The sequence below is a fragment of the Juglans microcarpa x Juglans regia genome, chromosome 8S (assembly GCF_004785595.1).
Source record: "Juglans microcarpa x Juglans regia isolate MS1-56 chromosome 8S, Jm3101_v1.0, whole genome shotgun sequence".
In the NCBI taxonomy this organism is placed as follows: domain Eukaryota; kingdom Viridiplantae; phylum Streptophyta; class Magnoliopsida; order Fagales; family Juglandaceae; genus Juglans; species Juglans microcarpa x Juglans regia.
Window position 1 is genome coordinate 10502940 of NC_054609.1, and position 72089 is coordinate 10575028.

At 36.5% G+C, this 72089-nt stretch overlaps 3 protein-coding genes and 1 long non-coding RNA gene across 6 annotated transcripts in view; 2 read left to right on the plus strand and 2 right to left on the minus strand.

The window, feature by feature from the left end:
• Positions 1-8277: 8277 nt before the first annotated feature.
• On the minus strand, positions 8278-9449 carry LOC121244401 (probable carboxylesterase 18). Its single transcript, XM_041142465.1, is given in 2 exon segments — positions 8278-8495; positions 8498-9449. Coding segments are annotated over 2 exon segments (1008 nt in total). The 5' UTR covers positions 9315-9449; the 3' UTR covers positions 8278-8304.
• A 28604-nt stretch (positions 9450-38053) lies between these two features.
• Positions 38054-45347, plus strand: LOC121244782. Its single transcript, XR_005936493.1, has 2 exons — positions 38054-38232; positions 45265-45347. It is a non-coding gene; the product is annotated as an uncharacterized LOC121244782 (long non-coding RNA).
• A 4715-nt stretch (positions 45348-50062) lies between these two features.
• LOC121244864 (aspartic proteinase Asp1-like) lies at positions 50063-53610 on the minus strand. 2 transcript variants are annotated; one of them, XM_041143089.1, is made up of 10 exons: positions 53395-53609; positions 53084-53349; positions 52126-52243; positions 51803-52029; positions 51354-51587; positions 51105-51243; positions 50835-51029; positions 50647-50719; positions 50469-50556; positions 50063-50378 (listed from the first exon to the last, which is right to left on the minus strand). In XM_041143089.1, exons 2-10 carry the CDS (start codon positions 53281-53283, stop codon positions 50294-50296), a joined length of 1359 nt encoding a protein of 452 aa, XP_040999023.1. In that variant the 5' UTR covers positions 53284-53349; positions 53395-53609; the 3' UTR covers positions 50063-50293. The 2 variants fall into 2 exon arrangements, with proteins under 2 accessions (XP_040999023.1, XP_040999024.1); XM_041143090.1 differs by lacking the exon at positions 50063-50378 and having other exon boundaries at positions 50462-50556; positions 53084-53351; positions 53397-53610.
• Positions 53611-69702: 16092 nt separating this feature from the next.
• Positions 69703-72089, plus strand: part of LOC121244917 — a 4240-nt gene continuing 1853 nt past the window's right edge. The window contains exons 1-4 of one of the 2 annotated variants that reach the window (XM_041143164.1): positions 69703-70032; positions 70462-70501; positions 70792-70862; positions 71920-72014. In XM_041143164.1, coding sequence (XP_040999098.1) covers positions 69846-70032; positions 70462-70501; positions 70792-70862; positions 71920-72014 — 393 coding nt within the window. In that variant the 5' untranslated portion in view covers positions 69703-69845. The remainder of the gene's footprint in view (positions 70033-70461; positions 70502-70791; positions 70863-71919; positions 72015-72089) is intronic. The other variant, XM_041143165.1, reaches the window with a different exon arrangement.

The window sequence follows — 72089 nt, forward strand, 5'->3', positions numbered from 1 at the left end:
TCGCAGCTGATCGTGTGCATGAAGTGAGAACAATTTCCCTTCGCAGCTCCTCTTCGAAACAGTGCTTAATCTCTCTTATTTCTTCAAAAACCCACTTCAGAAATCTGCAAAAGATAGAAGTTTAATCATCCTTGAACATATAATTGCAACATGTATTATGAGTTATGCTACACTCTAATTTTGCTTAGCTCTTTCAGTTTCTTTTGAAAACCCCCAAGTTAAAAAAATGTCAAGAAGAAAAAAAATCCCAAAACCCATGTTTAAAAAAAGAAGATAAAAATAGAGAATCCTTAATGTTTTTTCTGGGTAATAAGGAAAGCACCCCTGCATATATTTTCTGTATTGTGAGACGATTTGAGTGTTTTAATTGCTGTTGGCAAAAAAAAATGTCTTTATTTGTGGATGTTAATATCTTTTGAATTCGACCCTAATATCTTTTGAAAATAGGAGAATGGAAGGAAAAAAGAAGGGGGCAACCAGAAAAGAAAATAAATAGACAATTTAAAAGAGAAATAGAAACTAGTTAATAATCCATTCATTAATAGTTTCACCTTTCTTGTTCTTTGTCTGTGAGTAAAAGTTGAATGCATAATTACCTAAAATCTTTGTCCAAAAGAAAAACAGTCCTACGCAAAACTAAATTATTAGAATCGATCAAATACTAATTAAAATTATATTTGGATATTGAGTTAAGTTAAGTTGAGTTGAATTGAATTTTTTACGAATAGTAATGAGTTGAGATAATTGAATGAGTTTTATAAGACCTATTTAAGATAAATTTATATATAATTAAATGTTAAAATAAGTTTAAATATATTTATGTAAAATAATGAAATAATTGGATACACCATTAAATATACTGTTCACATGTCAGTAATGTCTCTGCGCATGCAACAATAATTCCAAACTTTCACATTGCTAAAACCGGCTATTCACAGTACGTCAGTACCCCTTCTTACAAGCCCACCGCCCAAGTAATCATATTTATGACAAAAGTTCTGACAAAATGATGGGCCTTTTTCATTTCATTTGATTTTTTTTCAAAGCCGACACTTCACACGATAAGCAGTCACGTCTATCTACAGTATGAAATGAGTTGAATCTTTTTCAGATGAAAACTCAGCTCAAATTGCGTTTGGATGACAGATTCTGTTCAAATTTGAACTGAAGTGAGCTGTTTCTATCATCCAAACGAATAAGTAGCTAAAGTAGAAAATTTACAGCCTGCCAAAGTAGAAAAAGGAAAAAAATTGGTGAATTGTGGAAAGCTAATAACTTTAAAGCCTCAGGAATCACATGGCAAGGAACCACAAAAGAGAAAAAGTCAGATTCACCAATATTCTAATATCTCTCTCTCTCAATCAATCTACCTACCAACCATGGTAGTTCGCATCTTCCCAACTCGTAAGTGGAACAAAAAAAATGAAAGACCCCCTCTCTTATTGTTAAAGAGTGGATGCGGCAGATAGGCAGATTACGGCTATTCAAGGTTGGTATTTGTAGCAACAGATTAAAATAAAAGGAAAAATAACTTGCTAATCTTCGAGGGATAAACCTCTAATACTTTTTTTATTAACTTGTTTAATGCTTTACACAATAAGAGACTTCAGTATTTATAGAAGTCTTATGAACATTAATGACTGTTATAACAGGGATAGTATAGTAATTCTAAGCAAGTAAGTAAGGACCTAAACGAATATTAATGCTTGAATCAACACGTGCGCAGCACATGACTAACTAACAGTTTAACCAACAGATTACATCTTCATGCTCGTTTCCTTTTATACTTCGAGCTTGTCTTTTGATATAAACTGATCATAACAACTGCCCCTTTCTTCAAAAGACCTTTCCCACAAGGTCAGGATAATGAGTCCTCAGCTGTTCTACAGGTTCCCAAGTGGAACTTTCCTCATCCATACCACGCCATTTACCAATAGTTCGATAAAAGGTTTATTGTCCCTAGCAGTCATTCGTCTGTCCAGAATGGCTTCTGGTTCCACCTTAAAATTCCCATGAGCATCAACTAATGGTAACACAGGAGAAATCTGTGAATCAGAGCCAACATATTTCTTCAACCTCGAGACATGAAAGACTGGATGAATTGATGAACTTGGTGGCAACTCGAGCCTGTAAGCTACCTCCCCAATGCATTCCAATATTCTGAAGGGACCATAGTATCTAGCAGCAAGCTTGGATCTGCTGGCTTGACTAATGGTCTGCTGCTTATACTTATGCATCTTCAAATAAACTAAATCATCCACCTGAAACTTCCTTGGAACGTGACATTTATGATATTGCTGCTTCATTGCCATCTGTGCAGCCAGCAAATTCTTTTTTAACAACTGTAGTATCTCATCTCTTAATTTCAACTCTCTGCCCACAACTTCATTCTGAATAGTACCCTCAACATATTGAATTATGGTTGGAGGAGGGACCCCATATAATGCTTCAAATGGTGTCATTTTAGTCGATGAGTGGACTGAGGTATTATACCACCATTCAGCCCAAGGAAGCCAATGCACCCACTGTTTTGGTCTCTCACTAGCAAAACATCTCAAATATTGTTGCACACATTTATTCACCACTTCAGTCTGCCCATCTGATTGTGGGTGATAGGCAGATGTAAAGTGTAGTTTAGTTCCTTGTAATTTAAACAACTCTTTCCAGATATTACTTGTGAAAATTACATCTCTATCAGTTACAATGGTGGATGGCAACCCATGTAACTTGAATACCTGAGATGTGAAGACAGCAGCCACTGATGTAGCTGTATAAGGGTGAGATAGAGATAAAAAATGTGCATACTTGGTGAGTCTATCAACTACCACCAATATAACAGAAAACCCTTTTGAACATGGTAAGGACTCAATAAAATCTATGGAGATATCACTCCAAGATCTGCTGGGAAGAGGCAAACGCTACAATAACCCAGCAGGTTGTAAATTCTCTGTCTTGCATCTTCGGCAAACTTGATATTCCTTTATAAATTGCTTAATGTCTCTTCTCATACCACTCCATATAAAGTCTACCCTTGCTCGATGTAGAGCCTTGTGATAACCAGAATGGCTCCCAAAGGCACTGCTATGTATAAACTGCAGGACTTGATCCTTCATAGGGGGTGAGGATGACAAAAACAGCCTACCTTTCTTGAATAACAACCCATTTCTGACTTCAAACTTCTTATCAGAAAACTTGCCTTCTTGGAGCTTTTTACAAATAGCTGAAATTTCTTCATCATCCAAGTAAGAATGTCTCAATTGCTCTAACCAGAGGGGATCAAGAACTGTTATAGCCATCATTTCGACAGCTCCTTCCTCCACTTCCTCTCTTCTCAAAAGACTATCTGCTACCACATTATCCTTGCCATGCTTATATTCTATTGTAAAATCATAACCAAGTAGCTTGGTAATCCACTTTTGTTGAGATGGAGTTCCTATCTTTTGTTCCAATAGAAACTTCAAACTTTGTTGATCTGTTTTAATTACAAACTCAGCGCCCAACAGGTATGGCCTCCATTTCTTCACGGCTAATACAATTGCAAGGAATTCTTTTTCATATGTGGAGAGGTACAGTGCTTTTCCCTTCAAGGCTTGACTCAAGAATGCTAAAGGCCTCCCTTCTTGACTCAAGACAACACCAATCCCTCTACCAGAAGCATCACACTCCAACAAGAATGGCTCGGAGAAATCTGGTAAGGCCAAGACAAGTGGGTTTGTCACAACCTTTTTCAGATCTTCAAATGTTGTAGTAGCTTCAGCTTTCCAATAGAAGACATCTTTCTTCAATAAATTTGTCAATGGGGCAGCAATGGAACCATACCCTTTGACAAATTTCCTGTAGTAACCAGTTAGACCAAGAAATCCTCTTAATGACTTAAGGGATTTTGGTATAGGCCACTCAAGCATTGCCTTGATCTTTGCTGGATCTGCTTTGACACCCTGTGCAGAGACTAAGTGTCCCAAATATTCGATCTTCCCCACAAGCAAACCTGCACTTACTCTTTTTTGCAAAAAGAGTGTTTGCTGCCAATGTATCCAATACCACAAAAAGATGTGCTATATGTTCATCTATTGATTTACTATAGATCAAAATATCATAAAAAAAAAACAATAACAAACTTTCTTAAAAAAGGTTGAAAGATCTCATTCATCAAGGATTGAAAAGTAGCTGGAGCATTGGTTAAGCCAAAGAGTATAACCAGAAATTCATACTGCCCTTGGTGTGTTCTAAATGCAGTTTTTTCAATATCCTCCTCCTTCACACGAATCTGGTGGTACCCAGATTTAAGATCTAATTTAGAAAAAATTGAGGCTCCATGCAATTCATCCAAGAGTTCATCAATGACAGGGATAAGGAATTTGTGTTTAACTGTTTCCTTATTTAAACCCCTATAATCTATACACATACACCATGATCTATCAGATTTTCTCACCAAGAGGACATGTGATGAGAAGGGGGATTAACTGCTCCTTATTACTCCAGCATCCAATAATTCCTTAACTATTTTTTCTATTTCAGATTTTTGGAAAAAAGGATACCTGTAAGGTCGAGCAGATATTGGCATGGTCCCCTCCTTGAGGGTTATTTGGTGATCTTTAGTTCTTCTTGGAGGCAAGCCTTTTGGTTCAGCAAAGACATGGTCGTATTTAGCCAACACTGCCTCAATATCAGCAACATATATGCCCACCTCATGGTCTGTCTCCTTAGCAACAAGCTGAAGTATCATGCCCTTTCTCTCCACCATAGTGAGTTGGCAAATCTGAACATCTTCCACAAACGCAGGCTTGCTGGAACTCAAGCCCCTAAGTGTGACAGAACTCTTGCCATTGGTAAATGTCATGGTTAGGTTAGTAAAATCCCACAAGATAGGACCTAAGGTTCGCAACCATTGCATACCAACCACCACATCACAGCCTCCCAATGGTAGTAAGAAAAAATCAGTGTTGAAATGGTGGCCTTGCATCTGAAATTGTAAATTCTGGACCAGACATTCACCATTCATCATTTCCCATTGGCTACCCTTACTTCAATTTGTCCATTATGTTTGACAGCTAACCCCACCTTCCTTGCTATCATAGGGTCAAGGAAATTGTGTGTACTGCCAGTGTCAACAAGGACTATCACTGAGCAGTTCTTAACCTTGCCATGAACTCTCATAGTTTTTGGGCTTATATAACTTGCAATTGCATGGAATGAAATTTCAGGCACCTCAGTGTCTATTCGCACAGGTTCATTAGTTTCCTATGAATCTTGTTGATTTCCTTCTTCCCTCTCAGCATCTTGTAACCATTCCAATCCTGCCATTTCAAAGAGCTTGGGCTTAGTACACTTATAACCAGGCTGCCAGTTATCCTCACAGAAGTAGCAAACCCCTTTGTCCCTTTTTGCTTTCATCTCTGCTGGTGTAAGTCTTTCAAACGGAGCTGAGGTTTTGAAGCCATTAGGCTTTGGGCCAGAAAACCCTTCTTTCCTCATTGAATTAGCAAGAACTGAATTGCTGCTCTCACTAGGAACAGAAACAAAAGAGGAGGGGAACCTATTGTTTTCCCGAGTGCTATTGATATATTCTTCTTGAATCTTGGCTAATCCAAAAGCAGTATTCAAGGTTTGAGGGTGCACCATTCTCACAGAAAGTCGTATCTCATCCCTAAGGCCACTCAAGAAGCAAGAAAGTTTATAATTTTCAGACAAGCCTTTCAATCTATTTGAAAGGACCTCAAACTGAGTTTTGTATGCACCAACTGTAGAAGTTTGCCTCAACCTCGTAATGGCCTCCATAGGGTCATCATAAGAAGAACTCCCAAACCTTAACTAAACTGCCTCAACAAAGGAATTCCAAGAATGGAAAGAATCAGTCTCCTCAACATCTTGAAACCAAACTAAGGCATTCCTCTCCATATAAAACGAGGCCATCATGATCTTCTGTCCCATCTGGCATTGGGTGTAAGGCAAAATAATGATTTACCTTATAGATCCATCCAGCTGGATTGTCACCATTAAATCTTGAAAAATCTAACTTGATGCTACGAAACTACATACCAGAATTCAGAGATGAGTTTTCCATGAGAACCCTATCAGCATTCTTGCCATTCCCATTCCGAGCAGTTCTTCCTCCATTCATGGCTTCCAACAAAAGGCCCATCTTTGAATTCAAACCCTCCAAAGCACTCTGATGATCTGCAACTCGCTTCTCTTGCAGTTCTTGATTTTGCTTCAACCCCAGAACAATCTTCTCCAGTTCTTTGAACCGTGTGCCTTCTGCCATTGAAAGATAAAAGAAAGAAAATTTTGTGCCCAGAATTCGAAGGGCTTTGATGCCAATTGTAGCAGCAAACTAGAATAAAAGGAAAAATAACTTGCTGATCTTCGAGGGATCAGAAACCTCCAATACTTTTTTTATTAACTTGTTCAATGCTTTACACAATAAGAGACTTCAGTATTTATAGAAGTCTTATGAACGTTAATGACCGTTACAACAGGGGTAGTATAGTAATTCTAAGCAAGTAAGTAAGGACCTAAACGTATATTAATGCTTGAATCAACATGTGCGCAGCACATGACTAACTAATAGTTTAACCAACAGATTACATCCTCATGCTCGTTTCCTTTTATACTTCGAGCTTCTCTTCTAATATAAAATGATCATAACAATATTTTTGGTTTCGCAACACTGTATTTTTGCAACGAAGGAGCAAAAAATAATTCCGGGGGTGAGAGAGACGTGCCGTGGTGGAGACATGCTAGAAAATCATCAGAACAAGCTGCTCAGAACTTGATCGTCGGAACAAGCTGGTTCGTTAGCGAAAAAGCAAGCTCCAGTCCCAGACGTCTTCTCCCTCAAGTTTCGTTTAGCTTGTTTTGCATTTTATCTAATTTTACAAAAACGCCCTGCCATGTCAGCAGGGGTGCACAAGGTTTGCGCCAACTTCGTTACTATTTACAAAATCTCATCTTATCCCATTATGTCATTAATATTCAAAATTTGGCAGCCATGGCCTAGTTCGTGCTTTTTTTTTTAATAATAATTTTATTAAATTTCTTAATTTTTATTTTATTTATATTAATCTATTTTTCGTCCTTTTTTTTTATAATAAAAGCTTTAACATTTTTTGTTTTTAAAACATCTTTATGAGTTTCTTAAATTTTAATTGATTAAAAATATTAATGTTATTCTTCATATTTATGAGTTTTTTCTAATTTATTTTATTTTAAAATCTTGTAAACTTTTTTGTTTTGTATTTGTTTATATTTTACTTATTTTTTAAATGATTTTATAAATTTTTTTAATCTTATGTTGTTAGTAGATTTTATTTTTGTGATTTATTTTATTTTATTTTTGTTGATTTCTAAAACTTTATTAGTAAAGATTTTTATTCTTTTTCTATTTTTCTATTTTTCATTTAATTTTGTTTACTACTCAAGCTGTAGTAGCAAACAGACTATGTTTTTTGGATATTTTTAAATATATATTATTTTTATTGAGAGAAAGGAATTTCGAACTTAGGCTTCCATTTTAAAAGCTAAGGGTTATATATTTTTAAATATTGAATGTATATAAAATGATGTATTGTCTTGTTGGCATGTTATGATGTAGTAGTCAAAGACCACATCTACTTTCCTTTTAGAACAATAATTGAGTTTTGATAGAAATTATTTTAAAAAGAAATAACTTAGAGTAATGTTAGATACAGTCTAGAGTATATAAGTTTTAAGCACTATTGTTTTTAAAAATGGAATCTATAATTAAACAAATAATTTTTTTATGTAAGTCTCAAATTTATCTATTTTTTTCAAAAAAAATACGCAAGACTTACATATCTTAAAACTGCAAATAACATTTCATAACTTATACAATCTAATTCTATATACAATCATTAAGTGCATAAACGTCACGTAATTATTTTAAAAAAAAATGTGATCTACTATTAAAAAAATATTTTTTTTATATAAATCTGATATTTTATTTATTTTTTTAAAACGATTACGTAACAATTACACAATTCATAATTATAAATATATTTTCTCTAAATTTAATTACTGTTCTCAACCTTTTAAAGCGTACCAATTTCGAAAAGTATATATAAATAATGTAAGATAGATCCGAACAATAATTTATATAACTTTTTTAATTTCTTACGGTATAAATTATAATTGCTGAAAAGTATTCTTGAGCTAGTTCATACACGAAGAAGTTATTGTGACAATGACAAGTACCAGCAAAAAGATAAAAGATACGAGTTCTGACAATGACATACTGCGTTCGAATATCACCTTACTGCGGGTTACTAGCAGTCTAACACAGCTTTAAGATTTTAGAGCAGACGAAGTCACGAAATCCTTGATTTGCTCAACCAACTGCGACGCCTCGGGCAACTCGGGAAACACATAAAATGCGTGGATCGACTTTGGATACTCGAGTAACCTCGCCTCTTTTCCCGATTTCTTCAACCATTCGTAGTACCTCTTCTGCCAGTCCTGTAACGGATCGAATCCCCCACCACCACAAGTGTATCCGGATAGTCCAAACCCGAAATTTCAACTGCATTCGGCCCGCTCACATTTGCGGCCTCGTGGTCCCTGTTCGCCCCCTCAGGCAAGAATGCCTTCCACATCCAATCCGTACGGTCCAACGAAACTACCGGCGCCCTCAATAATCGGATCTCCGATTCCGTTCGCTCCTCTCCCCCGAAAAACGGCTGGATTGATACCAATCCGACGATCTTTACTCTTCGAAATCTCTCCCCAAAAGCCCTGACCGCTACATGGTGAGCCAAGTTCGCACCGGCGCTATCACCCGCCAAAAAGCACTTGGACGCGTCCGCCATATCGGGCAATACCGATACGTCATGGTTGCGATCAAGAAATTTCAGGACGTCGAGTCCGTCGTCGTATTGACAAGGGAAACGATGCTCTGGGGAGAGACGGTAATGGACGGAGATAACAACGGCGGGGAGTTCACGTGCGAAGCGGCGGCAAACGGCGTCGTAGGCTTTGGAGGAGGGAGAGAGGAAGGCGAAACCACCGCCGTGGTAGAAGATGAGAACCGGGAGGGAAGTTGAAGTAGTCGCGGTGGGAGTGAAGAGGCGAAACCAGAGATTGCGGATCGGATCGACGATGATGTCGGAAGATTTGACGCCGTTGATGGGTTTGGGATTGGCAGGTGTTGTAAAATCGAGGAGGGAGATGAGACGGCGGTTTATGGTGCGGTTAGGACGGCGAACGACGTCAGTGGCGGCCGACAGGAGGGCGACGGAAAGGCGCGTCTTCCATGGGAGGGCCGGCGATACTGAATGTGATGAGTTACTACTGCACATATCTGAAAGCTGTGCTCTGGCAACAATTGGACGAAGATGAACGGCGAGAGCGAGTTGTCTAAATAGCTTATAAAATGCGGGATCTGAAATCTCAAGAATCCTGGCCGTTTATTGCATCGAGCGGTGTGAAAAATGTCACTTGCATGAACACTTAGGTAATTTTTTTTATTTAAAAGAAATAAAAAATACCTTACATTTAATATTAATGAATAGTTTAGTGCGAGGAATCACTTGTAAAAAGATTTTTTCTCTTTTAAAACACATCATTAAAATTTATTTTTTTTATTTTATATACTGATTTTTACGATATATCATATATTAATATATTTATTTTTTCTTTACATCATTTAAATGTTATATTATTTAATAATTTTTGAAAAAAAAAAGTACAAGGAGAGAAATTATTGTGAGAGACAAAATACATGAAAAGAGAAAAAATAAATAAAATATTTTTATACAATTCACGCTACATGTAGTCAAATACTATAGTAAAATGGAAAATAAATTTAAAAATATGTTATCCGTCGGAAGTAGTTTGGCACTACTTTTCTACAAATTTTAGATAAAAATAAGTTTTACAAAACTCATTCGGAGTGCTCTCCTTGTTTGGCCACCAATGTCTTTCAATATTTTTCAAAATTTATCATCTTATGTAGTAACATCATTTCCAAACAAACAATAAGGACATAGTTGGATAATTATATAAAATGAGAATTTTTTTAATAATAGTAAAATTATTTTATTTAAAATATTTTATTAGATTTTAGAAAATGAGAGAGAAAAAATTAAATACAATTATTATAAAATTAAAAGATTATTTGAATATAATTTTTTAATGTTATTTTATTTTGAAATTTGACAAAATTGTATTACTTTTTTATATTTTTTTTGAAAATTTGATAAACTTGTAATGATTAGATGAAAGATAATGCTAGAGACAGTCATAGGTTGTGCAAGCACGGTACACTACTTTTGAAAACAATAAGGTCTATATTAAAAAATTAAATTTTTCATGTAAGTCTCAAATTTACTCATTTTTTTCAAAAACAGTATATAACGTTTACGTATTTTATGATTGTAAATATTATTTCTTAGATAGACTCCATATTTATTCGCTCAATGACTTTATATAGTATTATACTTTAGATGAAAATGTTAAGAGTTTAAAATTAAAAAATATTTTATATTTGACTAATATTTGATAATGAAATTATAAAAAAAATTATAATATCAAGTATCCGAAGATTCTGAACAAGCAGGAGCAGACAATTGTGCCATTCTTAGGTACAGATTGTTTGCTTTAGCCAAGAGCCTAATGACCTAATGTCATATAATTCGATTTTCCAAATGAAAAACCTAGGTTCAAAACTCCCACCTCCTTAAAAATAAAAATAAAATCTGAAGTTGTTTTTTAAGGCTTAGTTTGAATAATGATTTGGGATGAGATGAATTGAGATAGTTTGTAAATAGTAATGAAATGATTTATAAATAGTAATGAAATAATTTGAATTAAAATGTTTTATGTAGTTTTAGAAAATGAGGGAGAAAAAGTTAAATAAAAATAGTATTAAGTTAAAATATTATTATAATATAATTTTATTTTAGAATTTGAAAAAGTGGAATTATTTTTTGTATTTTATTTGAAAATTTAGAAAAGTTGTAATAATTAAATAATAATTAGATGAAAAAGTTAAATATTTGAAATTAGAAAGTATTTATGTTTATGGTATTTGAATATTGAGATGAAATGAAATGATATAAGATGAAATTAAATAGAAGTATTTCTCCATCCAAACTGGGCCTAAGTAAAATGAAAAAACACCAATAGATAACTTTTGTCAGTGGGAAGCTTCGGTGATATATTATTTCCCCTTTTTAGAGTATGCTGGATGGATTAGCTAAATTCTATAAAACTTCTTCAAATAGCTATTAGGACATAAAAATTGATGGCATTGGATTAAGCAAATTTCAAAAAGATAGACTTCAGCTACAGTAGATATAAACTTTTGGTCATATTTGGATGTGTACTGTAGCACTATCAATTATTTACTATTATTTCATCTCTCTCCTATGACTTTTTCTCTTTCTACTGAAATCTATGAAGGAAAAAAAAGGTCTAAATAAAATTAAATAAATTAGGTAATTAAAATTAAATAAATAGGTAGAATGGGAAATATGATAAAATTAAAAAAAATTAATAATTAAAAAAATAAAATTAATATTATTTTATTACTATATAATTAATAAATAGATAATTTAATGTGGAGATTTGATGTTAATAGAATAACTAAAGTTAAATTTATATTATATTTTTTTATTATTATATAATAAATAAATAAATAAATAATTTAATATAAAGATTTGATGTGAATGGTATAACTAAAATCAAATTTATCTCATTTTAACTAAAACTCGGGTTTAGCTTTTGCTCTTCCAACGAGAGTGCGCATGTTAGGGCAGCTTTGTGATCCCTGCCATTTTGGAAACTTTCCGATTTGTTGTATAGGGGACGGACGGTTGTAGTACACCATTTCTTTATGTTTCCCAATCCGCCCCCTACAATTTCTTTTTTAGAACACTTGGATGATCAAATAAAGCAGAATTTTTAAATTTTTTTAATATTTCTCAAAGTTTTTCTCATAGTTTCATTCTCAAAGTATTTTTCAAATATAAAAAAATTTTCTTTCTTAAATTTTTAAATTTTGATCTAATCATTATTCAAGTATTTCTATATATTAAATATAGATACTTATTATCTATATATTAAGTATTTCTTTTGAAAAAATTAAAATTCAATTCAAATCACTCTAATATATGATGAAAGTAATTTTTAAATTAGGAAAATGCTACTTGAATCGATAAAAGTTATCGATTGAATTTTTTATTTTTTTTTATTTTTTTAACTTAAAGATTAAGGAAGTGATTAATTGTGAATTGATTTTTTTTTAAATGTTTAAAAATATATAAAAAATGATTAAAATAAATAAATAAATAAATACATTTACACTTATTTGTCAAATTCTATTGGTATTACCCTTTAAATTAAAACTTGAGACTTTAATTCCTATTTTAAGGCCTTAGTTTTATATAAACAAAAATTTGAAATTGTCATTGTGAAAACTATTTAGAACGGTGCTATTTTGTCGTCTGAATAATACCGTTTAGTGTTATCGCTAGTTATAAAAGTAATATTTTTTTTCATATTTTTTTAATATATTTAAATATTTCTAAAAAATAAAAAAAATTAATATATTTAAAATCACTTCTATCATAAAAAAAAAAAAAAAAAAAAAAAAAAATATCACCAAACCATCAAATCGAACTGTATGTTTGGAGCAGCATACTGGCTTTTTTAACTATTTAATGCGTTTGTTAGGCGCCGAAAACTATAGAAGGGAAAATGTTAGGTCTGGTCGACAGAAAATTAAGTGCTTGGGGCCTAAATTAACCTACTCCTGAGTAGAGGAGTGTCACTTTCACGTCTCTACTTCGCCTTCCATGCATATATATATCTTTTAAGGAAAATTTGAATGGAATCGTTTAAGGATTAGTCTGGTAATAAGGTATTTTTAAATTCTTTTTTCACTATTATTTATTATTTTTTTATTATTTATTATTTATTATTAACTACTATTTAATATTTTATTATTATTTTTTTACTTTTATCTATAAAATATTTGAGAATACTTCACTATCCAAAATACAACCTAAAATTATAGTGAGAATATTTTAATTTTTTTGATTAATAATTAAGAAAATAATTATTAATAAAATTGTATATTTATTTTTTTAATAATAAAATATATTAAAAAATGATTAAAATTTTTTTAAAAAATTTAAAATTCTTACGCCCAACTACAGTCCGCTAGCACTATTCTTTTTGAGTCAAACATCGGAAAAGTAGTCATTTTCCTTGAGCATATTTTCAGATGCAATTACGTTATTATTTTTTTTACTATTTTTTTTAAACCGTTCTTATTTTTATTCTACCTCGAAATAAACACAACCTTAAACAATTAATATGAAAACAACCTTAATCAATCAATATGAAAAAATGCTTCTACCATTAATTATTAACTTAATGGAAAGAAGTAGATTTAATTATTTATATTATATTTTTAATATTTTTTTTATATGTAGGCCAAACTCCTTATTTATTTAAATAGAGTAGAGTATAAAGTCAAAATTTAAATAATTCAAATTCACGTACAAAATATAATAAATAATTCATCTCATCTCATCATTACATTTTTTTTAAATCTTCATATAAAATATAATAAACAATTCAACTTTTTTAAATCTCAAAACAATAATAATATTAAAATATAATATTTTAAACTCTTAAATAAAATATAAAATTCTCATCTCACTTCAAATCTGCCATCTATTGACTGATTTTAACCGTTTAACATACTTTCACATGAAGAAAAAAATCTTTAGATGAATATCTTGTTTTTCAACTAAAAAAGAAAGCCTATTGCTTAGACTTGTAGAATTTATGTTATCTAGCCTATCAAATAGGTTCGTGGAATTTTCTTTCTCTAATCATAATAGTTGAAGCCATGACGTGCAAGATTGTGCTAGATTGGAAAAAGGGGTGTCGGGTTAGTCGTCGAAATAACAGAGAATTTAAGCCTTTTGGTTGATACACGATTGAGAAGAAAGTTTGAAATCTTTTGTTTCATTTATGCTAGTGTGGAATAGGGAAACAATAAGGCCCGTTTGATTGATAGATTTAGTTGAGATTAATTTAATTCAGTCTAATTTTAAACTAAATTTAATATCAAAACACATAATTCTTAAATTATTTTAAACTCATCTCAATTCAAAACTTCTTTACACATGAGATCTAAAACCTTTTTCAATTCAACACTTCTTTACATGTGGGCAAGAGTGGACCTACGCCTCCCAAAATTTTTTAAAAACATGCATTAGTATATGGTTTTTTTAAAGATATCCTAATATAAAGATAATTTACCTCCCAAAACATTTTCAAAAATCTTATTTAGTACTTAGTCCAGGTTTCTTTTAGTTTTTTAACAATTTTTTCATACTTACATATATTTTTTGTCATTAATAAAATTTCACATTTTAATTTTTTTTACATCTTATAAGAGGTAAGAAAATATCTTGATCTATTTTTATAAGCTATATAGTAAATTTACAACCTCATTTTTCCTATTTATTTACACTTTTTCCTTTCAAGTCTTCCACTAGCTAGCTTGTTTGGATTAGTTTTGTTAGTAAGAACATATTTACTACCATCGTGTTAACAATTAGGAGTGAATGCAGCAAATCTCACACAACTATTTCTATCTATATTATAGAGACTTTTACAATATTCAATCTTAGATTTAACAAAAAAGTTCATCTTTATTTACTTTTTTTATCATTTGTTTCAAAAATTTTACATGACTATTTCTATCTTAATTTTTATTACTCAATTGAATCTAATGAAGCTCAAGTGAGAGGTTTAGATAGGTGGCTTTAATAATTTAGTTTGTCCCTAGATAACAACTAAATGTCGGTGACACACTTTGCTGCATTAAATGTCGATTACTGTTCACCTCTACATACGACACATTTTGCTAATCGCCCCCATCCGCCAAATCCTAGTTCCGCTCCTACACGTGGGACCCACAACCATTTTTAACTTCTCATAAATATATCTAAATTCATCTTAACATCCAAATACATTTAAACTCATATGAGGTGGACCCCACAAAACTCATGCCACCATCTCAACTCACTATTATTCATAAAGAACTCAACTCAGCTTAGGGGTGTAACCGGTCCGGTTTTGGACAAAATTTGAAACCAAACTGGTATGTACCGGTTTTGCATTTTCAAGAATTGATTCCGCGCTGGTTACCTCCATAAACCGGAACTTCAGGTTTTACCGGTTCAGGTCCGGTTTTTCGGTTTAAATATACTATATACTATATTATATGATATATATAATAGTATATTATAATATATAATACTATAGTGATAATATATTGTAGTATATTGTAATATATATTATAATTATATTATAGACTATAGTGATATATTATATTATAGACTATAGTGATATATTATAGTATATATAATATATAATGATATAGTATTAGTATAACTATTAAGATAATAGACTATAATGATATAAGATTTTAAAATTTAATATTATATTAATTAATAATTTATCATATAATACAAAACTATTTTATAGATAATTATATATTATATATAAAAATTATATACAATATAAAAAATTATAATATATATGAACCGGTCCGGTTCGGTCTGGTTTTAAAAAAAGAAAAACCGAAACCGAACCGATTTTGATTGGTTTTAAGAAAAATAAAATTGGTACCAGATCGAACCAAACTCGATACTGGACCAAACCCAACGGTTCGGTCTAGTCCGGTCCAATTTACCGGTTCACTAGTTTTTTTTTACACCCTTAACTCAACTCAGCTCAACTCAACATCTAAACACAACCTAAGACTTGGTTTGTTTTTGCAGATGAAATGAGATGAAAGTTGAATAAAATATTGTTAGAATATATTTTTTTAATATTATTTTTGTTTTGAGATTTGAAAAAGTTGAATTATTTATTTTATTTTTTAATTGTTGACAAGCTTTGATTTTTTTCCCACAAGAATATTATGTTTGGATGTTGAGATGAGTTGAATTGGGTTAGAAATTATTTTGTGGGTCCTATTGAGATGTGTTTAACTTTTTTAGATTGAGATGAGTTTAATTTCTTAGGTTAAAATGTATAAAATTTATGTAGGTTGATATGAACTTAACTTTTTTATGAGAAGTTGAAAAAGTAGTGAGTCCCATCAATAATTGGTTTGAGATGAGTTGAGTTTGAGAAAAAGTGTTGTAAATCATTTTTCTTAAAACGAATGTCTTATCTTTTAATCCAAAAAAGAAGCCTAAGATCCTATTTGGATGTTGAGTTGAGTTGAAATGAGTTAAATTATTTATGAATAATAGTGAGTTGAGGTGGTGGAATGTAAGTTTTGTGGAGTCCACCTAAAATGAATTTAAATGTGTTTGGATGTTAAGATGAGTTTAGATGTATTAATAGAAAATTGAAAAAGGTTGTGGGTCCCATGTGGAAAAAGGTGTTGACTTAAAAAAGGTTATGGGTTTCACGTATAAAAAGGTTTTGAGTTGAGATAAATTTAGTTATTTGAGGGTTAGGTGTTTGGATGTTAGATTTAGTTTAAAATTAGACTGAACTGAGTCGATCTCAATTCAGTTCAAGTTTCAAACGGAGCCTAAGGCTTCTGGAATATAGGCTCTGACTATTGTCAACGGTTCATTTATTTTATAATATGAGAATATAAATTAGCTAATGAAATGTTCAAATAAAGAGTTTTAAAAATTAATACATTGAGTAATGATACCAAATAATATATTTTATAATTACGTTTTAAAATAAAGATATTTTTATAAAGTAACGTTATTTTTACAAGTTATTTTATAAAAATATCCATTATTTAAAACATAATTGTGTAAGATGTTGTAAAAAATGTTATAGTAACCCGGTATATGTAGAGTAAACTATTTATCTATCTAATATTGTTTCATTCATTGTCTCTGTCATCTGTTTCTTTATTTTCTGCTATTATTTTTTACTATTTCCTGCTTCAGTGGCATCCTACATCATTGTTTTAAGAAGTCAGCATGCAGAAAGAACTCTTAGGGCATGTATAGATATTTAAAATATCTTAAAATTTTGTAAATAACAATGAAATAGTTTGAGGGAAAATGTTTTTTTTAGATTTTAGAAAAAGAAAGAGAAAAAATTGAATAAAAATATTTGTCAAAATACATATTGTATTGAAATTTGTGAAAATGAATAGATAAAGTTTAAATAGTTATTTGAATATAATTTTTTAATATAATTTTTATTTTAAAATTTATAAAACTTGTATTGATTTTTGTGGATAAGTAATAGTTAGGTAATGATTAGATGAAAAATTTAACATATCTGGACACTTGGAGTATCTTAGAATTTTTTGAATAGTAGTGAAATTGTTTGATTGAAATGTCTTTTTAAGTTTTAGAAAATGAGTGAGAAAAAGTTGAATAAAAATATTAAAAAGTTAAAAAATTGTTTGATTATAATTTTTTAATATTAGTTTTGTTTTAGAGTTTGTAAAAATTGTATCGATTTTTATATTCGAATAATGATTAGATAAAAAAGTTGAAAATTTGAAACTGAAAAATATTTTGTGTTTGAGTGATGTTTGAAAATGAAATTATGATAAATTTTAAGAATTCTCGTAGAGTCCAAACATGCTCTGAAATAGAGAGCTATTTTGTGTTTGAGTGATAAATGTTTGCTGTTTGAGACCCAAACATGGATGGACAATCACATTAGTAAGGAACATTAAGCCCCGGTTTGAATTGGAAACTCATATTATCTTATCATTACAACTTTTTTAAATTCCCACACAAAATATAATAAACAATTCAACATTTTCAAATCTCAAAATAATAATAATATTAAAACATAATATTCTAACAATATTTTATTTAACCCATCTAAAATCATCTCAACTTATCTCATTTCATCTCTCAATCCAAACGAAGAAGTATTGAAAAGTACAAAGATATTGCAAATGTTCTAGGAGAATAAATAGGCAGGGGTGTGCTCCGACTCCGACTCCGACTCCAATCCGACTTCGGGTAGGGGTGTACTCCAACTCTAATCTGACTTTGATTGGAGCTTGGAACTTCGATCGGAGTGTGATTTGGCCAACGCCCACTGCCAAAGGCTTAAGACCCAAATTTGACATTTGAGCTCCTCATTTTAGAAAAAACCTGTTTCAAAATTATAAAAAAAAAAAAAAAAAAAAAGACAATCACCAACACCCAGTGGGCTTCCTATTTCCAAAAAATACAGAAAAAAATAATTAAAAAAATTAAATACAATGAGTAAATTACATACATTACAAAATCAAAGAGAAAGAAATGCACAATCACAAACACAATGTAAATAAAAAATGCAAAGGACCCCCAAACAACTAGCACAATTACAACCAAACAACAACCTCCACAATCACAAGTTCACAACCTATCAACCACCACCATTACAATCACAATCACAATCAACACCAAACAACCACCACAATCACAACCAACCCTAACCAACTTCACCAAAGTCCTCAACCAATTTACAATGTAATAATGTATCAGAATAAAACAAAAAACTATAAATTAGTGATTACAAATTGACAATAATTTTCAATTTTTCAGCACCATCAGCCTCCAATTCCAAGCATCCCGCATTGTTTTGGAAATTAATGAAACTTAGAACTAAAACATTATTTTGAACTAACAAAAACAAACAAGGCTTTTTTGTTAATGCTATTTCATTTCTCACCAATAAAGGGGGTTCTCCATCCTACGGTACATCCTTCTTAGTCATTCACAATTATTCTGGAGTTCACAGCTAGGTCTACAAAATCATAAAAATTAAGTTAAATAATTAAAATATTGAAAATATGTAAATAATCATTTAAAAACATAAAGTTACTTGATTCAAACATATAGCTCTCGGCATCAATGATATCTAGTCTAATGGGCGTTGAATTTAGCCAGTTCTGTGTGCAAACGAGGGACGTCATGATGATCAAAGTCAATGAACTCCGATAAGCAACCAACATGCAACCTCTGGTGCTAAACGCCGACTCAGAGGCAACTGCAGTGATAGGAATGACTAGCACAACCCGATCTATTTGGGAAAGGACTGAAAACTTGGTGGAATTAATCTTTAATATATGAAATACATCATTAAGTGTCTCGACATCTTCCATAAAATAAAACTTAATCTCAAACTTATACTGCATAATATTCCTCAATATATAGATTTGATAATACCATCGCATCAAAATAGATGAACTTTGTGCATATGTGTCATCTAAGGAAAATGTTGAGCAGGTCGGGCTTGAGGAGCTACCACCTTTGGTTGTACACTGACCACTATTGTTGTAATGGCTATATAAGTCATCAATATCACTCTTTAGCTCTCTAACAAACTAATAATACTTATCATTACCGAGGACGTCCCTAATCCAAAGTTCTACAATAACCAACTTATATCCTGGGTCAAGAATCACAACCACAAATAATAATCTATTTATCTTCTCAACATCCCCACAATATTTATTATATTTAGATTTCAACCTCATAGCCATGCCATTTAACAATCTAGTAGTGTCAGTACAACTCTGTTACAAGTGTTCATAAAGCGCCGAGAGCTCGTCGAAGTACATGTTCGCCGTACAATATTTGGAACCAGATATGCGCATAGTTATGTCATGAAATAACTTCAAAAATTGAACAAAGTATCTCACATTGGCCCAATCAATTGTCTCCAGCACACCCAGCCCCCTTCCCCATCCTTGACCTCTATCCTTTCGAATTCTCTTTGGTACTTCTGTGCTACATCTAACTGGAACGTGTATATAAAGTTCCATCGAACTGGAACGTCCAAGCTCAACATAATAGAAGATGGGGGAAGTGTAACGCCCGTCCTTGTGGTGGGACTTTTTATAAAATGATTTTAGAAAAAACGACGGGAATTACTTGTTCAATTTAAAACTTTTTACTTCCATACCTAAGGTGCAAGACTCTATGTTATAGAGTAAAATGTACTTTCAGAATAAAAGAGATTTACAGCAGAAAATATTAATCTACAATAAAATAAAAGGCATCTCATGCAATTAAAACTCTCATGCCTAGACTTCCGTGCTCTTCCCCATGGGCCGTCTCCGTCCTGACGCGTACTGCTCATTTAGTTCCTGTGGGGGGAGGGGGATACATAAAAACTAAAATGAGTCGATGACTCGTAAGCATTACTTCATACCGTTAAATATAATAACACAGGTTTTCATTCATGCATTTATCATTCCATACATACATACTATACGTACATGCATGCGTGCGTTCGTTTGAAAACATGACTGAACGGGATTTTTCTTTAAAAAGAGGCTTTCTTTTTGTAAAATGTTTCTCCCATCAGTGCCTTCATTTATTAAAGAATGCGATGCATTCATACATTTATACATTCTTTCTTATTACTTTTATTGTCCGGTACACACTGTTACGCCCCGTGTGTTGGGGTTAGAGGTCTTCCTTTGGACCCGGACTCTGCTCGGTAGGGAATCCCTTTTCAGTCAGGGGCAGCACTGGGTGCATTATCAGTACTACTTACCCGGCATTGCAATCTGCCCATTCATTGGTACCCTTTCCATTCATTCATATGGCCGTTACGTATTTTCATACATTAAACGTTCAGTCCATTCTTTTAGTTCAGTCCTTTCAGTTCTTTTCATTTAGCACTTCATTCATAGAAAACGTCATTTGAAAGCATGGGCTTAAACATCATCTTTCATGGCATCATTTAAAGTATCAGTCCATAGGGACGTTTGAAAAAACTTTTCTTTCATGGCATCCATAAAACATCAGTTCATGGTATCCTTAAAACATCAGTTCATAGGGACCTTTTAAAACAACATACTTTCTTCGCGTCTTTCAATATCAGTTAAAGCAAGATTGATTTTCTTAGAAAATACAGACAATAGATACAATGTATAGTCATCCATTCACATGCGTATAATTAATACTTTTGGGTGCAAAAAAAGGGGCTGCGAAGGACGGGCCGTACATACGTATACCTTTGAACACTTATACTTAGCATTTTTCATAAGACATCTTTCGTGTCGTTTCGTAAGGAAAAATGTTTCGTTTTCATTTCTTGTATTTTAGAAAACTCTAGAAGAGTATGAACGTAATACTTACCTAAACTCCATGCTACTTTCATATCATGCAGTCCACTCATGTGCGTGTCAGATGGCAACCTACATGCATATACATAACCTTGACGTCATTCTTTATCTAATGCATAAGCAACTTAGACTACAAATAGAGCTACACTTCACTTGGAACACTCTCCTTCTATCCCGTGCTCTTACGCCCCCTTTACTATACTAAAACCTTCGGGATCTACTTATGGTTACTACATCCTCCAAACTTAAGGTATTGTCTCGAGTGCTTATCCACTAAAGTGAACCTATGATTCACCTTAAGATTAAGACATAGGCATGTTTGGGAGGTGGGATGAGACACAAAATTTCATCTCATCTCATCTCATCATTACACATTTTTCAAATCTCCATACAAAATATAATAAACAATTCAACTTTTTCAAATCATTCACATTTTTCAAATTCCAAAACAATAATAATATTAAAACACAATATTTTAAACTCTCAAACAAAACACAATCATCCTTATCTTTGTGACACGCCACACGGTGTGTCGCTGCACCTCTTGGAGTACACTTCATGTGTACTCCTTCTCACACGCTACGCCACATCACCACTATGGCGTACACGCCACATGGTGCATCACTCCATCACATGGAGTACACTCCATGTGTACTCCCTTCATACATGCTACGCCACACAGAGTACACTCCACGTGTACTCTTCCCATTCCACATTACGCCAGGAGCGTATATTTTACATATACTCTCCTTATCCCACACTACGCCACGAGAGTACACACTCTTTTCCCAATCCACATGACGTCATGCCACCATTACAGCACATATTCCACAACCACACTACACAGTACAGTCCACAACACTTCACAGCACACTTCCCAAATACGCCCAACACTTCATTACACAGCACATCACAATACAATGAACTCTACAATACTAATAGCACAGTCCACAACCTAATCAGCTAATTAATATCTAACATAAATAACGAGGGATAGAGGGGACGGAATAACCTGTGCGTTGCTCGCTAATCGCCATTGTTGATGACATGGGAAAGGTCGTACGTGGCGGCTAACCCACGTACAGTGGCTGTCCACCACATAAAGTGGCGGTTTGGGCTTAGGGCTAGGCTAGGGAAGGCCAAGGGAGGCTGTGGGTGGTCTCATGGTGGCCTCGTGGTGGCGGTGAGGGGCAGAACACGGTGGAGCCGTGGGTTTCCAAGGGAACCCGTGTGTCCCAAAGCATGAAAATGGAGAGGGAAGCTTGGCTGGCCATGGGGGAGCTTAGGAAGTTTCTGGTGCAGCTATGGTGGCGAGGTGGAGGCGACACGGTGGCCTACGGTGGCGGATCGAAGCCAACGGTGGAGGGAGAGTCCTTGAGAGAGTGAGAGATAGTGGACATGCGTGAGGGGTAGATTGGAGCTATGGGTGGTCGGGGTAGGTTGATGGTGGCCAGAGGAAGCTCTGGTGGTGGTGCGGCGGCCTGGGTAGCCGCACATGACGGCGCAAGGGTGATAAACCCATACGTGAGGGGGAAAACGCCTGTGTGTGTGAGGGAGGATATGGGCCTCGGGTCAAGGGGAGGAGGAAGGGGAAGGGAAGGGGGAGCTCGTGGTGGTGTTCGGTGGGGCTAGAACTGGCGCACGGCGGCGCTAGGGTCGTCGGTGGCCTTGAAGTCATACGAAACCCATTTATGGGTTGGGTGCGTGAGTGTGACGGAGAGGGAGAGGGGGGGTTTCGTGGTGGCTGGGTCCATAAAGAGTGGTCGTCGGTGTGAGGTGGTGGAGGTGCGGTCGCCTGGGTGGTCACGTACAACAGTGTTAGGCGCTACGCATGATGAAACTGTGCGTGAGTCTCTACGTGTGTGGGTGGGGGAGGACGGCTACGAGGTGGGAGCTAGGTTTGCCGGTGGGAGCTCGCTGGTGTGAGGGGAAGCTGCCGGTGGTGGTAGTGGGCTGAGCAAGGGAAGGATCAGCTAGGGAGAGGGCAGCGTGCGTCGTATGTTGGGGGAAAGGGAGGAGAGAGAGAGGGGAGGGAAAAGTGAGGGAGAAAGAGAGGGGGCTGGGCATTTAATCCAATCCCTTCGTCTTGGGATCTACAAAACCATATAACGATGAGAAGTTAAAACACTGATTTGAAAATACGTAAACATTAACTTATTTAAAAAGCACTGAGAGAAATTAAGGTAGAATATTATTTAAACTAAACTTTAGTTTATAAAATAATATTCCTTCATCATTAATAAAATGATGAAGTCTTATTTAATATCTTTAAAAAATAAAATTATTTAATTTAATTAGAGTTTTAAACATAATTTTAAATCTCATAATATTTTAAATAACTGAAATCATTTTAATAATAATATTAAAATGATTTTTGACAATTATAATATTTTTGGAGCTCTTAAAAAATATTATAAGAGCTCCAAAAATATTCTAATTGTCTTATTTAAAATCAAGCTTAGTTTAATAATACTAGAAATGCTCCCTATAAATATTTTCAGAGTATTTAAAACACTAGGCTTACTTTAGAAATCACATAGTATATTTGAAAACACGCCATTGGGGTTTGGCACGTATAAAGAGGCTCACAGTCGTTAGAGAGAAGGGCAGACTGTTGCATAATTTTCATCCTCGAAATTTGTTTACGTCAGAAATAAGGAGCGTACGTAAGAAGGAATGAGTGAGGTGTTACAGGAAGCCCTCATATATCTTACAAGATTGCGGATTTTAGTAATGGAATCATCAACCTCCTTCAACCCTTCCGCAACTATGAGGTTGATGATATGAAGACAACTTCAAACATAGATAAACTCGTGCTCATGAATGATATATCCTCTTTTATCGTCGTATTCTTCTTGAACCAATCAATTGCAGTGTCATTGGCACTAACATTGTCAACTGTAATACAAAACACTTTTTTAAACCCTCAATCCCTTATATAGTCATCCATCTCCGCCACAATGGATGAACCCTTGTGATAAAAAATTTCTTTGAATCTAATAATCTGCTTGTGCAACATCCACTCACTGTTAATAAAGTGAGCTGTGATACACATATAGCTAATATTCTTTATAGATGTCCATGTATCAGTCGTAAATGAAGTAACAACTTGCTAGAAATTCAATGGTGAAATTTCTATCGACTTTAGGAATCTCGTGGTATCTCCATAAGTTTTCATGAACCAACCAATCGGGTAGGTTTTAGTCTCTCAGCATAGTCAGTGTTACCACTCACTATGGTGCAAAAAATACGATTTTATTTATAAGGTAGTTAGAAGTGTCAGAATGCGATATGGTCTATGCCATTAGACTCAATTAATTATTTAGAATTTTATGGCGCAATAATCAAATTTTCAGTTTTCGGACTAAACGCTTATTAGAAAACGAGTTTTGTTTATTTCAAGCCACTTCAAGGTTGAATTTCAATAAAAGAATTGTATAGTTAGTTTAGTGTGTATGTTTAGAAATTTTCAATGCATAATTTATTTTTACTTTTCTCGAAGTGAATAGTAACTTAGATAGTAGTACCAAGTGTAGTGTTTTCAAAATCAATGTCCAAAACTAGGCTAGAGTAGTTTTATTTAGACACTTGGCACCAAGATGAACCATGAGATGGATTGTGAAGGAAATAAAGGTGTGAGATCGCCATCTAAGCAAAAACCTTATTCCATCCAATAATCCATTTTGTGCCAAACCAAAGAGGATTTCAACCCTAGTGGAACCTTAAATAGTTGAAATTCAATTGAAATCCCCAAAAATTGGTTGAAACCAAAACCCTAAATGGTTTCCTCCAACCCTAAAGTTGGCCTCTAGACCCTATTTGATCCAATTTCTAGTATTGTGTTTAATCACTTGTTTAAATCACTTCCACATACTATTAATTCCTCAAATTCATGTTATGACATTATTATTCAATCATTTAAATCTTGAAAATTTGATTGGGTCAAGAAAAATAGGATATGAGTTTGATAGCATCTCAAACCCTAACCAAACCCTCTTTAAACCCCAATTGAAGCCCACTTGTTTAAGGCCCATTAAGAGCACAAATTTTGGCCACCTTGGCAAAGTTTCTTGAGGAAATTTCCACCCACTCAAGGCTAACTACCATTACTCATTACAACCCCAAAGTCGTGCATGATGTGAAGGCCAAAGGCCACCTCACCACCACCTTTCTCTTGGAAGTTTCCTTGGCTGAAAACCACTCACTATTTGCAGCTTTTTATGACCTAATCACCATCCATCAAGGTGTCACTCAAGCTGCCATACTTGACTTTTTATAAGTGTATTAGGTGTGCAAGTCATTCTTTCACTCACTTCGCCCCTTTTCATTTCCGTTCTTGGAGAGAACACATAAAAGCTCTCTCGGGCAGTTTTCTAAGCCTTTTTGCGTGCCATTTATGAAACTCTTGTAAGTATTCTCTCACAATGATTCCTTCACAAAAGTTGTTTGTATTTGAGTCTAGTTTCCGTGGGTACCTTTTATATTTGATTTCATGGTCATTGGTGGGTCAAAAGTTATTTTAACCATGGAAATGTCAATCTGGGCAATAAGCTGAATTGTGTGTTCTATTTTAGAGTTTTTGACCAAACTAATGGACAAATCTTGGTCTGAAGTTTTTATGTAGTGTTGTAAACATGTTTATATGAATGTTGGATGAAGATTCGTTGCATGATTAAGCTTTTGATGAAATATTTTCTCAGAAAGTTTGGAGCTTTTGTGGTTTAATCTTACTCCAATGACTTTAATATTTTTATTTGATGATTCTAAGCCTTGGATCTACATGTCCATATGATTTTTTGGTTTGAAGATCTCATCATGGTATGCCTCGGATCAAATGTTTGATCAAAGCAAAGTTGAGAAAAATTTTTTGTTTTTGACTAAGGCCTCATTTGTTTTCATAGATGAGATAAAATAAATTGAGATTAAAGTTAAAAATTGAATAAAATATTGTTAGAATATATTTTTTTAATATCATTTTTATTTTAGAATTTGAAAAAGTTGAATTGTTTTTTTTTGTGTGAGGATTTGAAAAAATTGTAATGATTAGATGAGATGAGTTGAGAGGAGTTGGGCTGTGTTAGAGCCGAGTACTTCAAGTGAGATTTTATGATTTTTGGTGACTTTTATGTGTTAATTCAAAGCATGTTAGTTCTTAGGAATGTGTTATAAACATGTTAGAAGAAAACTTTTTAGTTTTGGAAGTTCTTGGAGATGTTTTGAAAAAGATCAAAATCTTGAGATTTAAGGGTTTGTGTTGTGGTTAAAAGTTTGGATCTTTTGCTTAAAAAGTTTTTTGTTTATGAGAAGTACACATTTTTTTGGATGTTTTAAGCATGTTTTTAAACTTTGGATATGAGGATCTTTTTTGCAATATTTTGGTTTGATTATGAGTTTTAGAGTTGGATGGAATTGCAACAAAATCAAGAGATATGTATGACCTTTGGAAGTTTTGGCCTTATGGTGTTTTTCATAGTTATGATTAGTTTTAAATTTTTCTAAATTGATATTTGAGTTTAGGATAAAATTTACATGATAAATGTAAATTTTGGTGATTTTTAGAGTTAGGATGTGAAATCCTTAAGTTAGGGGTAAAATGGTTATTTTCCTATATGCAGAGGGTAAAATGATAATTTTACTCTTAGTTAGAATTTTTCATGCTTCTAAGTTATTAGTGATAAAGTTTCTAACATTTAGAACTCTTACTTACAGTTTCTCGTGTTTCCTACTCTGTCTCGTAAAGCGAGACGATCACTGTAAGTTAGCTTCTTACTAACTGTCAGATTACTGTGTATGTATGTTGGTAAGGGAACTATGGTTTATGTACTTATGTTATCATATATTCCATGCAATGCCATGTCACCACATGTTTATCTGTTACACAATATATTATGTCATGCAATATTTATCTGTTACACGTTATACCATGTCACAAAATGTTTATCTATTTCATGTTATGTCATGTCATAAAATTTTTATGTGTTTCACGTTATGCCATGTCACGATATGTTTATTTGCTTCCTGTTATGCCATATCATGAACTGTTTGTTTGTTACATGTTACGTCGTGTCACAAAATATTTGTCTTTTATATGTTATGTCATGTCATGAAATGTATGTCTGTTTCATATTATGCCATGTCACAAAATGTTTATCTATTACATGTTATGTCATGTCACAAAATGTTTGTTTATTTCATGTTGTATCATGTCATTCATCTCACGTACATGTCATTGATCTTACGTCAGGTCATCTGTCCTTTCGCTTCATATTACGTCATGTCTCGAGTACAAAGTATGTCACGAAAATAATATTTTCATGCCAATCAAGTCTATTTCAAGTTTCAGTTTCATGTTAGTTTCATGCAAGGTTATTTCACGTTCAATTCAAGTTCATGTTATCAGTTAATTTATACTACGATCAAGGAATATATGATTTGCCTGATACTGCAGTAAAAGCATATGCGCTGCCTTGACCTTATAATCTAAGGTTCTTCAAGAGGGGCCTGAAACCTTATACATCCAAATGGATCTAGGCTTATGGTACTGATTTCTAGCTCATCAAATCCTTAGTGATTGAGGGTCCTTAATTAAACACTCTTGAGCTCACACATAAATCCATCCATACTTAGCCCTTTTTGCTTAGCCCAGTAATAATGCCAAGTGCCATTCCACTATTGGCTTCTTGTAATCCTAAAATAAAATACTAGAACTCTTCCAATAATTCTAACTAAACCCAAAGTGTGACTCTTATGCTAAAAATTAGCCTAAATTTTTTTCCCTAAAATTAAATAATTATCTTACACTATCTAGGATTATGGGAGCTAAGGTCAAGTCTTAATGGGGCTTTATTCTCCCCTCTAAAAAAAAGATTTAGTCCTCGAAATCAAGCTCTTAGTTAGTAAAAACACAAATATTCACATACAAGTACCAAGCATATACTTACCAACAATTCTATGGTCCCAAACTAGATGAGGATTCGTCAGTGATATAAAGACAGCTCATCTTGCATATGGTAGAAGAATCTAACTTTATCCTAGTATGGGTTGACTCACTCCTTCGTCTCTCTCCATAGCTCAATTTATGTGCTCTCAACTTATGGAATTCCTTCTTCGTGGTAGGGCACACGGCTTGATGAAGAGTCAGACATCTCTGAAATGTCAGTGGAAGGGGGAGTGGGATATTGTCGCTCCCACTCTGCGTGGCATACTTTATTGCCTGACTGGATTCGGGCTAATCGTGTGTAGGGAAGCTGGTCAAGCTATTATGGCGTCCAAGCCAACGGGTCCTAGTCTCGCCATTCCATCTAGTGGGATTAAAAGGTTGGCACTCCTCATGGGGTAGGGCTCTCCTTGTCCTAATGTTACCACTTCCATTATGATCAAGAATATGAGTCAAGTGATACTCTAATCTTTCCTGCTATGTCCAATAGGTAACAACCATATGGTTCAGTCTTCTTCTTCGGTGCTTGGCTCTAGGTCTCCAAACTTGCCTAGGTGTCATAGAGAATTAGTGAGCAGCTCTCCTATTACTAGCCATGAAGATGTTGTAAATAATGAGGAATTACGGGTCACATGTGCCAAAAAAAGGATGTCATGTGTACATGAATGGATGCGAATGCTATGATGCGAAGTGATGCCCCACAAGTCACAAGCCAAACAAATAGGGGTATTTGGTCTTCATGTCTTCTTCTTTCTCCCATGTTTCTTCTTAACGTCATGATTTCGCAAAAGCACCTCAACTAGGAGAATTTTTCGATTCTTGAGTTCCTTCTCCTTCAAGTCAGTAATCTGAATAGGAATTTCCACATAGATTAGATTAAGTTGTAATGAACTATCTTCCGCATCTACAACTACTGGCATTTGCTTTCCAAAACTTTTCGTAGGGTCCCACGTATCTTGTACTTGACTTCCCGTTCTTCCCAAATCGAACTACTCCTTTAATTGGTGATACTTTGATGTAGACCTAGTCACCAATTTTGAACTCAATGTTCATTCTCCAACGTTTGGCATAGCTCTTCTATTTGTCTTGGGCGGCCTTCATCCTTTCCCTTATCAATTGAATTTGCTCCTTCATCTCTTGTAGAATCTACATACCATAGATTTTTCCTTCTCCTACATCATCTTAATATAAGGGAGATATGAATTTCCTTCCATACAAAGCTTCATATGGCGCCATTTGAATGGTGGCTTGAAAGCTGTTATTGTACGCAAACTCTATTAGTGGCAAGTGCTTTTTCCAGTCGCCTTTCCCTTACAAGACACAGGCTCTCAACATGTCTTCTAGAGTCTGGATAGTTCGTTCAGTTTTCCCCACACCATTGTGTCTTGAAGACCTTGCCAAAAATGCAAGGTAAAACGCATATCCCTATCTGATACGATCGCTTTGGAACTCCATGCAGTCGCACTATTTTCGCTACAAATAATCGGGTTAACTTCTCCATAGGGTCAATATTCTTCATTGGCAAAAAGTGAACACTTTTTGTTAAGCAATCAACTACAACCCAAATAGAGTTATTACCTGTTGAGGTCCTTGGTAATCCGACCACGAAGTCCATTGATATATCCGCACATTTCCATTCTGGGATTGGAAGTGGCTATAACTCACCAGCGGGTCTCTGATGTTATGCTTTGACTACCCTACAAACAGAACATTTATTTACATATTCCGCTACGTCCTTCTTCACGCCTTCCCACCAAAAGTGTTGTTTTTTAAGTCTTGATACATTTTTGTACTACCTGGATGGGTTGTGTATGGAGTCTGATGTGCTTCCCTCAATATCTTATTCTTGATCTCCGGATCAGTTGGGATCATGATGGTGAACCCTTCCGATCCTTCATTCTTTTCCACCTTCTACCCGATTTTTGACCATTTGGGATTTTCCATCTGCCGCTTCTTTACTTCCATCCTATAGGTAAAATTTCTTGTATTGCAATGAGAGTTGCATCAAGATGGAGGTATTTAATTAATAAACTCATCATACGATGCAGAAGTGACTCTATCTCTAGGGTGGATTTTGAAGAATCATCATGCATTTCATGACTTAGCGCATCTACTACTACATTAGCCTTACCAGGGTGATAATTGATTTCATACTGGTAGTCGCTAATTATTTCCAACCACCTTCTCTGCCTCATATTTAAATTCTTTTGGCTGAATAGTTACTTGAGGCTTTTATGGTCAGTGTAGATCTTGCAAGATTCGCCATATAGATAATGCCTCCAAAATTTCAAGGCAAAGACTGCAGTGGCTAGTTCTAAGTCGTGGGTGGAGTATTTTTCTCATATTTCTTCAGTTGTAATGAAGCATAGGTGACAACTCATTCTTCTTGCATGAGCACGCATCCAAGTCCTGATTTAGACGCGTCACTATATACCACGTCAGGCTTTTGTGGTTCAGGCAGTGCTAACATTGGGGTGCTTGTGAGGCTTTTTTGAGCTTTAGAAAGCTTTGCTCACATTTATCCATCCAGACATACTTGGCCTTTTTCTTGGTTAGAGTAGTGAGTGGCCCTGATAGCTTAGAGAATCCTTCTATGAACCTCCGATAGTGACCGACTAATCCTAGGAAACTTCGAATCCCGTGTACATTGGTCGAACACTTCCAATTCACCACAGCTTCGATCTTGCTTGGATCGACCGCCACTCCTTGGCTCGAGATCACATGCCCCAAGAATTTCACATCCTTAAGCCAAAATTTACACTTGCTGAATTTGGCATATAACCTCTGCTCCCTTAATCGTTCTAAAGCTAAGCGGAGATGCTGTTTATGCTCCTCCTCACTTCTAGAGTAGATTAGTATGTCGCCAATGAATACGACGACAACAAAGTTATCTAGGTAAGATTTGAATACTCTGTTTATCATATCCATGAATGAGACAGGGGCATTAGTTCAACTAAAGGGCATTACTAGGAATTCATAATGCCCATATCTGGTTCGAAACCCCGTCTTAGGGATATCCTATTCCCTAATCTTGAGTTGTTGATATCCTGATCTTAAGTCTATCTATCTATCTTCAAGAACACCTATGGTCCTTGCAATTGAACTAGTAAGTCATCGATATGTAGTAACGGATACTTGTTCTTTATCATTATCTTGTTCTTCATTGATACGCGGTAACGGATACTTGTTCTTAACGACATATCTTTCTTCTTTACGAACAGAATTGGCGCACCCCAAGGTGACGAACTAGGTCAAATGAATCGCTTCTCCAGAAGTTCCTCTATTTGCTCCTGTAATTCCTTCAGCTCTAACGGGGCCATACGATAGGGTGCTCTATGGATAGGGGTTGTAGTAGGTTCCAGCTCTATAACGAATTTTGTTTTTCTATCAGGGGGTAATCTTGGTAGGTCGTCAGTGAAAACCTCAGGATATTCTTCAACTATGGGTATTCCTTGAATCTCCTTATTTCTATAAGGATTTTCCACTATGAGTGCCAGATAGGCCGTAGCATCACTATTGATGCACTTCCTTGCTTGTAAAGCTGAAATTAGAAAGGGGGTTGCCTTCATAGTCCCTTCCATGTAACGGATCTGTTCAACTTCTGTTGGATCGAAGATAATCTTCTTATTTCGGCAATCTATCCTAGCATAGTGCTTGGATAACCAGTCCATTTCTAGTATTATATCGAACCCCAATAAATTAAAGATAACCAAATATGCTTCCATCACCCTTCCACCTAGGCTCAGCGGGCAGTTCCTAAGGACTCGGGTACATGTGACCGTACTTCCTTTAGGAATCGACACTACTTCTGCTTGAGGTAATGTTTGGGTCGGCAGGTTACACGTTCGTGCAAACGCCATTGACACAAAAGACCTTGTTGCGCCAGAGTCAAACATGGCACATGCCATATATTCAAATAGCATGATTTTACCTAAAGCGCAATTAACTACCATATACTCAGTAGTTAATTTATAAGAGCTAATTTCTAAAAAGCGAGGTACTAAGGAAAATACAAGTGATAATTTCCGTTTCTTCACCTTCTGGTGCCTCCTCGTCTATTTCACTGGGGGTGATAGCGTAGACGCGGGCTGGGGGCACTCTTGAATCATGTGCCCTAATTGATCGCATCGAAAGCATACCCTTAAACCTACTCGGCATTCTTTGCCATGAACCTTTCCACACTTCTTGTAGGTAGTAGGTGGGGTCCAAAGGCTCAAGCATACTACTACACATTGGGCTTAATTTCTAAGGTTCTTCAAGAGGGGCCTAAGACTTTATAAATCCAAATGGGTCTAGGCTAATGGCACCTATTTCCAGCCCATTACTTCCTTAGTGATTGAGGGCCCTTAATTAAATACTCTTAGGCTCACACCTAAATCGATCCATACTTAGCCATTTTTGCTTAGCCCAATAATAATGCCAAGTGTCATTCCACTATTAGCTTCTTGGTAGTTAATCCCAAAATAAAATACTAGAACTCTTCCAATAATTCTAGCTAAACCCAAGGTGTGATTCTTATGCTAAAAGTCAATCTAAAAACTTTTCCCTAAAAATAAATCATCATCTTACACTAACTAGATTATGGGAGCTAAGGTCAAGTCTTAATGGGCTTTTCAAGTTGGGTGTTACACTTTGTAGGGGCTGAATTCTGATAATTTGAGTGTGCAGACTGGGGAAAATTGTTTAAAGTTCTTTTTGGTTAGAAAACAAAGTTGGTTTCTACAATTGATAGCAGCAGAACAAAGTCAAAAACCTGGAAGTCAGGTAAAGGGAGTGACAAATGTTATTAAGGAGTTTAAAGAACTTTTTGGAGAACCAGTGGGATTGCCTCCAAGGAGGGCTTTTATCCATCAAATTTCCTTGATAGAGGGAACTGCACCAATATTAGTTAGGCCTTTTAGATATCCACACTACCAAGAAAACATAAATAGAAAACATTGTGTAGGACTTGTTGAAATCTAGGGTTGTGAGGCCTCGCCAAAGCCCTTTCTCTTCACCATTTTTATTAGTGAAGAAAGCAGATGATAGTTGGAGAATGTGTGTAGACTATCGTACATTAGGCTTCGTTTGGTAACTAAACTCATCTCAACTCATAATTACAACTTTTTCAAATCCCAACACAAAATATAATAAACAATTCAACTTTTTCAAATCTCAAAATAATAATAATATTAAAAAATAATATTCTAACAATATTTTATCATCTCAACTCAACTCAACTCAGTTCAATATCCAAACGCAGCCTAAATCAAGAAACCATTAAGGACAAATTTTCCTTACCTATCATTGATGAGTTGCTTGGTGAATTGTTTAGTGCTAAGATTTTTTCCAAGCTGGACCTGAGATCGGGTTATCATCAGAGTAGAGTTAAGGAAGAAGACATTGAGAATACAACGGTTTGAACTCATGAAGGCCACTATAAATTCTTAGTAATGCTTTTTGGCCTTAGTAATGCCCCTACTACTTTACAAGGGTTGATGAATGATATATTCAAACCCTTATTGAGAAGATTTGTGTTGGTCTTCTTCAATGATATTTTGATTTACAGCAATAGTTTGGTGGAGCATGTGGGGCATCTCAGGTCAGTGCTAGAGGTGTTGAAATAGCACACCTTATATGCAAAAATGTCCAAGTGTAAATTTGGAATGCAGGAGATCGATTACCCGGGCCCATGTGATATCTAACACTGGAGTTAAAGTTGACCCCTAAAAAATTGTCTCAATGTTGGAGTAGCCTATTCCAAGTTCTGTGAAAGCATGGAGAGGATGTTTAGGCCTTATAGGATGCTACAAAAAGTTCATAAGACACTATGGGGCTATAGTAGCCTCATTAACTGTATTGTTAAAAAATAATTCTTTTGTTTGGAATTAAGAAGCAACTTGAGCATTTATGCAATTGAAGAAAGTTGTCACTGAACCTCCTATCTTAAAGTTACCTGATTTTTCCAAAAGCTTCACAATTGAATGTGATGCTTTTGGGGTAGGTTTGGGCGTTGTGTTCATGCAGCAAGGCCAGCCTATTGCTTTTTAATACAAGGCTTTGAAGGGTAAAGCCCTAATGTTAAATATGGAAGGGAGATGCTGGCACTTGTATATGTAGTCAGTAAATGGAGACCATATTTATTGGGGAGAGCCTTCAAAATTAGGACTGATTAGCAAACCTTGAAATACTTGTTGAAGCAAAGGGTGGGGACTGAAGCTTAACAAATTGGTTGCAAAGCTGATGGGTTATGATTTTACTATTGATTACAAAATTGGGGGGGGGGGGGGGGGAAGGATAATAAAGTTGCAAATGTCCTTTCAAGGAAATTTGAGGATGAGATAGCTACTCTGGATTTGATTACATTTCCAACTCATGTCTGGCTTGAGGAATTAGAGCAAAGCTATCAACTCTCACCCACACTCAGTAGCATCTATTCTAAACTTCAGCAGGCCTAGAGGGTCCAAACCATTACACAATTAAGCAAGGCCTACTATTGAGGATAGGGAAGCTAATGGTGGATCAGAATTCTCCATTCAAGGCTAAAGTATTACAACATATACATCATAATCTACAAGCTGGGCATGTGGGTTATCACAAAAATTGCATAGCGCCAATCAAGATTTTTACTGGGAAGATATGCGTAGGAACATTAGAAAGCTAGTCAAGGAATGTGATGTTTGTCAGACCAGTAAGCATGAGACTATCCATCCGGTTGGACTACTGCAGCTGCTACCTATTCCCACATCTCCGTGATTGGATATTTCCATGGATTTCATTGAAGGTTGGCCCACTTCCAATGGATTTACAATGATCTTCACAATAGTGGGTAGATCACTAAATTTGCTCATTTCTTCCCCATTTCTCACTCTTAAAAAGCAAGTAAAGTAGCCCAAATTTTTTTTTTCTAGAGCCTTTAAGTTACATGGGATGTTGAAATCCATTGTTTGGATAAAGATCTAAGTTTCACAAGTACTTCTAGAGGGAGTTGTCTTAGTTGCAAGGTATTTCACTCAGTTTTAGTTTTGCTTGTCACCCACAATCTGATGGGAAAACCAAGGCAGTGAATAACTCCTTGGAAGGATACTTGAGATGTTATACCAGTGACAAGCCAAAGGAATGGAGTCTGTGGATTCTTATGGTAGAATGATGTTATAACACCACTTGACATTATTCAATTGGAGTATCTCTTTTTCAAGGCCTCTATGGATATTTGCCACCCAAGTTACTGTCCTACATTTGAGGAACCCCTACTAATGCTGCAGTGGACAATCAGCTCGAGGGACTAGATTTTGGTTATGTTAAAGAAAATCTGAATAAGGATCAGCAGAGGATGAAGGTGTTTGCTGATAGGAAAATGACTAAAAGGAGTTTTGAAGTGGGAGGATGGGTGTTTTGAAGACTTCAACCAATACATGCAGAAATCAGTATCCATGCGCCACAATTTGAAACTTACTCCAAGGTTCTTTGGACCTTTCAAGTCCTTGAAAAGATTGGAAAAAAGGGCATAGGAGCACCTGTGGAAGATAGTTCTAGGGAGCGCTACTATGGAATCTATGTAGCCTTTACCCACACCTTGTGGGCAAGGTCCTTTAGTGGGGGAGAAATTGTATGAGCCTTGAGGTCAAGAACGTTAAAGGTGTTGAGGGAAAAATGAGTTAATTGGCATATTCTTGTGAAAACCTATGTAAAGTTGAGTTGTAACAAGTGTTGATGCATTGGTACATGAAAAAGATTGAAGTGTGCTCAACATGGCTCGACTGGCGCTCGAGCGGAACCTTCCAGAGAGGTTCGCTCGATGGGCGCTCGACCTTGCGCTCGAGCGGAACCAGGCAGAGTGGTTCGCTCGATGTGAGCTCGACTAAGCGCTCGAGCGGAACCCAGGCAGAGTGGTTCGCTCGAGGTGAGCTTGACGTAACGCTCGAGCAGAACCCATCCAGAGTGGTTCGCTCGATGTGCGCTTGACTAAGCGCTCGAGCGGAACCCAAACAGAGTGGTTCGCTCGAGGTGAGCTTGACGTGGCGCTCGAGCAGAACCCATCCAGAGTGGTTCGCTCGATGTGCGCTCGACTCAGCGCTCGAGCGGAACCCATCCAGAGTGGTTCGCTCGATGTGCGCTCGATGTTGCGCGCGAGCTGAACTCATCCAGAGACGTTCGCTCGACCTTCGCTCGACACCTCGCTCGAGTTGTTTCAGAAGATAGCGGCGCTCGACCTTCGCTCGACACCTCGCTCGAGCCAATGTTCAAGACAACCTAAAGATTCATGTTTTGAGCGCCGTGACTTGCTGGGACTATAAATAGAACAGATCATTTCTGTTCTGATGTGTGGAAAAATAGAGAAAAACCCTAAGTGTTTCAAGAGCCAAAGAGAGAAACCTATTCCTCACGTTGTAAATCTCTCTTGGACAAACACATATCCACCACACCACACTCAAGATCAAATCTCGTTCAAAGTCCATTGAAGTGGACGTTTTGTTGGCCGGAAGATTTCCGGAGCTGCTGTGATGCAGAGATCGAGAGGTTCTCATGGAAAGCTATAGAAGGTCGGAGTTCCGACACTACATGCGTGTAGAGATCGAGTGGGTCACTCGTGATGTTGCAAGCTAGGTTTAGGAACTACAAAGGTTTTGTGAGTGTCTCTAAATTGATTGTAATAAACTTTTTCTATAGTGGATTTTAGGTGGTGCCTTACACCCGGAGTGGTTTTAGAATTTGAAGAAGTTCTTCAAATGAGTTTCCACTTCGTGACCAAAATCATTGTGTTAATTGTTTTTGTCCATTGATTAACTGTTTATTTGTTTCTAATATTGAAAAGAAGATCAAAATTGGAATACACCTATTCACCCCCCTCTAGGTGTAGTGATTGGTAGAACCACTGCTTTTTCAAAAGGGAAGAAGATTGTAAAGGGAATTCTGAGAAATAGTATGACGGCATAGGAAAGTTGTGAGATCTCTAATTCTTACTTGTGTTTATATTTCCGTATATTTTAATTAAATGTGTTATTTTAACTATATTGTTTGTGTTATTTTATTTATGGTATTTTATTTATGTTAAATTTATTTTATTTTGTGTGTGTTTCCGGGTTGGACTTCTTTAATTACTGTGTTTTTATTTTATTGGGACTGTGTGTGTGTGTGTTCTAAATCAAGCCCAACTCGTGTGAAGTGATTACCCAGCCTGTGTAGCAACCGAAGCCCAACCCATGCGCCATGCAGAGCCCAGCCTGTGCGGAAGTGTCAACCCAGCCCCTCATTTTTCAACGGCGCCATTTTGGATGGAACTTAAGGTTCCATCACTTTCTCCTTTGCGCTGTGCACCACTTTCTCCTTCCTTCTTCTTCTTCCTTCTTCATCTTTCTGGATTCTTCTTCTTCCAGCAGCTGCTGCCAATGCCAGTCTCTCCTCCAATCGGATCTTAAGCCACGCATTTCACCCACTTCAAGCCACCACCTCTTTTCTTCCATGGCAGCTCCGTGTCGTTCGGTGGAGGCTCCGAAATGCTTACTGTCGAGCTGCCGCTCCTCACGGCCACCACCACCTTCCACCTTTTCCATGAGCAGCTCCGTGTTGGCTGGTGGTGCACTCCGTGTTGTGTTGTCCAGCTGCCGTGCCACGAGTCCGCTCCTTAGCCTTCTTCTCCTCCACGGTTTGTGCTGTCGTTTTCACCTATCTTCTACCGGTGCGACACGCATGCCTCGCAAACCGCCGTGCATGGCCTATATATAGGCCACGGGTTCTACAAATAAAATCTTCCGAGATCCTCATCTTCTCTCTCTCGCTTAAGCTTTTCAAATCTCTTGGTGTTTTGAGATTTGATCTGTGATTTTGTTAGTGAATCCGAGAGCTTGAAGCTTGGTCGTGCTTTGTTTTGTTCTAAAATTGTGGAATTTCAATCGATTTATTTTGGTGAATTGTGGGAACTTGCCGTGAGTTGAGTTTCTCATCATTTTTCTTAGATCAAATTTCTTTGAGAGAAAACCCACTAGAAAAGCCACTGTTTATTCTTGAAATCACTGTTGCCGCCGTTGTGCTGCCACCTTGAACGATGCCCTTTTCGCTTGATCTTCCAGATTTATTCCCCTTTTCATGTATGTAATTTTCCAGTTTTAATAATAATATTGTTATAATTGTTATTTGTAAACTGTTAATTTGTTGGTTGTTGGAATTGGGCCTTGAGCCGGATTGGAGGACGAGATTACGCATGTAGGTATTTAAATGAGATATTTAAATGTATTCCAATAAACTGTTGAAATGCATATTTATTGTTTTTAATAAATTGTGTTGTGATGTCACGTTGTCTATTCGGAATTGTGACTGAATATGTGGGTGCGTGTGTATCACGATCCCAAGCCGAGATGGGGCATTATCTCAGTGGAGCTCCTCTGGTCACTCGGGAGCGTAACAGACTGATGTGACGTCCCCTGAGTTGTCGCAGGGCGACGACGGAAACGGACGAGATGGTAACGCTCTCGTACCCATTCCGTGACCTTTTGGCTGGCGAGGTTAGAGGATGCTTGGCCATGTATGCGCTGAGCGCATAACTGGGCATCGCTCGTTACGAAGTCTCATGCACGGACGTTACCCGTGATGTGACGATGAGAGTCAGGGTGTGCGGACGGTCCATAGGGGAGACCGTGGTGCATGCGTAATTTTGTAATAATGATTATGATTGGGCCAAAAATGAGATTTTTGCGTGAGTATTAAAAGTGTATTTTTGGAAAAAAAGAATGTGGTTTGTTTTTCTGCATATTTGTCCGTATGGGGGCGTGTGATTATATTAATATGTTTTAAATCTCTTGGATGTTGTTTTGATTAATTACTTGCTAAGATGTTATAATCTTATTGTGGTGTTTTACCTTACAGTTCCGTCTTATGGTGTCGTAGAGTCTGACGCAAAACTTGAGTATGAACCCGAGGGATCAGCTCCGCCGGAGGTTTGAGTTGCTGATATGTTGATCAGCGTTATGAGATTTGTTTCCCTTATCTGTCTTTAATTTATCTGTCGGATGACTGTATAATTCTTGTAAAATTATTTTACTATTTTTGAACAATTCTGGTACTTAATAAAGAAATACCTTTTCATTTCTCCGCTGCGAATATTATTTTGTACACTTATTGCATATTGTACACACTCTGAGCTCTGGTCGTTGGAGTGCATGATTTGTGTGGTCAACATCTCGGTGTCACGAACTCCACAAAAATAACACGTGGGGGTCGAGGGCGCCACAGGTGGTATCAGAGCGGTCTGGCTCTGGGTAAAACTGTAAAAATACCTTGGTGCTGTACTAGAAAATTTTATTGTATTTTAACTTGTTTATTAAATATCGGTTTTATCAGAAAGATGGACCGATCAAGAATGCCACATCCGGAAGCTGAGAACGACTTGTCTCGTATTGATGGGAATCTCGCTATGGCTAGAGCGTTAACCCGAAATGACATAATTTCTTCAACAGAATTTTCCTCCACAAAGGGAGCAACTGAATGGTTGTCCGTATGAACGCTTTTTAGCTCATAGAACCCCTGCTTTTTCTGAACAAGAGGATCCACTTCGTGCTGGGAGGTGGATCAGTGATCTCAAAAAGACATTCGAGATCTGTGGGTGTACTGAAACTCAGAAAGTGTTATACGTAAGTTACCTACTGCCAGGTGATGCGACTGCTTGGTGGGAGACCAAGCGGGAGCTTCTGGAAATGGAGTTAGGACCAATTGCAGCGGTAGCTTGGCCACGTTTTAAAAAGGAATTCAATGATCGTTTCTTTCCGAATACTATGAGGAAATAGAAGGCCCGAGAGTTTAACAATTTAGTTCAAGGGGAGATGACGGTCGAGTAGTACGTCTGGAAGTTTATAGAACTCGGGGAAGTTTGCTACACAATTAATTGCTACAGAGGAGATGCGGATCGAGCGATTTCAGGAGGGTCTACAGCGAGAGATTCGTAGACAGGTTGCTTCTTTGCAAATTCTGACCTTTCAGCAGTTAGTGGAGGTTACTACGATTGCAGAGTGGGAGTTTATTGACCCTATTGATGCTCCGATCAGCCAAAAGAGAAAAGGTTTCGGGGAAGGAAGTAGTTCCGGGTCTGCACCTAAGTTTACTACCAAGACTGGGGCCCGACCGCAGATGGCCATCGGAGTACGAATGGGGGATGAGCGCCATTATGTGGCAAGTGCAATAGGTCGCATGTAGGCGAGTGCCATTTGTTTGGGATACAGTGTTTCAGATGCGGGCAAACGGGACATCTTGCTCGCAATTGCCCTACCATGATTTAGGCGAACTGAGGCGGTTACCGTGGTGGGAGGACGACCCCAAGACCAACTGTTCAGGCTAGGGTGTACCCAGTGACCCCTGGTGAGGTTGATGATGAAGCTCAGGAAACCCAAAATGCTGGAGTCATCACAGGTATAGATTTCTATCCAATCATTTGAAATTACTATACTGTGTGATTTAATTTATAGATTTCATCAGTAGTTTTAATCTCTTTAGGTAGAGTTCGACTGTATGATTTTTATGCTTGCACTTTGTTTGACTTGGGAGCATCTTAGTCGTTCATATCTACCACTTTTGCACGGATGTGCAACCTGGTCTTTAAACCTTTATCACAGTCTTTGGTAGTGAAGTTACCAAATGGGGAGACTGTGGGGTGTTCAAAGGTTACCCTAGGTTGTTCTTTGGTTATTAGTGGAATGACTCTTAAGGCAGATTTGATAATGTTTAAATTACTTGAGTTTGACATTATTTTAGGAATGGATTGGTTATATCAGTATTTTGCCAGCATTAATTGTCTTAGTCAGATAGTTAGTTTCCAACTACCTGGAAGGAAGTATTTAGAGTTTGCAGGAAGTAAGATAAAGGCGAAACCTGCAGTTATATCTGCCATTCAAGCAAGCAGGGACTTAGCTAAAGGGGCGGATGCCTTATTGGTTCAAGTGATGTCTGCACTTTCGGAGAAGAAATCTTTAGCAGATATTCCGATTGTAAAGGAGTTCTCTGATGTATTTGTGGATGATTTACCTGGCTTGCCACCTATTCGTGATTTGGAGTTTGCCATCGATCTAGAATCCGATGCGGCACCAGTTCATAAGGCCCCGTACCGAATGGCGTCAGCAGAGTTAAAAGAGCTGAAAAGTCAATTGCAGGAATTGGTAGATAAGGGGTTTATTCAACCTAGTTATTCACCCTGGGGAGCACCTGTGTTATTTGTTAAGAAGAAAGATGGTACCCTTAGAATGTGTATAGATTACTGAGAGCTCAATACGGTAACATTAAGAATAAGTACCCCTACCTCGAATTGATGATTTATTCGATCAACTTCGAGGTGCAACTACTTTTTCAAAGATTGACTTAAAGTCGGGATACTATCAGTTGAGGATAAAGGATCAGGATATACCTAAGACTGCCTTTAGGTCTAGGTATGGGCATTATGAGTTTAAAGTGATGCCTTTTAGATTAGCCAATGCCCCTGCAGCATTTATGGATATGATGAATAGAGTATTCCGACCCTATTTGGATTCCTTTGTGATAGTTTTTATTGATGATATATTGGTCTATTCTCGAGAACCGGAAGAGCACGCCAGTCACCTTCGTTTGGTTTTGGGTAAGTTGAGAGAGCATCAGCTCTATGCAAATCTGAACAAGTGTGAATTTTGGTTGGAGGAGATTAAATTTCTTAGTCATGTTATGTCCCGGGATAGAGTAGCAGTTGATCTAAGTAAAGTCGAAGTTGTTTTGGCATGGCCACGTCCTTCAACGGTGCACGAAATTCAAAGTTTCTTGGGACTCACCGGATATTATCGCAGGTTTGTGGAAGGCTTTGCTCGATTGTCTGGACCTCTCACTACTCTTACCAGGAAAAATGTGGAGTTTGTTTAGTCCGACAAATGCGAGAAGAGTTTTCAGGAGTTGAAGAAGAGGTTAACTACAACACCTGTTTTGGCACTTCCAGAACCTCATAAGCCATTTGTGGTTTTTAGTGATGCTTCCAAATTTGGTTTGGGATGTGTTCTTATGCAAGAGGGAAGAGTTGTGGCGTTAGCAGTTGTGGTTTTCGCTGTCAAGATTTGGCGGTACTATTTATATGGGGAGACTTGTGAAATCTACACTGATCATAAGAGTCTTAAACATCTTTTCTCACAGAAAAATCTTAACATGAGACAGAGGAGATGGTTAGAGCTAATTAGTAATTATCAGTGTGAGATTAAGTACCACCCAGGAAAAGCAAATCAGGTTGCAGATGCGCTCAGTCGGAAGTCTTATTTGGTTGATGAGGCTGAGTCACCAGGATTAGACTCTCTTCTTTTTGGTATGAGGAGACTTCTTGCTGAGAGTTCGCAGCAGGAAGAGGTGTTGACTTCAATACATGATATCCGAGTTCTTAATCTTGAGGAGTTGAAGACTCTGCAGGAAAATGACTCTAAGCTGTTAGATATTAAAGAAAGAGTCAAGAAATCACAAGGACCTGCGCATTTTAGTCTAAGTAGAGATGACATCCTTTTATTCCGAAATCGTAGGGTGATTCCTACAGATTTAGAATTTAAAGAAAGAATCTTGGTTGAGGCCCATGCAGTCCCTTATTCAGTTCATCCTGGAAGTACAAAGATGTACCGAGACTTGAAGAAGAGTTTTTGGTGGGAATGAATGAAGAGAGACATTACTTTGTTTATTGCAAAATGTACAACTTGTCGGTAGGTTAAAGCTGAGCATCAGAGACCCGCTGGCTATCTTCAACCACTCCCTATTCCCGAGTGGAAATGGGACGACATTGCAATGGACTTTGTAATTGGGCTACCAAGGACGCCTAGTGGGAAGAATTCAATTTGGATAATTATTGATCGGTTGACCAAGAGCGCCCACTTCTTACCTATTTCTAACACTGATATTTTAGGAAGTTTGGCTCAGTTATATGTCAAGGAAATTGTGCGTCTTCATGGACTACCCAAGAGTATAGTGTCAGATAGGGACCCACCATTCACGTCTCACTTTTGGAAGAGTTTGCAGACAGCTTTGGGCACCAAGTTGAAATTTAGCAGTGCTTATCATCCTCAAACCGACGGTCAATCAGAACGCACTATTTAGACCCTTGAGGATATGTTGCGAGCTTGTGTTTTGGATTTTAAGGAAAGTTGGGAAAATCATCTGTCGCTTATAGAGTTTGCTTATAACAACAGTTTTCAAGCGACTATTCAAATGGCTCCTTATGAAGCTCTTTATGGGAGGAAGTGTAGATCTCCCTTGTTTTGGGATGAAGTTGGCGAAGGGAATCTACTTGGACCAGAAATTATTCAGGAGATGAGGAATCAGGTTAAAGTTATAAGAGGCAAGATGGCAGCTATGCAGAGTCGTCAGAAAAGCTATTTAGACACGAGGAGAAGAGATCTTGGCAGCTATGCAGAGTCGTCAGAAAAGCTATTCAGACACGAGGAGAAGAGATCTATTATTTGAGGAAGGTGATTGGGTATACCTCAAAGTTTCTCCAATGAAAGGCGTTAAGCGTTTTGGTAAGAAAGGGAAACTTAGCCCGAGGTATGTTGGCCCTTTTCAGATTCTGAAAAAGGTTGGACCTGTTGCTTACCGTATCGCCTTGCCTGAATATTTTGGAGAGAGTCATGATGTTTTCCACATGTCGTCTTTGAATAAGAGCTTTGGACAACAAGAGCCATGTTTCGTTGACCCAGGAAGCATTCAACTCCGGCCTGATCTCACGTATGAAGTTGTGCCAACTCAGATCTTGGACAGAAATGAGCAACAATTGAGATCTAAGACGATACCTCTAGTTATGGTATCATGGGGAGATCCTTTGGCTCAGAATTTTTCATGGGAGAGAGAGGCAGACATGAGGAAGTTTTACCCTTACTTGTTCGGGTAGTTTTGAATGTTTGTTTTCTTTTTCAAGCTTGTTTTGAGCTTTGTATTATATCTTATTTTGGAATCAATGAAGGAACTTGGCAATTTCGAGGACGAAATTTCTTTTAAGGGGGGAGGTTGTGAGATCTCTAATTTTTACTTGTGTTTATATTTCCGTATATTTTAATTAAATGTGTTATTTTAATTATGTTGTTTGTGTTATTTTATTTATGGTATTTTATTTATGTTAATTTTATTTTATTTTGTGTGTGTTTCCAGTTTGGACTTCTTTAATTACTGTGTTTTTATTTTATTGGGGCTGTGTGTGTGTGTGTGTTTTAAATCAAGCCCAACCCGTGTGAAGTGATAACCCAGCCCGTGTAGCAACTGAAACCCAACCCATGTGCCATGCAGAGCCCAGCCCGTGCGGAAATGTCAACCCAGCCCCTCACTTTTCAAACGGCACCGTTTTGGATGGAACTTAGGGTTCCATCACTTTCTCCTTTGCGCAGTGCACCACTTTCTCCTTCCTTCTTCTTCTTCTTTCTGGATTCTTCTTCTTCCAGCAGCTGCTGCAGACGCCAACCTCTCCTCCAATCGGATCTTAAGCCACGCATTTCACCCACATCAAGCCACCACCCCCTTTCTTCCATGGCAACTCCGTGTCGTTCGGTGGAGGCTCCGAAATGCTTGTTGTCGAGTTACCACTCCTCACGGCCACCACCACCTTCCACCTTTTCCGTGAGCAGCTCCGTGTTGGCTGGTGGTGCACTCTGTGTTGCGCTGTCCAGCTGCAGTGCCACACGTCCGCGCCTTAGCCTTTTCTTCTCCTCCACGGCTTGTGCTGCCATTTTCACCTATCTTCTACCTGTGCGACACGCATGCCTCGCAAACCGCCGTGCTTGGCCTATATATAGGCCACGGGTTCTACAAATAAAATCTTCTGATATCCTCATCTTCTCTCTCTCGCTTAAGCTTTTCACATCTCTTGGTGTTTTGAGATTTGATCTGTGATTTTGTTAGTGAATCCGAGAGCTTGAAGTTTGGCCGTGCTTTGTTTTGTTCTAAAATCGTGGAATTTCAATCGGTTTATTTTGGTGAATTGTGGGAACTTTCCGTGAGTTGAGTTTCTCATCATTTTTTTTAGATCGAATTCCTTTGAGAGAAAACCCACTAGAAAAGCCACTGTTTTATTCTTGAAATCACTGTTGCAGCCGTTGTGTTGCCACCTTGAGCAACAGCCCTTTCGCTTGATCTTCCAGATTTATTCTCCTTTTCGTGTATGTTATTTTCCAGGTTTAATAATAATATTGTTATAATTGTTATTTGTAAACTGTTGATTTGTTGGTTGTCGAAATTGGGCCTTGGGCTGGATTGGAGGACGGGATTACGCGTGTAGTTGGTTATAAACTGTATTTTTGTAATTTTTGTGAATTTGTAAATGAGATATTTAAATGTATTCCAATAAACTATTGAAATGTATATTTATCATTTTTAATAAATTATGCTGTGATGTCACGTTGTCTGTTCAGAATTGTGACTGAATATGTGGGTGCGTGTGTATCACGACCCCAAGCCGAGATGGGACATTATCTTGGTGGAGCTCCTCTGGTCACTCGGGAGCGTAACAGACTGACGTGACGTCCCCTGAGTTGTCGTAGGGCGACGACGGGAACAGACGAGATGTTAACGCTCTTGTACCCATTCCGTAACCTTTTGGCTAGCGAGGTTAAAGGATGCTTGGCCATGTACGCGTTGAGCGCAAAACTGAGCATCGCTCGTTACGAAGTCTCATGCACGGACGTTACCCGTGATGTGACGATGAGAGCCAGGGTGTGCGAACGGTCCATAGGGGAGACCGTGGTGCATGCGTAATTTTGTAATAATGGTTATGATTGGTTCAAAAATGTGATTTTTGGCGTGAGTATTAAAAGTGTATTTTTGGGAAAAATGAATGTGGTTTGTTTTTCTGCATATTTGTTCGTATGGGGACGTGTGATTATAGTAATATATTTTAAATCTCTTGGATGTTGTTTTGATTAATTACTTGCTAAGATGTCATAATCTCATTGTGGTGTTTTACCCTATGGTTCCGTCTTATGGTGCTGTAGAGTCTAACGCATAGCTCGAGTATGAACCCGAGGGATCAGCTCCGCCGGAGGTTTGAGTTACTGATATGTTGATCAGCGTTATGGGATTTGTTTCCCTTATGTTATTTCCTGTTTTTAATTTATCTGTCGGATGACTGTATAATTCTTGTAAAGTTATTTTACTGTTTTTGAACAATTCTGGTACTTAATAAAGAAAGACCTTTTTATTTTTCCGTTGCGAATATTATTTTGTACACTTGTTGCATATTGTACACACTCTGAGCACTGGTCGTTGGGGTGTGTGATCCGTGTGGTCAACATCCCAGTGTCACGAACTTCACAAAAATAACACGTGGGGGTCGAGGGCGCCACATAAGTGATTGAGTTGAGCAACGGTTTTAACATAATAGGAATCAAAACATTGCATAAGGACTTAAGTGAAGCTGTGCGTTTTGGAGACAGAAGGAATCACGCGGGAATGAAGGACTGTACACTGCATTTAATTCTTAGTTGTAATAAAATGACTACATTTAATTTTGTAGTATAGAACGAGTATAAGAAACTACTGGAAACTTGTATAAGTGTGCTTGTTCAGGCTTGTATAAAGAATTGAGTTATTGGGTTTCTTTTCTTTCTTGTTCAAAGTTATGTATTGTTTTTCTCTGCTCTTGGTTGTGTTCTTGCTGTGATTAAAGAAAGCCCATTACAAAACCTCCAAGAACATATGGAGTTTTAACAAATCTTCAACTTTATAACAATGCTACTCTCACCTACATCATGAGGGAAGAAGGCACTTTCAAAGACAAAACTGATTACAAACTTGACAGCGCAATTATCTTAAATTCTACCCATCACAAACCCGTGGGAAAAAGAACATGATGTAGCACAAGAAGGTAAATATATAGATCTGTTTTAGTTAGATGCCAATCTATAAGACAAAGCAACTACAATATGTGCTAGGGGAGAGAAGGCAATTGTTATCATTGCACCAATATTACCTTGGCATATCATGAAAAGAGAAGTAATATAACTATAAACACACAAAAATAAACCGATAAACTAACATGGTTTAATGAAAATACAACGTTATTTCAAATGGGAAAATATAGATGAAATGGAAAAATAGCACCAACACCTTTGTCCAATGTAATGTCATTGTTGGGAATTTGAACTTTCCTAATTCACCCCTAAGGATCCACCCTTTGAAGGAATATCAATAAAAACAGAGAAATAATAACTACATAAGAATTTAAGTGGAAAACTCCCAAAACAGGAGAAAAACCACCAGACCCAGAGAAGAAAATTCACTATGTGAGAAATTATTACAATCACACAATTTTTCTCCTCACCTCAAATACACGCACAAAGCTTCCTCACTAGCAAAATTTTAACTCACACCTCTTCCTCTTTTAAAAAGGCCAACAGAGGAATTTAACTAAAGTCAAAAGTTACTAGTTAAGCTTTTTGACTGGTGCACTTTATCAAGCGGCTAAGCCTTTTTTTTATAGGTCATGGGCCTTAGCTCCCTTTACAAATTCCATCGGCGTGGGACTCCAAAAGGAGCACAAATCCAATAATCTCCACCTTGCGACTTTGGCTGGTCCCACAACCATGCTCCACCGCAATGAAAATGTTCATAACTTCTGCTATCATGCTCCACCATAAAAGCATACACACTCATAATAAACCAATTCCAAGCATTTCAATTTCGGCCCATGTCGAAAATAACCTTGCTGAAAAATTATGGTACAACTGCCACGCTTGGCTTTCCTGGAAGTTCACCAGCTATCGACATAAATTTTCACCACATACCTTGCATCAATGCCAAACCAATGCCTGTGTGCAAACTTGTGAACCCGTTAACATTAACACATCTTCTATCATGGCAACTTTGAGAATTAGCGGCATGCCATGAGGATGTACATGTCCATTTTCAAACAACATCGTTTTCCATGGAGAGAGACACAAAATTATCTTCATTTCTAATATCTCTATTTACTGACTTGGAGCCACTTGCCTAACCTACTCTTGCTTTTGGATAATTTTTCTTGATGTGCCCAGATTATCCACACCCCTAGCAGACTGTTTTTATCTTCATGGAGTTCTTCTTCTTCCCATTACCAGCTACTACCAATGCTAAGTTCTCAGGTGGACTATTTCTTCCACCACCTAGTCTTCTCTCTTCAGAAAAAAGTTTACTGGTAACTTCTGAAAAAATTATTTTTTCCTTCTCATGTATCAAAATAGGCTTCATATGCTCATAGGAGGTGGAAGAGACCAGATGAGCCTCAAACCTTGATCCTCATCATCAATTTTAACTCCAATAGATTCTAGCTCAGAGACAATGCCATTGAGAACACTTAAATGATCTGAAATAGTCATACATTCACTCATCTGCAGTGTATGGAACTATTCCTTCAAGTACGCGCAATTCGAGACGTCCTTCGTCTGATACAACTTTTCGAACTTTTCCCTGAGTTCCTTTGCCGTAGATATTCCATGTACATTTGCAAGAACATTCTTGGCCAGACACAGACGTATCGCACTTGCTGCTCTCAAATCTAGATCCTCCCAATCTTTATCGCTCATTATAGATCTGCTCTTTGTTTCACTAATCACGCTAGTACCATTACTAACTTCAGGGGTTGGTTTGCCCTTCAACACCTTGTGTAGTCCTGGTTGAATCAAAAAATCATTGACTTGAACTTACCATAAGCCAAAATTGATTCTTCCATCAAATTTCTCCACCTCAAATTTGATAGGATTTTGAAGCCCTACTTCCTGACATTGCTTTAATGAATTTTACCGTAGAAATGAATAATACTCACTAAGTAAGTTCCCAGGAAAGATTCTCCTTTCCTAGACAGAACTTCAAGGCTCCCAGTAAAGATTGGAGGGTCATAATGGACACACTCTAAATTTCCAATCTTCTTAGACAGAACCTCTTTAGACAGTACGTATCCACACTACCACATCAAAGCTCTACCCCACCAAAAGGACCTAGGCTCTGATACCACTTGTTGGGAATTTGAACCTTCCTAATTCACCCCCTAGGATCCACCCTTTGAAGGAATATCAAGAAAAACAGAGAAATAATAACAACACAAGAATTTAAGTGGAAAACTCTCAAAACAGGAGAAAAACCACCAAATCCAGAGAAGAAAATCCACTATGTGAAAAATTATTATAATCATACAATTTTTCTCTTCACCCCAAATACACCCACAAAGCTTTTCCACTAGCAAAACTTTAACTCATACCTCTTTTCCTTTTATAAAAAAAGTCAATAGAGGAATTTAACTAAAGTTAAAAGTTACTAGTTAAGCTTTTTGACTGGTACACTTTATCAAGAGGCTAAGCCTCCTTTTTATAGGCCATGGACTTTGGCTCCCTTTACAAATCTCATAGGTGTGGGACTCCAAAATGAGAACAAACCCAACAGTTATTTGATATAAAAGCAACAAAAAAGTTGCCACGAAGGTGGTTTCTGGAATTGTCGACTAAATAGATCGTTTAGTAGGGGTACACTGTAGAGGACTCTTAAGTTGAAGATGTTGCTGAGTATTACTATCTCATGTTGTTAGTTGGGGAAGCATGGAGCTCTTGAAAAAGGAGAAGTCAGAGCCACGAGCGCTATCGTATTGCACGATAGTGCGTTCTTCTGGTGGAGCTTGTAGAGCATAACGCATAGCGCCAAGGAAGCTGTCTGGCACTTGAACTTCTTATCTACATTCGTTAATAACAGTGTCTTATTTTTTAAATGAATAAAGTCAAATATAAAGTGCATGTCACTTTGATCTATTAATGAATGGGATATAAGCGATCAAAATCTTGCATTGAATGATCACATGAAAGTGTTATAGGAACATTGATTGTAATAAGAAATTTAAAATTTCAAAGAGATAATATAAATAAATAAAAATTAATGGCTTTGATTATTTATTCTTCCCAAGCCATAATTTGCATTATTTGAGGGGAAAAAAAGCATTTGGGTCTTTCAGAGTGCTATGCGAATAGGATGAGACGAGACGAGACGAGACGAGATTGAGACATGGATCCGAACCTATGTCTGATTGAAATTAAGCTCGTAGGAAAAATTGAAAAAGATTGTATCAAGTTAATGCCGGTGCATTTGAATTTATGAAATGCTAGTAACCAACGTATGTATGGAATATACCCATTTACATTTGCTACCTTCCAGACAACACTATAAGATATGAATTCTTGTTAACCTTCTATGACTAAACGAATGCAAGTAAACAACATACAGGATACATTGTCTATACTTTTGCCTATTCTTCTGCCTTGAAGCTTTTTGCTAGCCACTTATTGATCTTCTCATGAAGCATAAGTTGCAGGGAAATCCTCGGGTAGAATAAGAGCATAATGATGAGAAAAACCTTCACTAAAATCACGATCCGCACTGTTAATGAACAGAAAAGAAATTCCTGTAAGAAAAGCTCTCCGCAGAATCACAGTAAAGTAAAAGTATTAGGAGATAGTGGTTCAGGACCTTGGAAGCCTCTCACAATTTGCAGGAGTCCATCCAATTTGCTGCTTTTCGTTGTCATAAATCACCATTTTGTCTTGCAAAGATATGTCTGACAAATGAGAAAATAAATTAGTGAAAACTGTAGCATTGTGTCTTTGTAATAATCATCCAGAAGCTTTTTGCTTTGAGGGCTTCTTACCTCCAATTATGTTTAGATTCTTGAGTCCTACTTCGGTGCCATTCAAAATTCCCAAGCATACATTGCCTTGTTTCTGAAAGTGAACTTGTTAGACATGTTTCATAACCTATTTCTCTATCCACTATACTGCAGGAAACCAAATGAAAAATCAGAGAAAGCTATAAAAGGGATTTTCAGTAAGTGCTTACTGTAACAATAAGATATGCTTCAGGTGCTAATTGTAGCTGAACATTCTTGGCATGTGTAAAGCTCAGTATCAAAGGCCTGAAGTAGTTCTTGATATCACCAACAGATTTGAAAGGCTTTGTGCCTTTCCAGCAGATTGGGAGTGATTGGTCCTCTGGTGCATCCTTCAATGGCTTTCCATTTAATTCTCTTGTCAGCTGAGATGGGGATTAATAGTCAGGTTTTGCACATAAGAACAATTTGTAGAAGAATGCACACCTTTGCATTCTCACCAGATTGACTGTGGCTTGGTAAGCTTGGGAATTGAAGTATGTATAAGAACTTCCACTGTCAAAGACAACGAGGAGACCATTTACCCCAGTAGACTTTCCACCAAAAAGAAGTTCAGCTGGTCCTGATGTGTAGTGGTACCTGAAATAGACCATCTAGCATGAATTCTTTGTGAGTGTATGATGATCCTACACACATTGCAGGAAAAAAAGAAAAAAACGATACAAGAAGGGAAGTTGGAGGTTGCCTACTCCAGGGAATTGCGTGAAGTTGGCAACCATATGATTCCTGAAGAAGGGACAAGGTCATCTCCAAAGAATAAGAATCCTCCCCGTCGTCCACTTAAACAGTGGCCTACTACATCCCGTGTTAAACCCATAGTACGCAATTGTGACACTATGCTTGCTTTGCCATTGCCGAGGCCCAAGACTCCCACCGTGGATGGTGGAGAGTGCGGCCCAGAGTATTTTTGGTCATATCCACACCTGCAGACAAGAGGAACAGCATACGGCGGCAAACGTGGCATTAATTAAACATGAATTAGAGGTATAAAGCTCAAGCCATGCCAAAAGCTGACCCAACTTGCATTTTTGTTTTCCTTTTTTCAAAAAGAATGCTTTCAGGGTTCACATCCTGTTATTTTTAGTAACCAAATTAACATTGAAAGTGCCCATTTTTTATAAGAGAAACTGATGCGCACCCAAAGGCCAAACGGGGACCAATGATGGAGCCATTGGTAAAGTGAAGGGGAAAGTAGTCCTTGACCAGCACACCAAGGGAAGATCCATGATCAGCATATGTGACCACATAGTCGCACTGCTCATTAGGGTCCTTCGCCTTGTGGTTTCCCGGGTAGCGCACGGCAGCGCACATGGGATCTGCATAAGTGACAACATTATTGTTTGGTTTATAAAGTCGATTACGGGGCTGCACAAGGAAACGACAACACACAAAAGAACTCGGTCAGCACATTATTAGAACCAGATGGTTGGATTATTTTCTTAATCTAATGTAAAAATTAACCTTGGTGCAACCGTTACAAGGTGCATCGCATTGGACCCAAGTGAGGTCACTGCCAGAATCAATATCAAGGTCGTACAGCTTAGGCGGATGGCCTATCTTGAGGGTTACAAAGTAGTACCTGTCAAATTCAGAGATATAGTTCCTTGAGCTTTTTAATAAGCATAAGTTGAAAATCCCATTTAAAACAGGCACAAAATGAAGTTATGATACCTTCAACTCTTAGACAGGGGAAAACAGTAAAGCTACCCCAAGGGAAAACTAACATACAGATGGTAAACAAAATAAAAACTTTTGGGAAATGCAGCTTTAGAAATGGCTTGTGAAAGTCTGATGCAAGAAGTTAAGTTTGAAGGAGAAATCAAATAACGTTAGGAACATGACCATTTGAAAAATCGGTAGAAAAAAAAATTAGTGTAACGTTTCAGCATCCACAATAGTTGCTTTATTTACTCCGTTCCACATCCATAATGAGGGCATTCGCAGCCCTATCACCTCTCATAAGGGGAGAGAGTGCGCGAAAACCATGTATTGAATCTAATAATTCAAACAATAGAATAGTGAAATCATCACAGAATCAAATTTCAATATAAAATCAAACAAACAGCAGTGAAATATATATTAAAAAGAAAACCAAACAGGAAATCAATTTAAGATCACTTTTAGTGAAAATTTGTAAGATAACTTGAAAATTAAGCTAGTCCAACAAATTAGGCAAAATTGAGACAAAGGGGTTAGGTATTCTATAATTCAAAAGATAACGAATATTCGAACATTCAACCAAGTCAACAAATTGAAGCCTCGAAAACTCAAACGAACACACCCATACAAGAAATAAAAGAAAAGGAAGTAGAAGTAGAAAATGAACAGGTCCCAAAATTGAGCAAGAGAACTAAATCAGCGGTGCAGCATTATGATTAAAAGCTTCCTAAGAATCCATGTAAAGAATCAAAACCCATACCCAAGAGGATAAACGTTTCCTTGAACAGGAAAAATAACTGAAGAGCCAAAGCGATTAGGGGATGCGAGGTGGACTGACTTTTTCTTGCTCTGAGGCTGCTGATTGGAGTCTGAAAAACAGCCTGCAGGGAAAGTTGCGAACATACCCAGAAAGAAAAAGGCCGTCAACGCTAGCATAATTGTCTGCCCTCTCTCACCCATCTTGACCTGCTTTTTCAATTGCAGACAAATTGCGTTTCTTTTGGATCAGACAACAGTTCAAAAGGTTTTGGAATAAAAGATCCCAAGACCAAGACTTTGGAGGGTTAAGTGTTAGGATTCCACTGTCTTGTCTGATTCCTGAGCTTAGTTATATACATGTTTTCTGTCACAAAATACAGTTGGAGAATTTTAGAAAGTGTTTTCCGGGACGTGAGAAACAAAGAGAGAGATTTGGATCCTATGGGCAGTCACATTGCCGGAGCGCAGGAGCAGCGTTATAACGCGGGTAGTTGTGTAGTCAAAGGTCGAAAACGGCCTTCATTACTTGCTGTTGTGTCTTTGTTTCATCAAAGTTTGAGATACAAGACGAACGGCTCTCATTTGCTTTGACTATGTGCAGTTTAATTGGTGAATAGAGGGAAGGCAGCTCTGCTAGTTACAACCGGAATACGGAACCGCAATGCAACCGGTGTTGTTTGTTTCATTTCTTGGATTAAACCTCTAATATGTTGTTTATTTCATTTCTTGAAAAAGAGGGGACCCACCAAACGAGAGGGGACCCACCACAGCTTCCCTCTCTTTATCTTCGGTACGCATATAATGCTATGGGATAAGTCTAGAAAGTTTCAGAATTCTTTTGGTACAACTCCATTGATGCAGCTCCTCTCGAGCTATTCCATCTTCGGCTCCACAGCTTCTACTACTACCACTACTCCAACTATTGCTTTCCTGTTTGCCTCTCGCTTTCAGCAATAAAATTTCGCCAATAATGGTATCAAAGACACTCGCTCACCCAATCATTTCCAAAGCTCAAAGCCATTTGAAGGCTTACAAATAGTGGGTAATAGTTAAGCTCATCAAATTGCCATGAAAGAAATGAAAGTAGAAAATGGACAACACAGGTTGAATTGGAATGGTTCTTGCTAGAACAAAATGGAGCAAATCAGCCTGTCGGATCCTTCCTATTACTGGAATGCAACCAATATTTTGGTGGTTGGAATGATCCGAGAAACATCGGGTCTTCTGTCACTTCTCTGATCTAGCATAACCAAAACTCATTTTTCATTTGTCTCTTTCCTTTTTAGTCATCTTATCCAGGTAATTGCTGGTTACTTAGGTTTCGATTAATTACTCATTTTTTTAGTGAGTTTTATGGTCACAGTGTGGTGGGGTTTCAAAAGCAAAGTCTGAAAAAAATAAAAATAAAAAAGAGCAAGATATTTCGAGGAAAGGGGACCGTTGAGTGGGAAGGTGGAAGACGAAGATGAAGGAGGAAATGGGGATTTTGAGGGAGCTCTGGAAGACGAAGGGGAAATGGGATTTCGATGGGAAGAAAGAAAACGAAGGAAAAACGGAGGGAATTTTAGAAAAGATGGAAACAACGTCGTTTCAATTTGTCACGGACACGATTTCTCGGTGGTTCCCCTGGCCGGTTGCATATAGATTTTTTCAAGGGAAGGTTAGGAACATGAGAGCTTCTGTATGTACGTGTGGTAACAGAAAGAGGATAACTTCAATATTAATATCGGTAAAGATTTTTCTAGAAATAAGGGTCGAGAAAGTAAGCATAAGATTTGTAGATAGGGTTGTAATCGAGCCGAGTTGAGTCGAGCTGGTCTTTGGTTTGCTGAGCTCAGCTCGATTCAAAATATTCTAGCTTGAGATTTTTTTTTATTCTTTGTTCGAGCTTGACTCAATAAGCTTAACTCTCAACTTGAGCTCGAGGTCGTCCCCACAAATAAGTTCGAGTCAAGCCGAGTTCAGATTGTTTATCTTTTTTATTTTTTGAATAAGATTTAATAATTAATAAATTAAATAAATAAAAGATCTAATATTGAATTTATATAACTAACAAGTAGAACTTCTATTGAATTATAAAATTTTTTAAGTTTTTTTATAATTAATTAATATCTAACTAGTTGATATTTATCCAAAATAACAATAAATTATATGCTTACATATATTATTAATACATATACTTAATATGATAGCATATATCTATTTCATATATGGTTCCTACATACTAGTATATGAAATTATTAAATTTTATCAACTAATTATTATACAAATTATAAAATATACCTATGAAGTATATTCATTATATAGACATAAGTAATTAGATTACATATTATATATTTAATTATAAAAGTGGTATGCTTATATTATTAGCTAATACATATATATAGATATATATGTATATATACATAAGTGTATGTATATATTTATCAATATATGAATGAGTTTTAATTGAGTCGAGTCGAGTTTTATCGGATATGTGTCATTTATAAATCCAGCGGGTATCTGCTTTCATGAACGAGCTTTTTTTTTTCACGAGTTGAGTTCAATTCGAGTTTAACTGAGCGAATACCGAGCGGGTTATCAAACAGACTGGTTCATTTACAACCCTAGGTGTAGATGAGTTTGATGAGATATCCATTTTTACTTTATGTTGTGGAATTCTTAAGGCCTGATTTGGTTTCGGAAAAATTTAAATTATTTTATCACGTCTCATCTCAACATCTAAATATTATTTAAACACAAACATTTTTCAATTTCAAATTTTTAACTTTTTCATTTAATCATTATTTAATCATTACAAATTTTCTAAATTTTTAAACAAAACACAAAAAATAATTCAATTTTTTCAAATTTCAAAATAAAAATAATATTATAACCCTCTTTTAACTTTATAATTTTGTTATTCAACTTTTTTTCTCTTATTTTTCAAACCCTATAAAAATCTTAACTCAAATAATTTTACTATTATTCACAAATTATTTTACTACTATTCACAAATTATCTCACAACTATTCACAGATTTCTCATCTCATCTTATCTCTTCTGTGTAACCGAACGAGGCATTAAGTCTTTTATAGGTCTCTCCCTACAAGTGCAATGACGTATAGTCGTGAGTTTCAAGCAATCTTTAACAATTGGATTAGGTTTAGATCGCCTCTCTCCATTATTTGAAATTGAGTAATGATGTATACAAATTCTAAATACACAAGTGTAGTATGACGCCCCAGATTTTCACTTAGGATTTAACGGACTCTGAAGCGTTTGAACATGCAACATAAGGTTAACTGCCCCCGTTCATGACAGATAAAGATACAATGTACCTAGCATGCAATTAGCAATGTGCAATATTCACAACAGATAATTTTTTTTTGAGTAATACTATGTATTAGATATGACATATCCCAAAGTAACATAAGCATACTTCATAATCATATAATAACAAAGGCCCAAAAATTAGAGTGCTTATCCAAAAGATCTGTAATAATGAGTACTAGAGACAGTGCTCCTTTAAGTACAATAATAAACTATCATGACTACTAGGCTAGCGTAATGACTGGCTTGCGCAATTTGGATAAGATATCCATAATCCTATCTAAGAATTGGAGCATCAAAGTAATGAGCTCTCTATCGTCGCGTCATGGCCTAATTGACCTCATCCAAGGGATCCACTGCTAATTCTCTAGGTCTTGACACCTGATCTACCATTCCAGGGGGAATGGTAGTTAGAAATATTAAGTGAGATTTGATTACAATCTTAGCAAGTTAACAACCAACTTAAACTAGCAGTTTACAAATGCATGCACGATAGTAAAAGGACATAAATGCTTATGTGAACATGAATGAGCGTGACATGACTTGACAAATAGCATAACATGTGCTGACATAACTTGAAAACTGACATGGACTGAACTAATATGAACTGTAACTGACTTGAACTGAACTTGAATGTAAATTAAACATGACGTGAACTAAACATGAACTTGAAATCTTGTTTCATAAATAAACTGGTTAACTAAGCATGACATGTGGATGCTACACAAGTCCCCTTGAGCCATGTGCCCCTATTGGTATTGCATCAAATCACATGTATTTGCACCAGCTGTGAGTACTTGAACATACGCATCACACCACAGATATCTGCATCTTCTGCGAGTAAGTAATGTACCTATCTCATAACAGGTATTTGCACCTACTACGATTAAGTATAACATGTAATTGAGCTGTGGTTGGCACCACCAACGTTAGTGCCTAACTCCGCTCCAACAACTAGTTACATAGGTCTCATTCAAAGCCTGTTGACGGTACTTTATCAACTCATAAATTTTTACACCTGATTAAACACTCTAGCTTAAACAATGGAGTTCCACTAAGATAATGCCTCATCCTAGCACTTGGGGTTGTGACAAACATAAAAGACTCTGACTTGAAAATATTATTTTTCGTGATACATGCAATATGACGTGACATGAAATGAAATGACAAATGACATAGTATAACATGACGTGACATGTAAGTGTGACTAATAACATGGTATAACATGGCCTGTAACGGTTAAACATGACATGATATGACATAACATGTACATAAGCATAACAAACATGAATGATGGTTTCTTACCACCTGTGATGCCCTCAGATTCCGCTTGGGATCAGACGAACATCTGAGGTGTCTGGACATGCAACAAATGTTAATTGCCCTGATTCATGATAGTTAAAGATGTAATGCACCTAACATGCATATAATAGTATGTAATATTCGCAGCGGACAATTTTTTTCTTTGAGCAATAGTATGCACCAAACTAAAGATATGCCAAATACTTAAAACATAAGCCATACATATTGAAATGCTAAACATCCATGATTACCGTACGAGTCTCAAAATGACTGTAATCTCAAAAGTATGGGAGACAAAACTCCATAATTACATCACCAAAACATAATTATTGGGCTAGTTCATCGAGTAACTCTCGTAACTCGATTAACGATGCCGTAATATTGTCTATAAATCTAACTATGAAGGCCATAAGCTCCGCATCAAGTTGGTGTCACCTAATCAGCCTCCTCCAGTTTGCCAGGCTTCGTTCCCTAGTCCTTACACATTTCATACCATTCAGGAGGGCTTGGTAGTTGGGACTACCAAAGTGAGAAAGTTAACAGGAAACTTAACATACAATATACAAATGATGCATGGCAGTAAATGGATGAATGCATAATCATAATCATAAATAAACATGACATAACTTGACATGTAACATGGTATGAGCTGACATGACTTGAACTGAACATGGACTAAACTTGAAACTTGATTGAACATGAACTGACTTGAACACGAACTTAACGTGAACTTGAACTGAATAACATGATCTTGAATAACATGAAATTGAACTTGAATAATATGAGCTTGAACTTGGAATTTTGTTCAATAATTAAACATGATTAATAAACATGAAATGTGGGTGCTACATAGTTTCCCTTAAGCCATGTACCCCTATCGATCACCACATCACAACACAGGTATCTGCACCAGTAGTGAGGGCGTTAACATACGTGCTAGTTTACAGGTATCTACACCTGTTGTGGACACACGTGATATACATATCTTGTGTCAGGTATCTGTACCAGTACGAGTACATATAACATGAAATTGAAATGTGTGGGGCACCATCGATGTTAGTGCCTTCTTCGCTCCGGTGACCAGTTACTTAGACCCTATTTTGAACTTTACATTGTCAACTCGGGAGATTTCGCACTAGTTTAGACACTCCAGAGTAAACAAAAGAGTTTCACTAGGATATTACCATCATAGCACTTAGGGTAGTGATAAACGTAAACAGACTTGACTTGACTTGAAAAACTGTTCTCGATGTACACAAACTGTACTTGAGACATGACGTGACATAAAACAAAAAGACAGATGCCCTAACATAATGTAACGTGATATCAACATGAAATGCATGACTTGACGTAACATGAAACAAACATATAGTGTATACGTAACATTGCATGACATGTAATAGATAATCATTACATATATGTCATAATATAACATATAACATTATGGCTTAACATGTGACAAATAACTTTACATGACAGAATATATATAGTGTAATAGACAAATATTTTGTGACCAAAAAAAAAATAATGTAACAGATACATATGTCATGACATAAAATAACATGCATAACACACATACATGATGTAACAATGCATAACATGGCATATAGGGTAACATAAGTACATAAACAATAGTTCTTTACCCATCACACATATATAGTAATCTAACAGTAAGTTAGAAGCTAACTTACAGTGATTGTCACTTTTATGAGGAAAAACACGAAACATGAGAAACTGTAAGTAGATATTCTAAATGTTAAAAACTTTATCACTAACAACTTAGAAATATGAAAATGTTGACCTAAAGTAAAATTACCATTTTACCTTCTACATGTAGAAAAATGATCATTTTACCCCTAACTTAAGAACTTTGCATCCTAAGAAAAATGATCATTTTACCCCTAACTTAAGAACTTTGCATCCTAACTTCAAGATTTACCAAAAGTTACAATCCACATGTAAATTTAGTCCTAAATCCAAATATATAATTTAAAAAATTGAAAACAAATCACAACCATGACAAATATAATTAGGCAAGACACATTGACTTTTGTTGCAATTCTATCCATCTCATTCCTCATGCTTAAAACTAAAATATTGCAAAATAGATCATCACATCCTATGCTGGAAAAGCATACTGAAACAACTAACAAAAATCCACATCATAAAAACACAAAACTTTTTAACAAAAGTTCCAAACTTTAACTAAAAACATAACCTTTGATTCACAAGGTTTGGTATCCTTTTAAAACATTTCCATATATTTCTAACATACCCATAAGAAATATCATCTTTTGAATCATCAAGTAAAAATCATCAAAAGTCACATATTGATCACAAAACTTTCGGCTTCAACACTTAAACTCAAAAATAGATTTTCTCAAAATTTGGTTTTTATCAAACCACTTGATCTGAGACATATAATGACAAAAGTCTCAAACCAACAACATCCCATGATTTAAGAATATAACTTAAGATCACATGGTAAACCAAAACATGGAACTAACCACAATACCTCAACTTTATGGCCTAACCGAGTCTCTTCATGCATAAAAATCATATCCTTAAAACCAACATAAAAAAATCTGTAAAACTAACATCCTAACATGTAGATCATCGTCATATAAAAATATTAAAGTCATTGGAGTAAGATTAAATCACAAAATATTCAAGTTTTCATAAAACAGAAGCTGTTTTACTCCTTGACTATAAGAAAATCTTTCATCAAAAGCTTATAACATGCAACGAATCCTTAACAAACATTCATATAAACATGTTAACTACACTTGATGAGTGTACGAAAGTGCAATCTAAATACCCTATTATTGGACTAAAATGCTAAAATGTGTATTCTTGAATTGAATTTTTATTTACTTTAGGATATTCCTGAGCAGATTTTTATGTTTAATTTCAAATTTTATAAAAGAGCAAGTCAAAATCTAGTCAAATTCAAAGGACTATTAAGTGGGCAAGACGTTGGAATAACATAAGAACATTCAACGAGTGTATGACTCTTCAAATAAGGATAATGATGGGGTTTGAGAGTAATTCGGATCAGGAGAAAAAGTCAGTCTGAAATTCGCTAGAAAATAGCTTGTACATACTTTAGTATTTTGATCGTAACTTTCCGCTCCAATATCAGATTGATACGATTCTTGATGCGTTGGAAATATTTCTTAAAGGGCTACAAATTTGTCTTTAGTAAGGATTTCTAAATTCGAAATCCTGAAGCGTGTACATGGCTGCCAAGATGAGTCCAAAAATTTAGGCCATTTTTTTATACAGGAATATGAAGATATTAGGGTTTCTTTTATACCCTGTTACTACGAAATTGAGTATTTTTAGAGAAGGGAAATGGCTCCGTACTGAAGAACGAAGAGACGAAATTAATTTCCATGGCCGCCGTTTGCTTTATTTTTCTCTTGAGATTTTTGTTGTCCATTATATTTATGTGTAACTAAATTTTCAAGTAGGGCTATGGATGAACTTGCACATTAGATGGTATTTTTAATTTATGTATTTGATTTTAAATTACTAAAACTCTTTTGTTTTATCATTTTCAATTCATTGTTGATGTTTTCTTTTCCGCATAATCATAAAATTTATTCTGTTTATGGATTCAATCATGCTTTTTTTATTGAATGGATTAAGTCTTTGATTATGTTTGGATATTATTTATCTATATTGATGTAATTCTTTGTTGCAATATAGCTCCTAAGTATATTGTTGTCGTTGAATTTTCTCAATAGTGATAATAATTTACGTATTTTAAAAGTGGTGAATGATTTTTCAAAGGGTTACAACTTACATTTGGTTTAATTTTTGTTTATAAATCTATACATTCCAATTGAGAATTGAGTTCCCAATTGAGTTATTCAATAAATTAAAAATAATTAAAATACTAGATTTGTACAAGGGATTCTCGATGCTTTACTGTTCGTCAAATTTGAGTACTTTTTCTGTTAGTCACTTTGCTTCACTTTAATTTGCATTTAAAATTAATTTTTGTTTTCCATTAATCGTTTAATATTCTTCTTTAGTTTCTTTGTTCTTTCTGCTATTCTTTTAATTTGTCTCTCTGTGGAATCGACACTCCAAAGCTATGCTACAACTACCGCGTTATTTTTTTAGTGTAATCAACACTCCATAAAAATTTTGGACCAAGATTTGTCCATTATTATGATCAAAAACTCTAAAATATAATATATTATCCTGTTTATCACTTAGAATAACCTTTCCACAGTTAAAACAACTTTGGACTGATCAAATGACCATGAAATCAAACACAAAAAAGGTACCAACAAAAACTAGACTCAAAGAGGAACTTTCAAGAAGAAGGCTTTGTGAGAAAATACTTACAATTGCTTCAAAAAGATCGCACAAACTGAGTCAGAAACTTAGCCTGAGAGTCTCTCTGGTTTGTTCTCCAAGAAAAGAGTTGGAAAGTAAAGAAATCAAGTGGGAAGGGACTTGGACGTCTTGTACACTTATGAAGGGTGATGGAAGGCTGTGAATGACACTTGGAATGATGATTGTATTAGCCAAAGCAAGGGGCAAAACCAGCCCATGGTTTTCTGCCCTTGGACTGCCTTGTGATACTTGGAGAGTGAGTTGGCTTGGCCTTCAATTCAAGTACAACTTGGGGGTATTTTGGGTAGAGTTTGGTCAACCATAGATGGGGGAAAAATTCATCCATAAGTCTTGCAAAGGTGGCCCAATTTCATGGGCCTTAACTGAATGAGCCTCTATTTGGGGTTTAAAGAGAGTTTGGTTAGGGTTTGAGATGCTATTAAACGCAAATCCAATTTTTCTTGGCCCAATAAATTTTTCAAGGTTTAAAGGATTGAATAATTATATTATAGCATGAATTTGATTGGCTAATAGCATGTGGAAGTTATTTAATCAAGTGATTAAAAACTAAGCTAGAAGTCGGATCCATTTAGGGTTTGGAAACAAGTTTGGGGTTTGAGGTAATCGTTTAGGGTTTCGGTTTCATCCAAACTTTTGAGGTTTCACTAGCGTTAAACCCTTTTTGGTTTGGCACAAATTTGTTAGTTGGATGGAATAATGTTTTGCTTAAGTGATATGATCTCATACCTGAATTTCTTTTACATTTCCATTTCATGGTTCCTCTTGGTGTTAAGTGTCCAATACTATTCACCAAGTGTGGCTAAAATCTTGTCAATATATAGTCCAAATAAACTTCTTTAGCCTAATTTAGACATTACAAACTGTGATTTTGAAAACACTGCACTTGGTGCTAATATCGAGGTTACTATTCACTCCAAAAAAAGTAAAAATAAACTTTGTATTATAAAATCTTAAATGTACATACTAACTTCATAGTGCAAACCGTTTATCAAAATTTGACTCCGAAATCCTCGAAATAATCAAAACGCATTTTTAAATAGACATTTGTCCAAAAATTGAAAATGAATTTAATGCGCCATAAAATCCTAAATAATCATTTGAGTTCAATGGCTCAGACCATATCTCGTTCTAACTCTCCTAACTATCTCAAATAATTAAAATTACATTTTTGGCCCCCACAATGAGTAGTAACACTGATTATGCTGACAAACCAAAATCTATGCAATTGGTCGATTTGTGAAAACTTACGGAGTTTCCAAGAGATTGCTAAAATCTAAAAAAAACTCATCTCTTAAATTTTTAGTGGGCTGTTACACTCCCATACATATCCAAGTATCTTGAAAGTAAATTAGAGGCCAACTTACGGTGGCTGTAGCGTAACGTACGTAAAAGACGTGAAATAGTGTGGACTGAAATGAGATAATTCTAAGGGTTAGAATATCCCATTACTTAAAAATATAAAACTTACTTACTTATGACAAAATTATCATTTTACCCCTCTATATAACCAGTGTATCGCGTTGTAGGAGTCAATTCCGGGTGGTGCCCGCGTGAGGCTATATAACCAGTGTATCGCGCTGCAGGAGTTAATTTTGTTAATGAAAATAGAATTCACATAAACTTAGAGAGAGACAAATCGGAGCGTTTTAGCCGCTATAAACAATTTTTGTTTGATTGAAATTGATGGCTACTAGTTGCTGTTTTCTTCTCTTCCTTGCTTTTATATTTTTTTTCCTTCATTTGGGCTGAAATGTATGCACGTCCACGACGTTTCAGCAGGTAGCCATGCATGGTGATGATGCAACACATAGCCAAATATAGCATGTAGCACATAATCATGATGCAACTTGGGCTGAGTTAGGCTTTTATGGCGAGTCGGGATGCATGCAGTGGCGAGTCCTTGGTGGTTGGGTGAGTTGGGATGGTGCAGAGGCAAGTTTGAGATCCTTTGGCCTCACATTGGGTGAGTCGAGACTATTTTCGCCTTGCACTGGGCGGCTCGGGATTGCTCTGGCCGTGCATGGGTAGTTCGAGACTCCTCTGGCCATGCATGGGTGGTTCAAGACTCCTCTGGCCGTGCATGGATGAGTCTGGGACTCTTCTGTTGTGCATTGGGCGAGTTGAGATCCTTTGGCCACGCACTATGTGATGTTCCCAAATTTCGCTTGGGATCGAACAAACATTTGAAACATCGAAACATACAACACAAGGTTACTTGCCCCCGATCATGACATATAAGATGCAATGTTTCTAACATGCAGTTAATATTATGCAAAATTCATAGTGGATAATTTTTTTCTTTAGTAATACTATGCAACAAACTGAAATATCTCAAATACTTAAAACATACTTCATATATAATGATATACTAAACAACTGTGATCACAACACTAGTCCAAAATGGTTGTGATCAAAAGAGTGCTGGAGATTGAACTCCATAAGTACAAGTAGTAATCTTAGGTAACTACTATATTATCATCTACGTCGCACCGTCGCCTAGTTGACCGTTTCCAGTTGGTCGATTCTCGATTCTTATTCAGATCCTGTAACAAGATCTACCATTCGAGAGAGGGATGGTAGTTGGGACTACCACAGTGATATTTGATTACAAATTTCATTAAGTTAATAGAAAACCTCCACATATGTTAATGATGCATGCATGTCAGTAAAAGCATGAATGCATAATCAAAGTCGTAAGTAATCATAACACAACTTGACATACTTGCAACAGTGAATATCACATGACATGACATACTTGTAATGTATAGCAATGTATAGCAATACGTGACAGAATATCTTGTATAACAGATGAATAATTCATGACAGAATAAATTATGTGTAACAGATAAATATATAATGACTTGGCATGACACATATGGTAACATACATACATACACTATAATTCCCTTACTTATCAGTTATATATATTAAACTGATAGTAAGTTAAAAGTTAATTTATCTCGTTTTTCGTATTTTTAGACAAAACTCAAGCGCGATCACGAGGAACTGAAAGTAGTGGTTTCTAAAAGTTAAAACTTAATCACTAACAATTAGAAGTATGAACAAATATCAACTTAGAGTAAAATTACCATTTTACCTTCTACATGTGAAAAAATGACCATTTTATCCATAACTTAAGGATTTTGTATCCTAACTCTAAAAATTACCAAAATTCACATACCTTATGTAAATTTTGTCATAAAATCAAATATCAATTTAGAAAAATTTTAAAAAAAAGCACAACCATGAAAACTCTATAGTGGCCGAAACTTACATAGGCTATTTCCCTTGATTTTTTGTTGCAATTCTTTCAAATTTTAAAACTCATGATTAAATAAAAAGTTTTCTTCTAATATACTCATAACATATTTCTAAGAATAATCATGTTTTGAATTATGAACACAAGTCATCAAAATCACTAAAACCGTACTTGAACTTTTCGGTTTTTCTTCTAAGTTCAAAAACAGATTTTTGTTTATAACTTGTTTTGATCAACTTCTTGATCCATGACTTAAAAAGATGTGATCTTCAAACCAAAACATCACATGGTTTAAAAAGCTGTACTAAAACAGATCTAAGCTTTAAACTCAAGATCACATGGTTAAAAATCAACAAAAAGATGAATTTAGCCAAGAACATCATCACTTGGTCTATCCGAATATCTCTTTGCATACAAATTCATATCTTTGAATATAACATCAAATATCTTCAAACTAATATTCTAACATGTATCTAAGGGACTTATGATCCTCCAATAAAATTATCAAAGTCATTGGACTATGTTTAAATCACAAAAGATCCAAACTTTCTTGAAACAAAAATCGTTTTTCATCTTCCAGTTTCCAAGTTCCTAGATCTAAGAAAATCTTTCATCAAAACCTTTAATCATGCAAAAAATCCTTAACTAATAATTATATGCACATGTTAACAGTACTCCATAAAAATTTCGGATCAAGATCTATCCATTAGCTTGGTCAAAGGAGTTCTGGAAAGCTGCCTGAGAGTGTCTTTTGTGTTTTATCAAAGAAAAGTGTAAATGAGAGATGCTTTTCTTGGGAAGTGGGCTAGAGGGCTTTTTACACAAGTTATCCAAAGTGATAAGGCTAAAATGAAACTTGAGTGTTGGCCTTTTTTTTTCAGTACAATATACAAAAATCAGCCCAAGATATTTTCTCTAGGTGAAGTGCAGAATTGAAAGAGTGAGGTAGCCTTTTAGACTTTCACTTCAGAAATCCTCTAGGCCCTCTTGAACAAATCTGGTTAGCCATGTGGGAAGTGAAACTTCGTATTCAAAAAGCAATGCTAAGGTGACCAAATTCGTGGGCCTTAATAGGCTTAAACCGAACGGGCCCAAATTTTGGGTTTTAAGAGGGTTTGAGTTGCTATCAAGCCCAAATCCAAGGTTAACAATCAATTTTTCAAGGTTAACAAGGTTGGATAATGATGTTCTAACACAAATTTGAAGGATTAATAGCATGTGGAAGTAATTTAATCAAGCGATTAATCACAATGCTAAAAATTGATTCATTTAGGTTTTGGAGGTCAACTTTATGGTTTGGATAAAACTGTTTAGGATTTCGGTTTCCACCATGCTTTTGGATTCTCAGTTGGATTCCAACTATATAGGATTTTACTAGGGTGGAAATTGTCTTTGGTTTGACACAATTTGATTGGTCGAATGGAATAGGATTTTTGCTTTGGTGGCATGATTTCACACATTGATTCCTTCAAATCCATCAAACATTCCTTATGGTGCCAAGTGTCTAAATAAAACTTTTCTAATCTAATTTGTACATTCCACACTGTGATTTGGAAGACACTACACTGGCTTGTTTGTTTGCACAAAATTTTTTAACTCATCTCATCTAATCATTACAACTTTTCTAAATTTTCACACAAAATAAAATAAACAATTCAACTTTTTCAAATCCCAAAATAAAAATAATATTAAAAAAATATTTTAACAATATTTTATTCAACTTTCAACTTTCATTTCAAATCATCTCAATTCATTTGCGAAAACAAACGAGGCTGTGCGCTTACTGAGGTTACTATTCATTCTAGAAAAGTGAATAATAAACTTAGCACTGAAAAATCTTAAATATTCATATTAACCTACAGTGAAAATATTTTTTTGAAATTCAACCTTGAAGTACCCCTAAAAGTAATTTCATAATTTTGAACAAGCGTTTCGTCTGAAAATATGAAAATAGATTTTGCACCATAAAACGTTAAATAATCAATTGAGTCTAATGGCGCAGACCATAACGCATTTCGATGCTTATAACTACCTCTAATAATTAGCATTGTACTTTTGGTATTATAGTGAGTTATAACATTGACTATGCTGACAGACTAAAACCTATGAGATTGGTCGATTTATGAAAACTTATGAGATTTTCACAAGGTTCCTAAAACCAATAGAAATCCCACATTTGAATTTCTAACAGATTGTTACACACTGAGTGGCTCGGGACACCTTTGGCCAAGTCGGGATGGTTCTGCAACTCTAAGGTCAGGACAGGATGCATTGGGCGAGACGGGATGCTGAGACTAGGTCGAGTCAAATCCCAGGCTATGTGGGAGTCTATCTGTTGTGAGCTCTTTGTGAGTTGCCATGCATCGTGATTGGCCGAGGAGAACACAGTGAGATCAGTGGAAAAGGCCTTGTCGGTGTTATTTGTCACCGACATTTGTTGGTAGCAGTGAGCGCAGGCGAGATCAGCCTTGGCTTCAGTCGCAAGTGCCCGTGGCAGCAAGTGCCAACCATGGTGCTAGGATGGTGTTGTTGCGGTGGTCGAGGACCACCTCTACCCCTGCAGAAAACGCCGATTGTCGAAATGGTGATCGTCGGCTGAAGTAGGGGGCTCACGACAGTTTGCCATGAGCTTTCCACAAATCACTATGCACTAGATGCGGAGTCGTTGATCGCCGAGGTTCCACCGTATTGGTCGATGACCTCACCTAAGACGCCAGCGGTCCAAGTGGTGACCACCAGCATGAGCTAGGGGCTCATGACCGTCTGCTATGAGTTAGGGACTCACAACCGTCTGCTGTGAGCTAAGGACTCATGACCGTCTGCTATGAGCTAGGGACTCACGACCATCTGCCGTGAGCTTACCATGAGCATGCTGCTTTGCCACGGGCGGCTATTTTCCCACCTCAGTGGTCGAGGATCTCTTCAGCGGATATAGACGATGCCAATGGGCCACAGGGTGGTCGTCGGCGCCCCTCCCTAGTGATGCCACAACTAGGCCAAGCTTTGGTCTTGTGTGCAAGGATAGGCGCACACGGGGGAGCGTTGCTCACAACCCGCGTGGATGGGGGCCATCATGGCTGCCGTCATAAATGGCCGGCAGTCCAACTGAGATTGCCGATGGGTCAACTTAAGTGCACACTACACACTGCACACTTGGTCTATGCCCATGTGCACGTTCAGAGTGTATCCCACCGTCTCTCTTTTTGTATAGTGCACTAAGCATCTGCAGTTCAATCTGCTAGGGAGTTTGGGTTCTCGGCCCTATACACTGCGTCCATGAAAAGCACTTAAGGGCGGTGCACTTAATCTCCTGGGCGAGAAAATGTTCATTTGCCCATTTTCTACAATAGTGTTTTAAAGAAAAATAAAAGCAGAAAGGTTGAGACACTTATCTGGGAAACTTTAATCTGCTCCATCTGAGATTATTTAGCGTGTCTGGTAATCGTTCTTTTTCCGCTTATGGTTTAAAAATAACTCGAATCCCACAGACGGCACCATTGTTAACTCTTAAAAATAGCGCAACAGGCTGGAAGGGGAGAAAGTTCCATTCCTGACTTGTTGAGGTTGTATATGGCTATATTGGTGTAGAGTGGAACTCCCGACGGTGGTCCGGTACAACTGCACGACATCGGTGCTTATATACATGAGGGTGAGCAGTAAATAAATGCTGAAGAAATAAAGAGGCGGTGATACACAGATTTACATGGTTCAGCGTAAAGCCTACGTCCGCAGGGTTTGGAGATGGGAGTATTTATTATAATATGCCTGTTTATAGTCTCTCATGGTCTCTTGTTCTCACTGTACAATGGAGATATGAGCTCTATCTTTTGGTGGAGATCCCATCGTTGGAGTACCTGCCTTAAGGTTCAAGAAGATGAAGAAATCCAGAAGCCCCCTTTGAAGTCGTTTGGCTCCTTTATTTTATCCGCTGTCCCTCTTTTCGCGTGCTCCTAGGAAGTAGTGAGAATTGGCAGTCTTTTCTCTGTGTGTCTGACATCTTTTCCTCATTTCTACTTTCTCCTCTTCCCTTTCCATATTTTCTTTACTTTTTCCTGATACCTTATTTTCTCTTGTCCTCTCTCATTCTCTCTTCATTTATCTTTTAGTGAGGATCCTTCGATGGGCTTGGCCTGTTTATCTAGGCTTGATATGTTATCCCTTCCGATACTAATGCCTAGTTTCAATCTTGTCGTTAAAATTAAGGGAAGTATATAATTGTTAGTTTTTGAAATTATGTATCAATTTTGTAAAAGTTAAAAATAGAGGTCTCCGATTACAAAAATGCCCGAACTAGATAATTGATTTATAACTTTTGATAAAAATCTTTTTAAAAAAAATTGGTCCTGTAAAGGAAAGAAACAAAGATACTGACAATGGGGATGGCATATCTGTAAATCTACATTCATGTTTCGTGAAAGGCGTGAGGGAACAAACGGATAAGCTCCGTGTGAGTCTCAGAGAGTTGAGAAGCCTAGGCAACTACCCAGACAGATAACGCGGGGTCGTATGTTCTGTCGGTATGGTCATGCTATCCACCCCTGCGTACGTTAGCGCGAAGCCCTTAACCTGCCCTCTTTCTTCCGTAGCCAGAGCCCAGAGGAAATTGCCTCGAATGAACTGCGCATTGTCACCCTCAAAATGGCGGGAGAGCAGGCGATTGATCTCCATCTCCTTCGTCCTCTCCCACTTGTTCTCTATCCCCAACTGTAAGCCTCACACTATTCTTTTTTTAGTTGGCCAGAAAAGCAAGTCATGTAATAGATAAAATAGCATAAGGTGGCGTTTGGACGTTTCTTCAAATTTAAATTTCTTTAGACTGCTTTTTCTTTGTAGACAAATGGACCGTCCAAAGACGGCATCTAATCTTTTGGTAGTCGTTGCAGCTGAGGGTATATAATATGAAGAGCTTTAGAATAACAAAGGGTAATATGAAGATAAAAAACGGCACACTCTTCTTACTTACAAATTAAATCTTATATAAAAAAGAGATCGGAGCAGGAAAAAAAAAAAAAAAAAAAACAAGTAGGAACTAGGCTTAATTGAGTGGTGTTTCCTGCATTTTCTTGATAAGCATGCGGTTTTTTGCATTGCATTATTGTTGTTGTTGGTTTTTATTCTGTTTTGTTTTCTGATAGATGCTATCGCGGGCAGCATTTTTGATAAATACGTGAAAAGGTAGTGACTATGGCATGGCTTCTCTTCCTCCTAATATTTGCTTGGTGAATCAATACTTGTGTGTGTAAAGCAGTTCAGTTCTAGGGATTACTTCAACGTCGATGTCATCATTTCAGAACTTCAAAAGCTTGTGTCCTTGAAAGTTCTACTACAATGATTCTTCATACAGAATGATCGAAGTCAATTTTGGTTTCGATCATTTTTTAAGTTCAGGGTTACTGTCTGATTTCTGTATATGCTTTGAAATAATGTATCCTTGTCGTTAATTCTTCTTCTGATACAATAACCAGGAAAAAACTAGACCCACTTGAGGTTTATGTGCCAGCTGTCATATTGACGCAATCACAGATCAAGGACTTAGGTATTTTTTTAAAACTTTTTTTTGGCATCACACTTTTGTTTGTATAGAGACTCATTGTTATCTGGTTTATGAATTTTATTCAGGGCCTTACTCTTGCATCTCTGGTGATGCTTTGACCATATTATAATATGAATAGAATATCATCTAACTACTAATTCTTAGTGTCTATTCTTTCTTTAGAATCTCATCCAAATTTTCTTCATTTTTTGTTTTCATGCATGCAAGTTTGATTTTCCATTTGAGGATTAATGTCTCTGTCTCTCAACTCTTGTGTGAGTGCTCATGTGTGTTGGTGCATGTCTTTACTTTTCTGCTTTGTTAGATATTATACTTGCTCCATTTTTACTTCTCCTTTTGCACATCAACTTTAAGTGTTCTCCCTCTAGTGTTTGGCTTGTTGAAGCATTGCACAAAGTGGGGAAAAATACAATTTGTACCCCAACCCATCTTGCCTTTTTCTAATATACCACCCAAACTACCACGTTTGAGATACTGTGCCTTAAAATACCACTTATTCTCAAATAGCATCATCTATCAAATTATGACATTAAATCTGGTAGAAAATGCAGCATGTCTGACATGTGCCACATTCAGAGGTAAAATGATGGAAATGAACTTAGAGCCTGAAAAAATTTAAAAAGAAAGGGGGAGTGTGGATCTGCCCCTCCTGGATTCATCCTCTCCTGGCATTGGGAGGGACTAATCCAACCCCTCACGGGTATATCACAGAGAGGAGAGGGAGATCCACCCCAGGCTGATATGTTTACCTTCTTTCTAATTTATCTTAGGCCCTTTTTTCCTAAAAATAATACGATGTCATATTTGGAATTTCACATCCCACTACAACGCCATGAGTCATTTTCTGTCCAATTTAACAGCAAAATTGGATGGGGCTGTTATCTGACGAGAAGTGGTAGCTTGAGGGTGCATTATCTCGAAAGTGAGATTTTGGGTACCATATTGAGAAAGGAGTTGACAGTTTTGGAGTAGAAGTATCTTTTTGCCCAAACGGTATAAAGATGGTGTGATAATACTCATATATTTTCTCCTAGTACAGAGAAATCTCTAGAAGCTGAGCAACCCCAATATGCTACTTGCCGATCCCTACTACGCTCTGGCCCTGCAGGATCCCTTCGTGTAAATATTCGAGCTGTAAGTTGAGACTTCCTAGAACCTCTGTGCTAGACTATGTTGAGTAATGTTTTTCTGACTTCATTAGAATGCTTG

Excerpts from the sequence above, each read along its gene's own strand:
- LOC121244864 (XM_041143089.1), bottom strand. The coding sequence starts at position 53,283 with ATGGGTGAGAGAGGGCAGACAATTATGCTAGCGTTGACGGCCTTTTTC. Across the intron at positions 51,588-51,802 it reads GGTCCCCGTTTGGCCTTTGG|GTGTGGATATGACCAAAAAT; the intron begins GTGCGCATCAGT and ends TCTTGTCTGCAG. Across the intron at positions 51,030-51,104 it reads ACCAAGCCACAGTCAATCTG|CTGACAAGAGAATTAAATGG; the intron begins GTGAGAATGCAA and ends TCCCCATCTCAG.